This window comes from Stegostoma tigrinum, chromosome 19, assembly GCF_030684315.1.
Source record: "Stegostoma tigrinum isolate sSteTig4 chromosome 19, sSteTig4.hap1, whole genome shotgun sequence".
NCBI lineage: Eukaryota > Metazoa > Chordata > Chondrichthyes > Orectolobiformes > Stegostomatidae > Stegostoma > Stegostoma tigrinum.
In genome coordinates this window covers 42,627,588-42,699,676 of record NC_081372.1, presented here as the reverse complement: position 1 = coordinate 42,699,676, position 72,089 = coordinate 42,627,588, and the positions used below count along the sequence as shown (strand labels likewise).

The 72,089-nt window shown below is 40.9% G+C and overlaps 1 long non-coding RNA gene across 1 annotated transcript; it reads right to left on the bottom strand.

Annotated features, from left to right (window-relative positions):
- Positions 1 to 17,885: 17,885 nt before the first annotated feature.
- On the bottom strand, positions 17,886 to 69,928 carry LOC132210726 (uncharacterized). The gene is made up of 3 exons (XR_009446906.1): positions 69,776 to 69,928; positions 39,356 to 39,444; positions 17,886 to 18,601 (listed from the first exon to the last, which is right to left on the bottom strand). It is a non-coding gene; the product is annotated as an uncharacterized LOC132210726 (long non-coding RNA).
- Between the last annotated feature and the right edge of the window lie 2,161 nt (positions 69,929 to 72,089).

The window sequence follows — 72,089 nt, the reverse complement described above, 5'->3', positions numbered from 1 at the left end:
CGGAAATTTGTGAGTGTATTTTTAGAAAAAAGATTCTTGACCTTCCTGCTTCTCTAATCTCCTCAATCTCAATCCAAATTAATATTTTTCAACTATGAACCTGGAATTCATTGTTAACAGCTTGCCCAATCACGGTTGAATAAAAATACAAAAGAAAACGTCAGTATTACAGATAGACCTGACTTTGATCTTATCTGATGTATAAGTACATATTTTGCTCACAAGAGTTGTGTAGTACTTATCAGGATGAGAATACTAGACAATTTACCTCACCCTGAGTGGGGACTTCAAAGCACTTCCACGGTCATAATAGCTGATATCAGTTAATTCAGCTCTCCAGGGATTTAACCTAAGAAGACTGCCCTGGATGACTTAGAAACCCAGTGAGTAAATTACTGAACCCACCAGGAGATTCACAGTTTCTGTACATTAGATTTGCATAACCTCCTTGCCCCTGAATGAAACAATAGAAAATGCTAGGGGCGTTCTCATTTGAAGTAGAGCAAATAGCAAAATTTGCATTGTTATTTTAGCAATAGTGCATAATTCTTCCCATACATTCCACCACAGCTCATTTTAATGTGCTCTAAATTCATTTGTTCAATTAGTACAATTCATGTGCTAATGATAGGCAAGCTACTTCTCAATAAAACAAAATGCTCAAGAAACTCCAACAGGAATAAAGCGATTGGAATGAAACATAACCCATCAAAAAGTATTAAGCTTGGCTAATTTTCTGATAAATTATGTTTGTGGTTTTGAAGATTCTGTAAAAATCACACCAGAGAGAGGAGAAGGACCTGAAAGAAAATTGCTTCTGAAAGATACCATTACCTTCCAGGTCAAAAAGATTAAGTTTGACTTGACAGCTGTTTACAGACATGAAAATGAAGGCTTTGCAGTCAGAAGAAGAGCCTTGAGGGAAATTGAGGTGGATAGGACCCAAACCAATCTAAACTCATCACTGTACAGGAGATGAACATCTGTATGTTCTCTAAAGAGTGGTCTATGGGACAGCTGGATGTGAAGTTTAAGCAGTAATAATTCTATTAATGTGCTGATTAAATATTGATATGTTCATCTGGTCAGTTAATGAACTTTTATATCAATGGTACTGGCCAAGATATTGTTCAATCAAAAACTGTAAAGGAAAAGATAAAATGAATGTAATCAAATCTATGAAGATGACAGAGATAATAATGTGTGGAGCTGGATGAACACAGCAGGCCAAGCAGCATCAGAGGAGCAGGAAAGCTGATGTTTCAGGCCTAGACCCTTCTTTAGAAGGGACGGTCTAGGCCCAAAACGTCGTCTTTCCTGCTCCTCTGATGCTGCTTGGCCTGCTGTGTTCATCCAGCTCTACACCTTGTTATCTCAGATTCTCCAGCATCGGCAGTTCCTACTATGTATAAAGATGACAATCAACATTAAAAGTAAATGTCAAACAGACATAAAATCCACACACAACAGATTATATTTTGAAAACTCAAGTTAGTCAAACACTGGAGATATCTATTCAGAAGAGAATTATGTCATTTGACATAGTCGCACTTGCCAGCTGAACGTTATATTTTTCTCTATATTTATTCACAGATGAGAAATTGTGAACATATGACGGAAGGGATAAAGGGGAAAATCCAGAAGAATTAAAACTTTTTGCCCAAGGTGACAAGACATTTTCAACTGCATTAACATTACAAGAAACAAAGAAATGGGGTATATATGCTCCGGTTTGTGAAAAAAAATAAGAATAGGGACACAGCAGTTCCGTGATGCAGGACTCTCTGCCGCATGTATGGTAAATATGAGAATGCAGGTGCATAAGGAATAGGAGCAAGTGTAGGACATGAGCTTGCTTACTATTCAATAAGTTGTGGCATATCTTCTGTCTCAACTCTATTTTCCTGGCAACTCTCTATGTTTCTTCATTTCCTGAGTGAGCAATCATCTAACTCTCTCATCCTTAAATTATTTTGCATCTATTTGATGGAGGTACTCCTACTGCAAGATAAGGTGTTCCAGAGTTTTGACTCAACAACAAAGAAGAAATGGTGATATATTTCTCAGTCAGGATAATACAGTGAATGAAGAGAGGCTTGGACTTTATGTTCTAGAAGATATAATGTGTAATGTTGCTTTCTTCAGTGCAAATTAAAAAGCTGTTTAGAAATTGGATTGACCCAGTACAATCATTTGTGATAAAGAGAAGATGCTGAAATGGTGGGAGCCACTGAAGCGTATGCTCCTATTCCATTCAGATCAAGTTTTCTGCATAACTGACCTTTTCCTTTCTAAATTGTTAACATCCTCCACACTACCCAAGCAGTGACATTAACGTATCACACCTATTCCCTTTTCAAACTTCACAATTATCTTTCAGAATGGGATGTGCGTCTACACTTATACCTAGCCTTGAGAGGAACAGAATTGACAATGTTTAGTGCTCTGCTGAGTGATCTTTCATTGTGTCTAACAGCAGTAGTGGTTCCCCTTGTTTTCTAAAGAGAGCTAACAGGATATAATAAGCACACACAGCCATTTGGATTAATGCATGTTACATGCACTATTGTGCATTATTCAGTGAAAATCCAATCCACATTACTACTTTCTGCTGGTCTGAGATACATCCTGGCAAGGTGAAAAGACTTATATAAACTATTCCCTAGGAAAGATGCTAATTATATTAATTTTTACATGAATTAATATCTGTGAAGTGCTGATTGATTTTTTTTAATGATGCTGAAGAAGGCCTTCCTAGAAACAAGTAAAACATTATGCCAATTTTAAAAATGATCATGATGCCGGCTCTTGCATCACAATGAGCTAAATGATCAATTATCAGGAATAAACTTCTCCACAAAGTGCAGAATTTTCCAATTTTCAGTTAAAATACTTTGCCAATAGAAATTCATGACAACGGGTCTAGTTTGACTTGAACACTTCTCTCATGCAATCTTCTGTTCTACCTCACATTCATTCTGCATTCAGACTCCTTCTTGAGGAATCTAATGGAGGAGAGCTGGAGGTGCTTGGACATTGTGACATTCATGCCTTTGTGCTTTGTTTAAAACCCGGGAAACACCCTTTCAGACACTGTACATCAGGAAGAATGCCTCAAACTGTTGTCCTCGAATATAATCACTGAGGACATAGTGCAAAGGGAAGGAAAGCTCACTTCCTGCCTCAGGGACAAAGATTCAGAGATTCTGTTGGATAGGATGACAGAGAAGAGAGCAGCACTTTTTTCTGTGACCTACTACAGGAGACCACACCACCAGACCAAAACAGCCTGGTCCCAAATTGCAGCCTGATTTAATGCTTTGTCCCAGGTGAAAGAGGTACCCAGCAGTGCTGGAAGGTCAATAATCTTCAGTGCTCTGCAAGTGTAAGTGCTGCCACCTTTTTTTGTTGCTATCTCACACTTGCAGGACCACAACTCACTTTAACTTTGCCACCGCACATGCCTCCCATCACGGTTCATGAACTACAACACTCATTATTGTCTGCAATGTGTCCATTCAATAGTCTTCAACCCATTATTCCAAACTACTAACCCTTCATGCCTTCCACACTTCCTACTCATTCACTGGGGACATGTCACCACCTCTCCTCTTCCTGCATCACTACTAACTATTCTTACATCTACTTCCATCTTACTCAATGCATCCCTTCATCTCATTCCAGGACACATTGGCCCATAACTGGGACTTACATCTTTACAAGTGACCTACCTGTAACCTGTGAACTGGTTGCACTTGGCCGGCTGGTATAATTGTGGTTCAACCCTAAGGCTTCAAGAATATAGATCCACCAACACTGGAAGGACAAAGCACCTGATTGATTGTGGCAGCCCCTTGGGCTCAAATCAGTTGAGCCCCTTGACTGGCTACATCCATATAACACCTGACTGACCATCGTCCCTCTTCACCCTACCAAGGTCAACTTTGCTTTAACTTTTAGACACAACCATTTGCTTGTCGCACATGCAGTACTCTTGCTGTCTAACCTGCTGGTACATGTTGTAGGTGTGACATTGATGCAGTTACGGAGCTGCGCAGCTGCATGTTCTTCACTGCTCAGACTTCTAAACCTTCATAATTTGTCTGCCCCCTCTCTGTCTGCTCTAAGAAGCATTGCAAGTCACAGGAGCTGGCGACTTTTAACTGAGCACTGAAAACCCAGAGCACTAAATAAACAATGTGACCCATACAGAGATTGGCAACTTGTAAGTCAGTGAGTGTGTGTTAAGAAAACAATGTGAATTGGACAGAGGTTGACAGTCTGCATGTAAGCACAAAGACAGTGAGTGCTAAGAAAGCAAGTTGAGAACCATAGGATGCACCTGGCATGGATGCATGAGATGTGTGCGAATCCCTGTGCACGGAATGACTTGGCAGAAACAAAAACTCATCTTAGGTGTCCCTGAACTTCAAAGTAATGTGTTGAAGGGCTGGACTGATATGTGAGACAGTTCAAGAAGAGTTAAAATATGATGCTGACTTATGTGGATGAAGTATTAAGGAACATGGTGGCCATGAAGCATGCAGGGACTTTGTTATGAGGAAGCAGTTGGATGATTACTGTCACAAGCATTTGGTGAGCTGCAGCCACCAGGAACCTGCTCTGACTTGCATGTTGGGAATTTGCACCATCCAGTTTCTCAGGGAAAGAAAGGAGAATTGGAAATATGACTAAAGTGAGTTGTGACTTTAACTGGATGCAAATTATGAAAATAAGATTCTGAAGTCTTTTTGAAGTTGCTATTTAAAGCTTGAGGGGAAAATCATAAAAACCTTTCTCAACCGTTGAGGTTCTGATTTTTAAAAATTCTCTTGATGTTTTCCCAGGTTTCTCACCATTGCTAATGCCCCACCAGGGAGGGGAAAATTCTGCCCAAAGTTCTTGATAAACTAGTAAATGCTGTCCTCCTCCAGTTTTTCTCTTAAACACAAAAGTACAGATTAGATAGGATGATCTGCTCATGGAAACTCTATTCTGCTGTGTGTTCACTGTAACACAATCGATATAGATCTGCTACTTTCACTTCTACTACATTACATCTGCTTTATATCGACATAATATATTTTTATATATTTACATCTGTAGTTCCTCAGTTCTGAATGCTTCTGAGATGAAAGATTGAACTATGGACCTTTGTAATTTGCATGTTTAACTATTTGCCGCATAAACTTGCTGGACTATTAAGAGAATGGTTGGTGAGCTCTTAAGCTAATTTCCTTCATAGCTGTACATAATGTTTATTGCTACTTCATAGTGCTATTCATACCCTATTGTTTTAGCTTTGTCTGATAACAATCCTGTGAAGTGCCATGACACATTGTAAAGATGGCTACATAAATACAAGTTGTTGTTGCTTCATGACATTAAGTACCCTTGTCAGGTCACCCTCAGTATTCTTTGAAACAATTTTCATCTAATGTTGTATTTACTCCACCATTGCGTATCAAGGTATTTGCAAAATCCCTTGCTATTTTCCTCACTTGAAAAATCTTAAAGGGTCATCATTTCAGGTGAATGAAGAATGGTTGTTACTTTATTGTAATTACATGTAATATCGCAGTTGTGGTAGTGTCTCTGTCAAAACCACGCACCGCCATGCTTGCAACTGTTAGTGAATGCTAATATGATAGAGAAATAAGTTACTTATATTTTTCCAAATAAACAGCTGTATGAAACAAATCATCTCAAAACATTATTAACAGTTAGCTACATTATTTGCCTGGGAAATGATAGCATTAGACTTTCCCTTTGTTGCTGACACAAAGAGAACTATTCTTCAACCCATTTACTGCTGTGTGACCCAGAAAGGTTAAGGTTCAGAACTCTTTTTCAAATTATGCTTTTAAGAGCGACATTTGGGAGTACAAAGAAAAAGAATATGTCCTGAGGTTTAAGAAAAATCACTAGCTATTAGTGTCACCGAAGAATATTGCAAATAAACAGATTTTTGTATGATTTATCTTGTCCTGTGTTTCTACAAAGGAACCCTAGTATCTCATTCATACGTTAATGCCCAATGTTGCATTTACTGGCTACCGCTTCAGTCATTTGCTAGCAAAATAGTCAACGTAGACTTCTTATGGTGATATTAATTATTCAGGTCATTACCCATTACGTATACAAAGCACTTATTCGTGCCAAACCTTCTTTCCTTTCTAGCCTGTTACAAGCCATCTGATTACATATTATAGTGTAACATAATCTGTTTCAAGACAAATGAATCCTGCAAACTCCAAGAACCTCAGGAAAATCAGCCTACCATTGTCTATTACTGCACAAAGGTAACAGCCTGGGCAATTGCAAGTACATAATGATGTACCAAGTTCCAACAATAAACTAGAAAGCAAAGTTTGTTAGTTGGGTAGTAATTACTATACAAACACTTTCTTCCTGACAAAATATTTTATATGCAATACTTTGATTGAGGGAAAAAGAAATAGAAGGAATGAGTATCATTATCACAACCTTGTCACGTGTAAATAATACAATAGTGTTCTTTGCCATAATTTTTATGTCTTGTGACTTTCTGGCAAATATCTTTCTTGAAGATATAAAAACATGTTTCTGAAGCAATGAGTCAAATTTGGTTGAAATTTCGTGAAAATCCTTTTCTCCTCCTATGAGCAATTTTCAAATTTTCAGCTTATCTTAAAACATAAAACTATCTCACCATTTCTTCAAAATGGGCACATAATTCTTGTTGACTTTATGAAATTGTGCTCAACTTATTTTGCTTACGCACAAGCCAAAGGAGAGCATATATTTCCAGTGGCAACAGGAAGAACTGCTTGGCCATTTTATTTTTCATTTACCCAGCAATTGATTATGCCCCTGAAGGGTTGCAACTGTCGCCAAATGTAGACTTTCTCTCAAATTTCACTTCTACTTTTCTTCCAAATACATGTTTCTGCACTCTGTTTAACTGTCCCCTGTTAAGCATATCTTTTGACTGTCATATTGCCTAACCACACTTCTCGCTTATATTGAGAAGATTAGTAATAATCTGCTGTCCCTTGATTTGATGATGACATCTACTCAGAGTCATAGGTTTCTGACATGAATTTTCATGTGACTAAACAGGTGGTTGATCCTTGGCCAATAGATTTGCTTCTTTTTCTTTCCCTCTCTGCCACCGCTCTGTCTCATCGCTGAGACATTGTGGCTCAAGGTGTTATGCAGCTTCATAGATAAGTTGTCACTATTTTGAACAATTTGTACCAAGCTCTCCCATTCATTAATGTTAATGTTGCTGTACTTTCAGAAGAACTTCAGGCTGCCTTTAAAGAATTTTGGTTGTACTCGCCGGGAAGACTGGCCATTTGAGTGTTGAGAAAAAGTACCTGGTGGTGAAGATATATATCAGTTGTCAGGACACAGTACAGTTAATTGGTAATTTTGCAGGGATTTTACTTGACCACTCATGCACTTTATTTCTATAAGGACATTAGATAATGGTTCTTCCATTGAATCAGAGAATGAAGAGGAAGCATAACTGGTAGAAATTCTTTAACAAATTTACATGCTGCTAATCCATGCTCTAGGCTTCACTGTAGTAAAAGAAAGTGAAGATGATTACTTTGTGTAAACTTTTATAGATTGTTGGGAGCCTTTGTTAAGTGCTCACTGCAATAGTCTGTACAAAGCTGAGCCATGACTGTTGATTTAGTGCTGGATCTCCTCATCAAAGTGGCCCTTTTGAGAGACATGACTGCCAAATAAGAATTGCTCAGCATTTTCCAGAAGTATGCAGGGAGGCCATGGAATTATTGACTGACCAGATTTAGATTAATATATGAGATTGCTATGGCAGCATTCAGGGGTTAGGTTGTGTTTCTTGATTTTTGAAAATTCAAGGGATCGGTAGTGGCCTATAAATCTGGCACTGAATGGGCAACAACAATGCAGTTATTCATATACAGTAGGTCATGTACATCTATGGTGATGAGGTAACTTTTAATAAAGAGGTGATGGAGGTTAAAGATCTTTCCATCAAGGTGGCATTTAATACCGACACTACAGGACTGTTGATTTTGGAAGAAGTGAAAAGCCATTTGCAGGTAAATTATAATCAGCATGGGGGCTATCACACACCATTGTTCAATGGCAGTGGATCATGAAAGCAACTGTTTCATATCTACCAATCAGGATAGTTGCATTTATATCAAAATGAAGCAATTGCTGTATAGTGATGAACTTTCTTTCTTTTCACTTCCATCATTTATACTGTGGAACAACCACAAGACTGCAACACATGTACATGACTTTTGTACCTGTAATGTGAGCAGTCATAAATACTAATAGTCATCCTGACTACGAAATTTCTTCACTTCCTGGGGTCAGGACAGCAATGGTGATTCAAATATACCTGATGGCACCCCCTGCTGGTTAATCATTATGGCCAGTTGTTTCTGCTGGGTTTTGTTGGCTGTTATGATGCAATACCCTGTCATCAGTGTATCTAGTGCAAAGATTCATGGAATTTTACGTTAAAATTACAATTAAGAAAGCTCATTTTTCATAATCTTTACGTGCTAGTTTTACGACAATCATACTGGAAACAGGCTTCATTCAGAAAACTAAGCCACACCCAGGGTGAATTATTCACTCTTGAGAGTTTCCACTAATTATGCTCTTTTTCAGGACTTCAAGGAGGTTTCAGATATTAAGCTGGATCATTTCTGCTTCAGAATAGAAAGAGGCAAGAAAAATCAAAGAGCTCATCAGTATACATTAACCTAACCAGAAAATTGTTTTGTATACTTTTTAAGAATCATTTTTAGTAACTTTAAATCATGATAGTTACAAGTGGTTGATTGATATGTGATTTAAATGTTTATTTTTGTCATGATAAACTTATTTTAGCTATATTAATTAAACTTTAATAACTTTACTAAATTACTTCTCCATATATCAAGGAATATTTATAACTATTTAAAACCGAACATTAAAACATTGCCTGATCACACTTTCATGGCAGATGCTGTATTTGGCAATATGCAAATCAGTTTGAATGGAAACTTGGAGAAAATTTAAATACTTTAAATTTGCCACAAGTTATGCTCAAAGAGGAAACTTTTTTTATCTTCCAGTGAACTGTATTTTAAAAGATGAAATAAACGATTTACGTTTGGATTTCTTACCCTTAACACAGTGCTTACTTCTTTTGTATTCACCAAAGTTCCACTCGCTTAATTTGTCAGTATGTTTGGCTAAGTACATCGTGAAGCTCTTTTGCAAATTTTTTTTATTAGCCACAATTCTAGTTTCCACTTCACCATTTTCTGTTCCTTCAAAGGATGATGTGTCCTCAATACAGCGTTCACAAGGTCACTGTTCACCTCAGAGCTTTCAGGGGAATGTCACATCATGATTGAGTTGAGGGATTTGGGAAATTGAACATTCCTGTTCTCTCCAATGTGAATGGAAGAGCACTCCCATCAGAAATCAGTATGACGTTGAAATTTGTCATTTCCAAAGCAGTGCTTTACTGACCACCCGTCAATGCCGCATTACATATTTAATTTCATTGGTTGCGACAGAATTAGATATGTAGACACTGCAAATATCAAATGTCTGATCTGACACTGCTCGAGAAGGATTTTCATCCCAGTGAATTTTGGAGGGGTGGTAAGTTTTTCCCTTTTATCTCAGGACAATGAAGTTGATTGCAGTGACTGACTACTGGCCTGCCTGAAATCTGCTATCTCAGTACAAATTGTAAGGATTGAGCTACAGGACTTTGCAGTCCCTTTGGCTATGCTACTCATTAGTTTTAGAAATTGGGATATTGGAGAAATCTTTAGCCAAATGTTAAAGCTGGAGGAGGGTGTGGTGTTTTTGTTAGTTTTCAAGTCTTGTTCCACGTTTTCATGCCTCATTTTGCAATAAAACTGTATATAAAACACCTGGCAACTGTAGTTAAGTACAAGTCATGGCCTGCAAAGATGATGGTTTTGAATATACTGAGAAGGGCACAACACAATTAATTTGATCATGTTCATTCTGGTGAGCTAAGCTTGATTTTTTTCCTTCAATTTCCTCCCCCTCCTCCTCTCCTTAAGAGATTAAGTCTTGGTAAGACATAGTCAGTCAGGCACTTCATGCAGCTTCCTTTTCAGAAGGCCATTCCTCATGTGTGACTGCTAATTGCATTGGAACAGCATTCCAAGCCTATTCCTGTCTACGTGTACTCACTTCCAGCAGGAATTTCTGTATAGTAAACATGAGGGAGATAATTTTCTTTGTCCACAAGGCTGTTGCTTCTACATTTCAATGCAAAATGGTAAGCAAAGGAAGTAACTTCCTACTACACCTTCTCCCAACCAGCAGGTGAGGAGAGCCTAGAAGCATCACCCTTTCTTATCCAAAGGACATGAAGTCAGCTTCAAAGCTTTTTTTTGCAGCTGTCAGGCATCAGAACTTGGCACAGACTGAGGATCAAACATAGGATCTTATATGACTCAAAGGTTCCTTCTTTAATTGAATTATAGTGCTGTATACACAATATTAGTGAAATTGTTATTACCAGTTCTAATTGTAATGTTCTACATCATGTATGTAGTGCCATTTTAACAACACATTGCTTTTTGTAGAAACCCATTGCCATGCAAATATTCAATTATCAAGCAGAAAATAGGCAAAGGAAATATCATAAATGTATTGTTCATATGCAAGATACGAATTGGACTTCCTAAATTGAACTTGTTTTGCATTGAAGTGACTACAGTTGATGAAAATAAACCCACATATTGCAAGATTCTCATGACAGCAACTTATTTGCATATGTGTTTTTTTGAATTCAGCATACTTGTAGTTTGCAGTGCTTTTCATTGTCGAGCTCAGATATGTTATTGTGGTGGATGTGGCTGGTGAAATTAAATGATATGTAAGATCTGTTGTTGATAAGTTGCTGTGTTCTCAATGTCAGAAATATGTTGCAGCTGCAAGTTACTTTGAGAACTAAGTGCTCATGGAAAGGACAGCAAACAATTTCCTGAAAGGCAATTCAGATAAACTCTGTATTAATCTTGGTGCGCCGCTAACAATTCTGGCTCTGGTTCAGAGGGTTTATAGGTCCAAATTCTTATTTTACAAATTGTATTTATTAACAGCATTCTAGCTTGGTGGATATGCTGTGCAGTAACCTGTTTTAGAAACACAGATGAAGGAGCAGGCCGAGGCCATTTATATGGTCATGGCTGATCTTCTATCATGACATCACATTCCTGCTTTCTACCCATACCTCTGGATGCCTTTAATACCTGAATATAATCTGAATATATTTTCTGAGTATAATCAGTGACGCAGCCTCCACAGCCTTCTGTGTTTTTTTTCATTCATGGGACAAGGGTGTTGCTGCCTAAACCAGCATTTATTGCCATCCTTAATTGCCCAGAGGCCAGATAAGAGTCAACCACATTGTTCTGGGCCAGGAACCACATGAGGCCCAGGCCATGTAAGGTTGGTAACTTCCTTCCCTGAAAGGTATTAGTGAACGAGATGGGTTTTTCAACAATGGTTTCATGGCCATTGTCAGGCTGTTAATTCCAGATTTTTTATTGAATTTAAATTCTATCATCTTCTGGTGGGTTTGAACCCAGGCGCCCAGAACATTACTATGCTCTCCGGATTAACGCGGTTGCAATGCAGCTGGGAACACCTGTGGCTTTGAGGGAACATGTTGGAAACATTTCCATTCCATTAACATTTGAAAGAATTTGATGATATTTTGAGATGAGCCGACCACTGAGTACCCAAAGTGTCCACATTGTGCTGTGATAGGCCCTTTAATGCACAAATTGGGACCCCAGCCAAAGCTATATTCTGTAATTTCATCCATCAACCTTCTGCCTCTTATCCCTTAAAATTGTGATACTTTGAAGAACACCATGGGATTGCAAATATTAACTTTAGTAACTATAAATAACCTTGGTATAACTTGTCATGAAGATAGGCAGTACTGTTGTGCAACATCATCAGTTATCTCCTCAAGTCATTTGAGCCTTGAAGGTGTCACTCATAAAACAGTAACAAAACTGTATCCTAAATAAAAACCGAAAGAACTGCTGATGCTGTAAATCAGGAACAAAAACAGAAGTTGCTGGAAAAGCTCAGCAGGTCTGGCAGCATCTCTGAAGAAAAAGTCAGAGTTAACGTTTCAGGTCCGCTGACCCTTCCTCAGAACAGGCTCGAAACATTTAGAGGAAGATCCAAAATGTTAGCTCTGACTTTTTCTTCACAATTGCTGCCAGGCCTGCCGAGCTTTTCCAGCAACTTCTGTTTTTGTAAAAAGTGTATCCAACTGGCTGGCCGCACTGGGTTTAGATGCTCTCCTTTCACCTCATGCTTAGTTTAATATGATGTGAATGGAATCTTCTCCCTTACTTCCAAAAGTCCTCTTCTATTCAATAATGGGAGAATTAAGAGGAGCGAAGTATTGAGTGAAGTATTACACTTTCCCATGTTTAAAATTGATTTGGTGTTGGATTTTGGGTGACTCAAGCAAGGTTTCATAAATTGTCCTATGATGTTGGGACTTTTCCTTCAGCAATTCTTGTGATAATGGTGCTCCATGTTGGTATAGGACAGGGAAATAAATTCAGCACTGATTATTTGTCTGAGATATAATTGTTTATGACATGGAGGGGAAGTACCTGATCCCTGGCCACTACACCCATCTTTGAACTAAGTCTGAAAGCAGGAAAATTTCTTGGGGAGAAACCTACAGCACACTTTGGTGAGAAACCCCACAGATCTTTCATCAATCAATCTGCTGGTTGCCTACCAACAGGTATCTGTTAGAATTGCAAACCTGGAATGGGAAGTCCAACATACCTGGAGTAGCTAGTCAATCAGAGATGAGCATCTCCAGAACTTTCCAGTGTTGTGAGGAATATTGTGGCTGCTGCAGAGAGTCTAAGCGAACTTGAGGAAATAAATAGCAACATCTTGAAAAATGTCCAGAAGAGGAGATGCTGGACATGTTAAAACGCATAAAAATGGATAAACCCACAGAACCTAATCAAGTACACCCTAGAAATTTTGGGGAAGCTAGGGAAGTGATCACTGGGCCCCTTGCTGCGATATTTGTATTATTGATAATCACAGGTGAGGTGCAGGAAGACTGGAGGTTGGCTAGCACTGTGCCACTTTTTAAGAAAGGTGGTAAGGAAAAGCCAGGAAACTGTAGACCAGTGAGCCTGACATCAGTGGTGGGCAAGTTGTTGGAGGGAATCCTGAGGGACAGGATTTACATATATTTGGAAAGGCAGGGACTGATCAAGGATAGTCAATATGAATTTGTGCATGGGAAATCATGTCTGTTGAACTTGATTGAAGAAGTAACAAAGAGGGTTGAAGAGGCAGCGCGGTCGATGTGATCTGTATGGATTTCAGTAAGGTATTTGACAAGGTTCCTCATGGTAGACTGGTTAACAAGGTTAGATCACATGGAATACAGGGCAAACTAGCCATTTGGTTACAGATCTTACTCAAAAGTAGGTGACAGAAGGAGGTGGTGGAGACCTGTGACCAGTGAAATGCCACAAGAATTGGTGCTGGGTCCACAGCTTCTTGACATTGATACAAATGATTTGGATGTGAACATCGAAGGTGTGGTTAGTATGTTTGCAGATGACACCAAAATTGGTGGTATTGTGCACAGCCAAGCAAGTAACCTCAGAGTACAAAGGGATCTTGATTAGATAGATCTGTGGGCCGAGGAGTGGCAGATGGAGTTTAATTTAGATAAATGTGATGTGCTGCATTTTGGAAAGCCAACTCAGGTCAGGACTTACACACTTAATGGTAAGGACCTAGGGAGTGTTGTTGAACAAAGAGACCTTGGAGTACAGGTTCACAGTTCCTTGCAAGTGGAATCACAGGTAGATAGAATAGTGAGGAAGGTGTTTGGTATGTTTGCCTTTACGCATCAATGCATTGAGTACAGGAGTTGGGAGGTCATGTTACAGCTGTACAGGGCATTAGTAAGGCCTCTTTTCGAATATTGCATTTAATTCTGCTCTCCATGCTATTAGAAGGATGTTACGAAACTTAAAAGGGTTCAGAAATGATTTGGAAGGATGTTGCCAGGGTTTGAGGGTTTGAGCTGTAAGTCGAGGCTAAATAGGCCGGGACTGTTTTCCCTGGAGCATTGGAGGCTGAGGGGTGATCTTATAGATGTTTATAAAATCATGGGAGGCATAGACAGAGTGAATAGCCAAGGTCTTTACCCCAGGTTATCAGAGTCCAAAACTAGAGGCCACAGGTTTAAGAAATGATTTAAAAGGGAACTAAAGAGCACCTTTTTCACACAGAGGGTAGTGCATGTGTAGAATGAGCTGCCAGAAGAAGTGGTGGTGGCTGGTACAATTGCAACATTTAAAAGGCATCTGGATGGGGATATAAATAGGAAGGGTTTAGAGAAATATGGGCCAAATGCTGGCAAATAGGAGTGGATTAATTTAGAATATCTGGTGGGCAGGGACAAGTTAACCGAAGGGTCTGTTTCTGTGCTGTACGTCTCCATAACTCTATGACCTGGACCTAGCTGAACTCATACAGAAAAGATCCATGCTAAGAAAGGTAGGCTTTGTTCAGAGGGGCCTTTCAGGGATTGGGAGTCCTAGGGACAGGTGAGTCAGAAGTGAGTGTAAACATTTGGCTTAGAGACCTTCCCCCTTACCTAGCTCTAGTCCATGCATCTTGCACAAATTAGTTCAGATTGAGAGATCCCTGCCCCCTCCTCTAAAAAAAAACTCAGCGTATGCCTGATTTGTTTTGCCATTTGGGTAGATCAACTTGTTTTCAACCTGTCTGAACATGAAGAAACTGCAGCCCAGATGGTATGACGACCTTAAGTATTTGTTAATTAACCACCTAAGAGCCTTAACTGATGACAGGTTGAAAAAGTTGTTCATGGGCCTTCCCGCCCATGCTCAATTTCTGAGGTACCAGATATCTCCCCTGTGCCAACCTGACTGATTATCTGAAATTCTTGCCACCTTCATGCTGCTTTGTGGGAAGTGAAACCTCCAAACTTTGTGCCAGAGTCACATAAAGTGTTTGAAACAAGCAATTCGCCATGTAGGTAACAGTGAAGGATTATCTTGCCTTTATTTCCTTTTCTTCCCATATTGTTGCGTTCAACTCATTGTCACTTTTGCTTTTAAAGCTCTGAACCTATTCTGCAGATTATCATTATGTTAGTTTTACATGTTCTGATTGTCATTGTCAGTTCTTATTTACTGTTTGTTTCCTTGTAGGTGAACTCACTAAAAAAATCTCATTTCCTTGTCACATCTATAAGATAGAAGTTTTTGTATCATCAGGTCATTGAAATCTCATCAGACTTGAGAGGTAGATTTTTTTTTCTAAACGAGCCATTATTTTGCTGAACTTCATTGGAACATAATCCCTCTTGCCTATGTCTCCATGAATCGATAGCACACTGAATGAAGCCATGCTATTGTCACTAACTGACAGGAAATACCTGTGAATACAATAAGCATTCAGTTAAATTTATTTTAGCTCCTTAAACGTGTTTTGCTTTGGAAAAGTTTTGGCTATATAAGCCTGAAAATGCCAATGCCTTAATAGTCTCCACATTGACAATGCAGAAGTTATATATCATCATGATTTTGTAAGGTATCTCAGTAGGTCCATCACTAGTCACTGTTGCCTGCAGTACCCACAGACTAAGGGTGCGGTGATCTGGCCTGAAATTCTGAACACGCCTCCTGCATACTAAAATGGTCACAATGAAGCTGTGCAGTTATTTGCTGACAGCTTGAAAACTTCTCTTTTGTGAAACAAAGGAATTATTTGTTTTAAAAAGAATCAGAAACAGGTCACAGCACAGACATTCCCTGTGATTGACCAGGTCCATGAGTTACAATAAAGGTGTTAGTGCCAAATCTGATTCAAGGTCTCCCTCATATGGCTGCCAATATGTTATTAGTTTGCAAGCTTCTCATCTAATGTGTAGCTTTATTTTAAATAGAGCCAGGAACAGACATCAGTAAAAGAAGCAAAAGCAACAGCAGAGTGATCTTATTCAGAAGATATCTGCTTTGTGTAAAGGAATAGGAAATAGTTTCATAATTTACAGTACACAAGAAGCATGATGTCACCAACAAGTTGGAGCTGCGTTCCATATAATTAAAAAAACTAGCTGCCAAACTGTAGGTTCTTTATTTTACTCTCACTCCTTCATTCATTCTTTTATTCTGTTCCTTTTTTCCCCCTTTGTCTCTCTTTGTCGCCCCTTTTCGTTTCTTGCTAATGCAGGAATGCAGTCAAAACGTTAAACATTAAGCCTTTGTCGGTGTAGTCTAGAGGTTAGCCTGAGTAGTGTCTGTAAAGTATAGCTGCTGATATATGATCTCTGAGATTCAATCCAACACTGACATTAAAAACAGGTGCTCCTTGCCTAAAGGCAATATGCCAGCCCTCTCGTAATTCTTGTCAACATTTTAATTTACAAAAGATGTAACATGCCAGGTTTCTTGCACTCATTTGGAGTTGAAACATGAAGGAAAACTATTTGAGCTTTAAAATATGTTTAATGTGGAAGGTCTGTGTTAACAATAATCCAAAGTTCCCTGCCTAAGGATTGCAGCAAGTCAACATGAAGATACCTCATGACTGACTACGTAAGATCTGATCGGATAATTTCTCCAGAAAAGGGGCTTTAGTGCCAAAACACTGAGACCGTTGTTGAAGTTTCAGGAATATTTTGGACCATGTGCATGTACTTAACTATGTAATACATGCTAAGAATCTAAAAATAGCCAACTGCTGTTTCAGACTGGGATCCTTTGTCGAGAAGACAGTACACTTTCTCCTGGCCTGCATAAGCAGTGCAGTCAAGATTATTAAGTATAGATTCCACAGTGTTCTTATTAAAACACTAAAGCATTATGTGAATATTTTATATTGGCTTAAATTTAAGTTAACCAAACAGATGACAAAAAACTTTAAACGCAGTGATGATCACAAGCTGTAAAATTCTTATGTTGAATATATATAGCAGTTAGAGTCACTGTGTTAGTCATAACACAGACATTTCACCAATGTATTTGTAGAATACATGCATTTCTGAAGCCTTAGAGGTCTGTTCACTCAATGATAAATTGGTTATCAAGCAACTGTCTTACAAAGCTATATTTACGTTTGTAAGATGGCTACCTGATAACTATTTTAATACCAAAAGAGATAGCTGATGTTTTCAGAACACTGTATAAACTTTACAAAAATGCCAGCTCCAAGATAAGAATCTACATTCTGTGTAAGAATTGTTTATTTGAATAGACTCGAAGGACAGCTCTGAGTTAAATATATTCAGCTTAATTATAAATGTGGACATTGTTGAATTACAGAGGCACTCTCTCTTTTTCTATATGTTAATCTTAATGTTCAGTCTGTAATTTTCCCCTTGATACCTTTTCACAATAAAGGCTTGTTTGGTAACTAATTGGCAACAATGTTGCATTGTACAACAATAAGACCAGTCTTTTTGTTTTGCAGAGGTAGTTTCAAAGCACATTTCACCAAATAACACTGAACGTCTTATGTTGCTTAAAGATCTGAAATAAAAGAAATTATATTTGCAAAATCACACCCGTGACACAGTGAATTCTGTATTAAAAATTCGGATTCAGGATGTACAGCTTTGTAAATATGTTACAATGAAGTGCACATAAGAATATCTGTGTAAGCGTATGGCCCTATTTTGGTTTAATCAAGATAACAAGCAAGAAGTTTCAGCCATGTGGATAAGTATAAGTACTTTAAAAAATTATTAAATGATTTTACTTTTGTTTTCATTTATCTTTTCCTAAAGGAAATGATAAGATTTGGTTTCATCGGTGCCACACCCAAGTTATTACTGCTCATGTATAGATCTTGGGCAGGCCATTAGAGTGTAAGGACATCAGAACTCAAATGGGGTCGGTCCTTGCTCAATATTTACACATGCGCCCTTTGATTAAGGTTTACGGGCTAGAGATTAATACAAGGAATGCTAGTCACAGGTCCACTTAGGCCCGTCTGGCTGAAATCAGCTAACCCAGCATGGCATGGGGATCAAACCGCTAACATTTTCTGGGACTGAGCGACTTAATGGCTAAGCTTACTGCGCTTTGTAAAGAGGTAACTAACAGAGTTATGACTTACAAAAAATAACTTATCCACTTGCCAATGCTGTTGAGATCTAGGAGAATGTGGATGTTCTGATACTCTAAATACCATCATTTTACAAAAGGTTTATTTTTCATTAGTGTAGTTAAGGCCCCCAAATGCCAGAAGATTAAATATGTTTATGATCCAGTGTCACTGGCAGGAGAAAAGCACACGGTAAAGGGAGGCAACTGGAAAGAAAAGGAGGCCTCTATTTATCGGAAATAGATACATGTGGGTGTGTGGAGTTTCTACTTGTCAATTTGTTTCATCAGATTGAATGTATAATAAGAGACAGAGATGATTAAATCATTAAACTATGTCTGGATTAACTCATTATCTTGCTTTGTTGCATCACTGTAGCTGAAGGCATCAGGCATCTTTTCCATGGCCTAGACACGTTCTGGAAAAGAAACCAAAGACTTTTATTAATAATAAATGCTATAATAGCTAATGCACAGTTCAATCCTGGTAGTTTTAACTTTCCTGTTAAGTGCTTATAGCAATTCGAAATTTTCCTTAGATCTGCAGTAACAATGAAGCATTTATTCAAGGTTTCCTTAAAATTTTACTTTCTTTCTGAGGAAAATCATTTCCTTCTCAGTACTAGTTCCTTCAAAGCTGATATCATCGCTCCTAAAATTAAAATGATCTTTGATTCCTAAGTCCTTTCGACAACTGCCCTGTATCCAAATTCCACTTCCTTTTGAAAGGCCTTGAATGTGGTTTAACCTCCCAAATTTGCGCTCATTATTTTTTAAATGGAATTCCATGACTGAATTTTGCGAATCAGTTTTCAGCTCTTGTACAGCACTGAGTCACAAATTATACCTTTCGTAATGGAGGCTATGATGCATTTTCCTTCCTCATCTTCTGTGATCTCACTGTAATAATGAATAAAGACCGGCACGTCATACTTCTTGAATGAGCATTGTATTCGCTCTTAGCCACACATCAGAACTGAAGATCTCTATTTGTATTCCAAATGACTTCCTTTACTGTCTCTGCTGTTCTCCCCTACCTATCCATGCTCCCCATCGATCCTGAACCACACTGGTAGCAGTGTCATAATTCACCCAAACCCCACACATTTCACATAACTCATTAAACTCTGTGCTTCAGAGATAATGGGGACTGCGGATGCTGGAGAATCCGAGATAACAAAGCGTGGAGCTGGATGAACACAGCAGGCCCAGCAGCATCTCAGGAGCACAAAAGCTGATGTTTCAGGCCTAGATCCTTCATCAGGAAAGGGGGAGGGGGAGAGGGTTCTGAAATAAATAGGGAGATAAGAGGAGGTGGATTGAAGCTGGATAGAGGAGAAGATAGGTGAAGAGGACACAGACAAGTTAAAGGGGTGGGGATGGAGCCAGTAGACTCACTCACCTCTACTGGCTCCATTCCTGCTCCTTTAACTTGCCTGTCTCCTCTCCACCTATTTTCTCCTCTACCCGTCTTCGATCCATCTCCTCCTCTCTCCCTATTTATTTCAGAACCCTCTCCCCCTCCTCCTTTTCTGATGAAAGCTCTAGGCCTGAAACATCAGCTTTTGTGCTCCTAAGATGCTGCTTGGCCTTCTGTGTTCATCCAGCTCTACACTTTGTTAAACTCTGTGCTTCTTCACCTTTCCAGTTGTCCCTCCTCCTTCAAGATCTTCTTTTATGCCAAAGTCTCATCTTGTTCATTTCTCTCCTTTCTTGGCTCAACATTCATTTGGATCAGAATACAGCTCTGTGTAATACTGGGGACATTTTTATTTCTCCACATTAAAAACACTCTGTATGCAAACTGACATTAAACTGTAGTTTGTAGTGGATCTAGTTTCTGGAAACAGCTGTACCAGAATAATTCATGCGCTGAGCTGAATCAGAGAGACATGCCATTGCACCAGGTATGTTGAAATGTACATAAAACAGCTCTTTGTAATTTTATGACTTCCTCCTAGTGGAAGCATGCACATAGTTCAAAACTGATATGCAATAAATCATTCACAACACATTTTGGAACTAAATGGTGGAATAATTTCAACTTTTTTCAGCATAATCTTTCACTTAAGACAAGTTTCAGAATTTGAAAAGTTACATTAGTTTAAAGTTGTGTTGTCAATTTTTTGGCCTCCTCTCGATGGCAGAAAGTCTTGCTGATCTATTCATCTCCGACCCCAGGGCTCAATCTTATGTGAAATCAGCTAATAATAACTTTTGACCAGGTTCATGTGGGTTTCTCTCTGAAAGACACCTAGGAGGTTTTCTCACACTATCTCCCCACGATCACCTTATTGCCCATGCACTATGCCCCTATGGTGTCACACTCATTTTCTCCCAATCTCCTCAACTGGAAGTGTTAGCCATGGCTGGAAACTCCTGCCATATCCTGGTGCCCAGAGCTCTCTTTAAAGCCCAGCTGGGTACCTGCTCAAGGGTTGGTGGCCCATTGCTGCCCTGTATGTCTTGTGTCAATAGCCTTAGACATTTTGGACAGAGAAAGATTGGTGACTCGCTTTATTAATGAGGACACAGGCCTCCTGGTGGATCTGCTCTCGCTCCCCCCGGAGTGTTCCCTGAGATCTTGGTGACTGGTGGAGCAATCAGTTGAGCTGGATTTGCCAGATGTTGGGAATTGTCAGCATTTAGTATCTTTCTGGTGGGAGGTAGCATGGAAAACTGCGTAACACTGAGTTGAGAAAATGTAATAATGTGGATGCTAATATACGAAAATACATGCAAGCAGGCCTCTTGCTACTCAAAAGAAACTTGTCTCACCATTCAACATTTGGTTGTAAAATGGGACTTTTTAGCACTCGTATTTTGAAATCTCCTTACTGCCGATCTGACACAGTTTGCCAACTTTCTCAAAGAATCATAGAATCCCTACAGGCTGGAAACTGGCCCTTTGGCCCAACAAGCCCACACCGACCCTCAGAGCATCCCACTCAGACCCATCCCCCTATAACCCACTTAATCTACACATCCCTGACTACTACAGGCTATTTAGCATGGCCAATCCACCTAGCCTGCACATCTTTGAAATATTGCCCACTTTGTTGAGGGACTGAGAAGACTCTGCCCTTTTTTAACAATCTGATCCATTTATCAGCTTTTATCTTAGCCTGTTGTCAGCTGAAAGAGTAAGTGTCACCAAGCTGATGAGCCTTAGGAAGCATCAGAGGAAAACACTGATTCCTGCCTCTATCTAATATTCCCATGTTCTTACCCTCAGACACCGCTGGATAATAATCAGGACTAGTGACACAGGTTTATGATATTCCCTTTCTCAACCTTGGAGATTGGCCTTGGTGATGAATGATAGTATTGCCACTAGACAAGATGTGTGCAGCCACAGCCAGAGATCAAATATAAGCTTTCATGGCCAATATAAATCAGCATCACAGTTAAGTATTAGAGCCTTCAGGACAAATAGCAGACACAGAGAAAGAAGCATTGGAGGGGAGGGAACAACAGGATTAGCCGAAATCAGAAAAGAAAACCATTGAAACAGCAGACAGAAAAGAAAAAAAAGAGAGAGCAAAGTTACAAAGGAAAATTGCAGCTGGATCAAAAAGACTGCAAATGTGGAGATATAAATAGCAAGTTATAAACCTTCAGCATGAAACATTTCCTGCACATGCGAGAATATGTAGATTGAAATAGTTCTGTTGTGCCCTTATCTCCTTTGGGTTTGAATGAACAAAATATCTGAAAATAAAAACAAAACCTAAACGGATTCAATATATAGATTTCTGTGAAATGCGATACCTTGCTATAAAATTGAAGTCAAAGTAGATTTAATGTTCAACATGTGTTTAACATATTTTAAAATGTTTATTTTAGTACCAGTTTTTCAGCGGATGTTAGTGATTTTTATTAACAGCTTCACATAGTGTGAGGAATATAATGTTGTTGAAACTTTTACTAAATCATTTTGCAATAAATAAATGCTCTAACAAAAACATTGGAGCATTTTTGTTATTCTTGGAATTATTGATGTCACATAAGCCTGAAGATTGCAATAAATACTTTCCTGTCATGGTTTATGTTTCTCTGCTTTCTTTCCCCTTTGTCTGGTGTTACCACTACCATCTGACTTTATCATTGTAACTCTGTAATTAGGTATGAGAAGGCTACTCATAAAATCTTGGATGATCCTAGATGCAACTTGAACTGCTTGATGTGCCACAGATCTATAAGTAGATTCATAGAACTTTGGACCAAAGCATGCATTTGGCTGCTTGAGGTAGGTGAAATAACTCTAGAGAGGCCAGTATCTGGTCACCAAGTCACCCTTTATTTACACATGAACAGTCCTTGAACATAGTACTGCCTCACACAGAGTCAGGTCTCTGAGAGTCAACCTTTTTATGTCAGCCGGGGCTCCGTGATTGGACCAGATTGGCAGCCCCAATCAGGGAACTTATATTCAATGAGGTTTAGCTGGCAGACCGTGTTACCATCACTGCAGTAGGCCTTATTGATGCTCAAAAATAAAATAAGGAAGCATGCGCTGTGCACACTCTAACCATTGATGTACAACATAACAAGTAATGTGACCAAAACTCCTCATAAACTACTGGAAGTTACCAGAAAAACTATCTGAAATAAATTTTTCAAGGATAACGACATTGGGTGTGCCTTTGGTGGAAAATTATTTTAGCACATTTCTGGGTGGTGGATAAGCTCTCTCTGCTTGATACACCACTTCTTCCTTATTCTCAATATTTACCTCAACTTATAGATAGATGTCTGTATTGGTGTGCTGCTGCTCAGTTGGGGAATTGGACAGTTTGCCAGTTGTATTCTTAAGTGAGTCAAATATGAAGTGTTGCAGTGGTAGCAGTACCCACATCACACCTGATTAGTGGGCATTAAGATGTCATAAAGTATGACAGGGTGGGATAAGATGTCACAGGGGCTTGGAAGGACCTGTACTCTAATAGCATGTCATAGTGTGGTGTTGGGAGTATGCGAGGCCATCGGGGAATGGATGAAAAGCATGAGTTGGTGTGAACGGGACATGGGGTGTATGTGAGGGAGAATGGGTTGTGAGGCTGAGGGCTGGAGGAATATTTTTTATCCTAATACTTGGCCATAGTGCAAGAGAAGAGGCAGATTTTCTGCCCAGGCGGTCTCACAACCTGACAACAGCGTCATGAGCAGTTTCTGTGTCACTGATTTTCAACCTAGTCCACCCTGTCCCTTACTGAAAATAGGAAGTACAGAAAATGGCTATTTTTAAAGTCTGGTTTGTGGGGCAAGAATTTTCCCATGCTGTTTGTCCAACCTGAGACAGAAAGCAGAACGATATCTCATATTTAAATTCCCCAAACTCTCCCATCTTTAATGAGATCTTGATTCCATACTAGACCAGACTGAATATTCCAGTGTCCATACTTCTATCAAAGTCCCTTTCTCTTAATCTCCTAAGCTCACTCAATGGGCTTCCAGTAGCAAGACACCTACTGGCAACTTAATAAAATGTGAGGCTGGATGAACACAGCAGGCCAAGCAGCATCTCAGGAGCACAAAAGCTGACGTTTCGGGCCTAGACACTTCATCAGAGAGGGGGATGGGGTGAGGGTTCTGGAATAAATAGGGAGAGAGGGGGAGGCGGACCGAAGATGGAGAGAAAAGAAGATAGGTGGAGAGAGTATAGGTGGGGAGGTAGGGAGGGGATAGGTCAGTCCAGGGAAGACGGACAGGTCAAGGAGGTGGGATGAGGTTAGTAGGTAGATGGGGGTGCGGCTTGGGGTGGGAGGAAGGGATGGGTGAGAGGAAGAACTGGTTAGAGAGGCAGAGACAGGGTGGACTGGTTTTGGGATGCAGTGGGTGGGGGGGAAGAGCTGGGCTGGTTGTGTGGTGCGGTGGGGGGAGGGTACGAACTGGGCTGGTTTAGGGATGCAGTAGGGGAAGGAGAGATTTTGAAGCTGGTGAAGTCCACATTGATACCATATGGCTGCAGGGTTCCCAGGCGGAATATGAGTTGCTGTTCCTGCAACCTTCGGGTGGCATCATTGTGGCAGTGCAGGAGACCCATGATGGACATGTCATCTAGAGAATGGGAGGGGGAGTGGAAATGGTTTGCGACTGGGAGGTGCAGTTGTTTGTTGCAAACTGAGCGGAGGTGTTCTGCAAAGCGGTCTCCAAGCCCCCGCTTGGTTTTCCCAATGTAGAGGAAGCCACACCGGGTACAATGGATGCAGTATACCACATTGGCAGATGTTCAGGTGAACGTCTGCTTAATATGGAATGTCATCTTGGGGCCTGGGATAGGGGTGAGGGAGGAGGTGTGGGAGCAAGTGTAGCATTTCCTGCGGTTGCAGGGGAAGGTGCCGGGTGTGGTGGGGTTGGAGGGCAGTGTGGAGCGAACAAGGGAGTCACGGAGAGAGTGGTCTCTCCGGAAAGCAGACAGGGGTGGGGATGGAAAAATGTCTTGGGTGGTGGGGTCGGATTGTAAATGGCGAAAGTGTCGGAGGATGATGCGTTGTATCCGGAGGTTGGTGGGGTGGTGTGTGAGAACGAAGGGGATCCTCTTTGGGCGGTTGTGGCGGGGGCGGGGTGTGAGGGATGTGTTGCGGGAAATACGGGAGACGCGGTCAAGGGCGTTCTCGATCACTGTGGGGGGAAAGTTGCGGTCCTTAAAGAACCTGGACATCTGGGATGTGCGGGAGTGGAATGTCTTATCGTTGGAGTAGATGCGGCGGAGGCGGAGGAATTGGGAATAGGGGATGGAATTTTTGCAGGAGGGTGGGTGGGAGGAGGTGTATTATAGGTAGCTGTGGGAGTCAGTGGGCTTGAAATGGACATCAGTTACAAGCAGGTTGCCTGAAATGGAGACTGAGAGGTCCAGGAAGGTGAGGGATGTGCTGGAGATGGCCCAGGTGAACTGAAGGTTGGGGTGGAAGGTGTTGGTGAAGTGGATGAACTGTTCGAGCTCCTCTGGGGAGCAAGGGGCGTCGCCGATACAGTCATCAATGTACCGGAGGAACTGAGGTGGGGTTTGGGGCCTGTGTAGGTGCGGAAGAGGGACTGTTCCATGTAACCTACAAAGAGGCAGGCATAGCTGGGGCCAATGTGGGTGCCCATGGCCACCCCCTTAGTCTGTAGGAAGTGGGAGGAGTCAAAAGAGAAATTGTTGAGGGTGAGGACGAGTTCAGCTAGGCGGATGAGAGTGTCGGTGGAGGGGGTCTGGTCGGGCCTGCGGGACAGGAAGAAGCGGAGGGCCTTGAGGCCATCTGCATGCGGAATGCAGGTGTATAGGGACTGGACGTCCATGGTGAATATGAGGTGTTGGGGGCCAGGGAATTGGAAGTCCTGGAGGAGGTGGAGGACGTGGGTGGTGTCACGGACGTAGGTGGGGAGTTCCTGGACCAAAGGGGAGAAAATGGAGTCCAGATAGGTGGAGATGAGTTCGGTGGGGCAGGAGCAGGCTGAGACGATGGGTCGACCAGGGCAGGCAGGTTTGTGGATTTTGGGAAGGAGATAGAAACGGGCCGTGCGGGGTTGGGGAACAATGAGGTTGGAGGCTGTGGGTGGGAGGTCCCCTGAGGTGATGAGGTCATGAATGGTGTTGGAGATGATGGTTTGGTGCTCGGGTGTGGGGTCATGATCGAGGGGGCGGTAGGAGGTGGTGTCGGAGAGTTGGCGTCTGGCCTCGGCGATGTAGAGGTCAGTGCGCCATACGACCACTGCGCCACCCTTGTCTGCGGGTTTGATGGTGAGGTTGGGGTTGGAGCGGAGGGAGCGGAGGGCTGCCCGTTCTGCGGGGGAGAGGTTGGAGTGGGTGAGAGGGGTGAAGAGGTTGAGGCGGTTAATGTCTCGACGGCAGTTGGAGATGAAGAGGTCGAGGGAGGGTAGGAGGCCTGGGAGTGGTGTCCAGGAGGAGGACTTGTGTTGGAAGCGGGTGAAGGGGTCAGTGGAAGGAGGGTTAGGTTCCCGGTTGAAGAAGTAGGCATGGAGGCGAAGACGGCGGAAAAACTGTTCTACGTCCAACCGTGACTGGTATTCGTTGATGTGTGGTTGTAGGGGCACAAAGGTGAGCCCCTTACTAAGGACTGACCGTTCGTCCTCAGTCGGTGGGAGGTCTGGGGGGATGGTGAAGAAGCGGCAGGGCTCAGTGTGGCTGTCTTCTCTGGGGTTGCTGGCTGTGGAGGTGGTGGGCGACCTGCAACCACAGGAAATGCTACACTTGCTCCCACACCTCCTCCCTCACCCTTATCCCAGGCCCCAAGATGACATTCCACATTAAGCAGAGGTTCACCTGCACATCTGCCAATGTGGTATACTGCATCCATTGTACCCGGTGCGGCCTCCTCTACATTGGGGAAACCAAGCGGAGGCTTGGAGACCGCTTTGCTGAACACCTCCGCTCAGTTCGCAACAAACAACTGCACCTCCCAGTCGCAAACCATTTCCACTCCCCCTCCCATTCTTTAGATGACATGTCCATCATGGGCCTCCTGCGCTGCCACAATGATGCCACCCGAAGGTTGCAGGAACAGCAACTCATATTCCGCCTGGGAACGCTGCAGCCTAATGGTATCAATGTGGACTTCACCAGTTTCAAAATCTCTCCTTCCCCTACTGCATCCCTAAACCAGCCCAGTTCGTACCCTCCCCCCACCGCACCACACAACCAGCCCAGCTCTTCCCCCGGACCCACTGCATCCCAAAACCAGTCCAACCTGTCTCTGCCTCCCTAACCGGTTCTTCCTCTCACCCATCCCTTCCTCCCACCCCAAGCCGCACCCCCATCTACCTACTAACCTCATCCCACCTCCTTGACCTGTCCGTCTTCCCTGGACTGACCTATCCCCTCCCTACCTCCCCACCTATACTCTCTCCACCTATCTTCTTTACTCTCCATCTTCGGTCCGCCTCCCCCTCTCTCCCTATTTATTCCAGTTCCCTCTCCCCATCCCCCTCTCTGATGAAGGGTCTAGGCCCGAAACGTCAGCTTTTGTGCTCCTGAGATGCTGCTTGGCCTGCTGTGTTCATCCAGCCTCACATTTTATTATCTTGGAATTCTCCAGCATCTGTAGTTCCCATTATCTCTCACCTACTGGCAACTCATTGATTTTTAACTGTAACCGCAAGTTTCTTAAAACCAGGGATCTGTTCTCTCTGATCCTCAGCTAACAGATCTTTGGGTATATGGAGCAGAATGCCCCATGTGTTTTTTGGATTTGGAAAATAGTCCCATTTTTTCTTCTCTATCCTCACTCTGCCTCATTAATAAGACATTATCATACAAAGTTTGACGTAACTTGATGGACATTTTGAATGATTTGTAGCAATCATCCTCCCCGTCATTAATGCTCATGCTGCAATAGTTCATAAGAGCTTCAGAGTGTCTTTGAAGTGCTTTCTTTGTCCTCTCCTGGTACATCTGTGAGTTGGGAGATTGGGACCAGGTAAGGGAGATGCTATTTGGCACTCCAGGGACAAAGATAAGTTTTCCCAATTTCTGGCAAAGTTTTGTCTTGAGTTAGATTTGTAAGATGCACCTTGCCTGCAATAGCTCATAGTTGATTTTTCTGATGCAGTTTTCCACTCTTCACCTCATTAATGAAGGACTTAGCCCTTTGGTGCTTGTGAAAACATGTGGCAGCAGAAGCTAAAGGGTAACCACTGCTGGGACAGTGCAAGGTTTGTGTTGCTGGTACCATATTTAAACCCCATCTCCATTGGTCTGGAAGCCAGCATTATGTTTCAGCATTATCCTGAGGAAAAGCTTTAGAAATGCTAGCTAACTCCATAGTTTACACACTGGGACCTAATGGTGCTGGTGGCCTTACTGATAGAAAAGAGTGCAGGGTTTTTTTGTTTACTGCTGCCTGACAAAGGAGGCTAAGGCTCCAGACTCAGGCAGCCTGGACTGAGATAGTGGACCAGGTCAATGCAGTGTTTTGGGTGAAACTTGATGCACAACAGCACAAGAAAGGCAGAAAAAAAAACAGAAATTCGTGGTAAAGCTCAGCTGGTCTGGCAGCATCTGTGGGGAGAAATCAGAGTTAACTTTTCAGGCTGAGTGACCCTTCCTCTGAAGGGTTTTTTTAATAGCATAAGAAGGTCAATGATCTCCTGTGCTCTGCAGGGGTAAGAGGCACCACCTTCTCTCTGCCTACTCATGCTTAAATTCTCACCATTTACTCGAGTTCTGCCAGTGCACACGTACTCACCAAGGCTCCAACACAGCAACTCTCATCATTCCATTGCACCATGCCAATTTATCAGCCCTCTGCCAATTCATTTTCCCCAACTACTAATCCTTCTATGCTACTTACCAACTCACTGGGGTCAGCTCATCAACACTCCCGCTCCTGGATCACCACTCCTTCCTCTTCCATCCACTCCCATCATAAGATGATAAGACCATTCGGCCCATCAAGTCCACTCCACCATTTAAATCATGGCTGATGGGCATTTCAACTCCAATTCCCTGCACTCTCCCTGTAGCACCTGATTCCTTGTGAGATCAAGGATTTATTGATCTCTGCCTTGAAGGCATTCAATGCCCCGGCCTCCACTGCACTCCGTGGCAATGAATTCCACAGGCCCACCACTCTCTGGCTAAAGAAATGTCTCCTCATTTCCGTTTTAAATTTACTCCCTCTAATTCTAAGGCTGTGTCCATGGGTCCTAGTCTCCCTGGCTAATGGAAACAACATCCCAGCGTCCACCCTTTCTAAGCCATACATTATCTTGTAAGTTTCTATTAGATCTCCCCCAACCTTCTAAACCCTAATGAGTACAATCCCAGGATCCTTAGCCGTTCATCATACGTTAAACCTGCCATTCCAGGGATCATCCGTGTGAATCTCCGCTGGACACGCTCCAGCGCCAGTATGTCCTTCCTGAAGTGTGGGGCCCAAAATTGGACACAGTATTCGAAATGGGGCCTAACTAGAGCTTTATAAAGCCTCAGAAGAACATCGCTGCTTTTATATTCTAACCCTCTTGAGATAAACGACAATATTACATTCACTTTCTTAATCATGGACTCTACCTGCAAGTTAACTTTTAGAGAATCCTGGACCAACACTCCCAGATCCCTTTGTACTTCTGCTTTCTGAATTTTCTCACTGTTTAGAAAATAGTCCATGCCTGTACTCTTATTTTTCCAAAGTGCAAAACCTTGCATTTACTCACGTTGAATTTCATCAGCCATTTCCTGGACCAATCTCCTAAACTGTCTAAATCTTTCTGCAGCCTCCCCACCTCGCCAGTACTACCTGCCTGTCCATCTATCTTCTCATCATCAGCAAACTTCGCCAGAATGCCCCCAGTCCCTTCCTCCAGATCATTAATATATAAAGTGCACAGCTGTGGCCCCAAAACTGAATCCTGCGGGACACCACTTGTCACTGGTTGCCATTCCGAAAAAGAACCTTTTATCCCAACTCTCTGCCTTCTGCCAGACAGCCAATCCTCAATCCAAGCCAGTAGCTCACCTCGAACACCATGGGCCCTCACCTTTCTCAGCAGCCTCCCGTGAGGCACCTTATCAAAGGCCTTTTGGAAATCTAGATAGAAAACATCCACTGGGTTTCCCTGGTCTAACCTACTTGTTACCTCTTCAAAGAATTATAACAGGTTTGTCAGGCACGATGTCCCCTTACTAAAACCATGCTGACTTGTTCTATTCTGACCCTGCACTTCCAGGAATTTAGAAATCTCATCCTTTACAATGGATTCTAGAATTTTACCAACAACCGAGGTTAGGCTAATCAGCCTATAATTTTCCATCTTTTGCCTTGATCCTTTCTTAAACAAGGGGGTTACAACAGCAATTTTCCAATCATCTGGGACTTTCCTAGACTCCAGTGACTTTTGAAAGATCATAACCAAAGCCTCCGCTATTTCCTCAGCCAACTCCCTCACAACTCTAGGATATAGCCCATCGGGGCCAGGAGATTTATCAATTTTTAGACCTTTTTACCTTTTCTAGCACTTTCTCTTTTGTAATGCCTACCATACTCAACTCTGCCCCCTGACTCTCCCTAATTGTTGGCATACTACTCATGTCTTCCACTGTAAAGACTGACACAAAGTACTTATTAAGTTCTTCAGCTATTTCCTTATCTCCCATCGCTAGCCTTCCAGCATCAATTTGGAGCGGCCCAATGTCTACTTTTGCCTCTCATTTGTTTCTTATGTATTGCAAGAAATTTTTACTGTCAGTTTTACTATTACTAGCTAGCCTACCTTCATATTTGGTCTTCTCCTTCCTTATTTCTCTCTTTGTTATCCTCTGTTTGTTTTTGTAGCCTTCCCAATCTTCTGATTTCCCAGTGCTCTTGGCCACTTTATAAGCTGTCTCTTTTTCTTTGATACATTTCCTGACTTCCTTTGTCAGCCATGGCTGTCTAATCCTAACCTAACCATTTACAGTTTCTCCTTTTGTCTCAGTGCAAGAACCATTGGCCCAGCTCCCAGCTCCCATAGTTCCCTGACGGACGTAGATTCTGTCCTTGACCTGGCAGCTCATACCCTGCAAAACTGATTGACTATGGTCAACTTCTGGACTGGAATCAAATATGCTATTTCTCTGACTATGGTTAAATGCCCCCATGGGCTGTAGTCCTCCTTAGACCCTTTGATCCCCTTTGACTTCTAGATCTGGCCATTTGATTGAAGCACATGGACTGTGTTCACTGTGTACTTGTCAGCATATGCTGTAGGAGTGATATTAATGTAACTCTATGCTCTGCAGAAAGATGTCCACACCAATCACTGACGACCCTGAACATGTACCTGCCTCTCCTTCTGTGCTAGAAATGAGTGCAAACCAGAGAACCTTGCATCTCCACATAATTGCAAAGTGAATTAGTGCGAGGATGAAGCCTAGCATGATGGTAACCTAGTTAACTTTCTCTGGACTGCCTCCAATGCCAGTAGTGGATATATGCTTTGGATAAGGGGGCAAACCTGTTCGCCCTATTCCAGCTGTGGACTGACCAGTGCTATGTGTAGTTTTATTTTTATGTATATTTTTATGTGGGTGGAATTTAGCTAATAATGAATTGCAAATACATGGAAATAAGCTAGTTGTTGCTTATTAGAGGGATTCAGACTGTGCCATTGAACCCAGAAGAGGAAAATCAGAAATGTGTTTTCCTGATGTGAGATTCCTATTTTTTCATAATCGCCATAATTTCCCATATTACTTGCTGTTGCCAACATCACTCAATGGATCACGTAATTCCAGCAATGTGACCAATCAACATAGTTAATTTTACAAGGAATTGCCTGAATTCTTGTAGAGCTGGCTTCAAGGACACTCACCTTTGTTTATTGGTACTCCCATTGAACAGGGAGTATGCATACATATTTGTATGAATCTATAAGTGTCCACTTCTGTGTATGGGAAGAGTAAAACCATTGGACAAAATCATACTGGTTGCACTGAGCCAGCTTTGGAGATGGAACCAGGAGAAAATAGGATTTGATTATCTTGGGTTGGTGACTAATCCAGCAGTGGATGACCATTTACTTGCCCTGACATGGCAGGTGCCTGTAGTTGGATTGTCAACATCAGGCCTTGGAGCCAGTGAGATCCTATAGTTAATACCCTATTTGAGCCTCAGGAATCACTGCTATTGCTAAAGACAATCTTTTGCAAAGTCTTCCTGTCCATCGTGTTGGACTGGCACTATGGCCACAGTTTACTTTTGTTAAAACCTTCTCAGAAGATGTCTCAAGATGTAGACATCCTTGCAGTGCCATTCCCATAGCATCTAGTGGTGGGGTTGCCATTTTCTCAGAAGCCACCGCTCATAAGATTGCTGTTGCTGTGGTGTGAGTGTGGTAGCAGGACCCAGATACAGTCCTAATCCATGACTGATCTGAAACAGGCTAAGGTCCTATTCATTTGTCTTTGAGCTCCACCATAATATCTGGTCCCAATCCTAACTCTATCCCTTTCCCTTGCAGCTGCCTCAGACTGAACCAGCTGTTTGCATCCCTCATGTTTCATTTGAACCAAAGTCAGGGACAGAGTAAGAATGTGACCAGGATCTTTCCAGTGGTGGGTAGAGACCTGCCGACTATTTCCCCATCATCATCCCCTCCAATACCATCGCCCCTGCCCACTCTGCCGGCATATCATTTCAACTGTGTATCATCACTATCCCTGCTTTCACTTACGTAACATCACCTAACCATTCTGCCTCAGTTTATTTGTAACTGAAATACCCTTTGTGTGTTTGTTACCTCCAGACTTGATTATTTCAATACACTTCTGGCTGGAGTCCAATCTTATAACTTGGAAAAACTCAAGGCTTTCCAAAACTTCAATGGCCATGCTTCAACTCACAAAAAGGTTCTTTCAACCATTAGTCCCATGTTTGTTGACCTTTAATGACTCCCCATGTACAAAGGCCTAGTTTTAAAATTCACATCCATGTTTTCAAATCCCTTCATGATTCTGCCTCTCCCTGTCCCTGTAATCTCCTCCAGTATTGCAAGTCCTTTGGATATCTGTACTCCTCTACTTCAGAAATATCCTTGATTTTAATTACTTCACCATTGATGAGTGTGCCTTTAGTTGCCTAGGCTATAATCTTTGGAATTTGCTCCTTAAACCTTTCTGGCTCTTGACCTCTCTCTCTCTTCTTTAAAACGCTCTTCAATACCTATGGTTCTGAATCAGGTTTATGGTAATCTGCAATAATATGGCTTTATATGGCTCAGTGTAAAACCTTATCAGATGATGCCCCTATAAAGTGTTTTGAAATGCTTTTCTATGGCACTGAATAGATTGTTATTGTTGAGTAATTTCCCAATATAAATAAGTCCTGGAATTCCAACCTGCTACACTTTAATCACCGATTAACATATTATGAATACAATATTTAACATCTGTGTACCTCCTCCATGAGATGCTAAGGATAAACATACAACATCCTGTGGTTATTTTAATCCAGTATAAATATTTATTTGGAATTATGAAATTTTGTGTCCAATGAATCTTAGGCCTTTAAGTGATCACAATTACCTTCCTCACCCTATGGCCTTTCCAAAAAAAAATGCAGATATATTAAATGAATTATAATAAGTTAAAAGTTAACCAATAATTTAAATGACATCCAGTTACATTTTTAATGCATGTATTTTCAGTGAAAGCCGTCTGGTTTATTTATAATATTTAAGAGATTTTCACGACATTGTCTGATCCTAATTGGTTAAATGCCTATGATAGTTTTCCTTGCAGCCCACTGATACTTTCAAACTGTTCAACTTAATTTAGTTAACAAAGGCCCATCTCATAATGTAATATATTCTAAATTATAGGTTTATAAAGGTTTTTTGTAGCTGGAAGCGCCTGTTCAGATCCTTTATTTATTATGAATGCTTACATCTGAAACAGCATGAATTAACCTTTTGCAAACACGTACACAATGCCTTGAAATTATTCAGAGGTCATATGAAGTGGGTAATCATTAACCGAATCACATAAAATGTCTACAAAAGTGGGAAATAGACAGCAAAGCAATCAATACTTCAAAGACCAAATAAGTATGTTGATTCCTTGCATTAAAAAATATTTCATCATAGCTCTTCTGTGTATTTTCAATATTTGCTGCAATATTTTACTTCAAGATGAGTCCTACTGTTTCATTTTAACAACAGGGTTCTGTATTTCTCATGCATTACAGTAAGGTTGGGACTAACAGGGAGTTCTCAAACCTAACGAGAGTCTGAACAGAAGTGGGAATGTTGAAACCATTATCAGGTGCTATTTACTTGGAAATAACTTTGAAGCATCTGGTTACATTCCAGTGATAAATGTTTGTTTTGGCTCCTCATTATGGAAAACCAGCTAACCCAAACACAGAGCAGATCTGCTGAATGCACAGCTTCAAGTACAGATAATTTGAGAGAAAAGAATATTTGCATTTTGATCTGTTTCCTGATTTGTAAAGTAGCTTTTGTTTACAGGGTATTCGAAGTGAAAAATATGAGTATAATAATTTGGATCTACAAATCGGCAGAGACTTAAATTTCATGCATCAATGGCATTCCTCGCTTATAATCTTGAGTTTCTCCATCTTTAACACATTCCTGTTTCTTTTCTGAATAGTTCAAGGGCTCTCCATGGATTTCCGCACTGTAGGAGTCTCTCATTCATTAAATATTGTCAAGTAATAGCATTGTTTCTGAAATTGCCAGCTTCTAGAATTAATTAGAGCTCATTACGCAAGATAAACCACCTTTCTTTTCAGCCTAACCACATGTTGGGGAAAAAAACAAATCTAAATGCTAAAATCTTGTGAAATGCTTACTGCAGGAAACATATTAGATCATCCCACTGGGACTGAATGTTTTTTCAAATATTGTTTGACTGACAAAATCTTGGTTAATCTAGCTCAAGAAATACAAGCTAGTCACTTATCATTCATCAAAAGCTAAATGGCAAATGGTCGTTTTTACAACTGCAGTGATAAGAAAGTAGATTTTACTTTTGACTTGGTAGATTTTTCCTTTACTATTGGGTTCAGGTTAGTTTGAGTAATCTTTGGCTTCATTTTCCTTCAGTTAATCACCTGTGTGAAACTCCTCTGCTCATATTTTTTCCAGCACAGAGGGAGAGGTTGAATCTGCTGTGATGTGTCATAATGAGACATAGAGCATAATTTAATGAAGAGAATTGTTTAACTGAAACTACAAGTGACGTGTAGAAGAAAACAGAAATCAAGATCTGTGTGTACAGACAAGAGAAAGTTATAGAATTAGACAACAGAACCATCATACTCGACAATAGCAAAAATAGCTTTACATTTTTAGTAACATTCTGATCATCTTGTCTCAGAGGCAGAGATTTTCTTGACTGTGTCATGCCTCATTCCCAGAGGCAGCTGGCCGTTTAAATGATCAGCTGCTTTAATTGAAATCGAGCTTTAGAGGCCTCTGCTGTCGAAATTCAGAATGTAGAAGTTAGACCAGGTAAAAACAAGTCATTTTTCATGGCATTTCATTCAGGCTGCTTCCTTTCTCCCCTAGAAATGCTTTATAGAGTCATAGTGCTGTACAGCATGGAAACAGACCCTTAGGTCCAAATCGTCTATTCTGAACACATATCCTAAATTAATCCAGTCCCATTTGTCGGGATTTGGGCCATATCCCTCTAAACCATTCCTATTCATACACCCATCCAGATGCCTTTTAAATGTTGTAATTGTACCTGCCTCCACCACTTCCTCTGGCAGCTCATTTCATAAACTCATAGACTCTGTGTGAAAATGTTGCCCCTTAAGTCCCTGTTAAATCTTTTCCGTCTCATCTTAAACCTATGCCCTCTAGTTTTGACTCACCCATCCTGGGGAAATGACCTTGGCTGTTCACCCTACCCATGCCCCTCATGATTTTATAAACCTCTATAAGGTCACCCCTCAGCCTTCGATGTTCCAGAGAAAACAGCCCCAACATTTTCAATATTTCCTTATAGCTCAAACTCTTCAACCCTGGCAACATCCTTGTAAATCTTTTCTGAACCTTTTCAAGTGTAGATAGATAGATAGAATGTTGATGCATAGAGTGGAGAGCCAGAGACCTTCTTCCTAGGCTGGAAGTAGCTGTTACGAGGGGCCATAGTTATAAAGTGAGTGGAGGTAGATAGAGGGGAGACGTCAGCGATAGGTTCTTTACTCAGAGAGTGGTAGGGGCGTGGAATGCATTGCCGGCGAGGGTAGTGGTGTCAGCCTCATTAGGGGCATTTAAGCAGGTATTAGATAGGCATATGGATGATAGTATAAGGTAGGGTAAAATTTCAGCACAACATCGCGGGCCAAAGGGCCTATACTGTGCTGTACTGTTCAATGTTCTATGTTCTAAGTTTCACAACATAAATTCCAAAAAATACATGATAAAATATTTCAACCTGTGTATTACAATATTTGCAAGAAAATTCAGCTTGTCTCATACAAGTTTCACCTGATACAAATGTAATTGATTGTCCGTGGGATTATGATGTTGTGACAATAACGGAGACCTGGCTCAAGGAAAGACAGGTCTGGGAGTTAAATATTCCTTGGTTCAAAGCATCCAAAAAAAAGGACAGGGAAAAATAGGAGGGGTGCCATTTTTGGTTATGGAGAGCATTGCAGTACTGGAGAAAGAGGATTGATTCGGAAGATTCAGGGACAGAATTGATTTGGCTAGAGCTGAGGAGTAAGAAGGATGGAATTACATTACTTGATGTAATCTATAGACCACCAACTAGTGGGAAGGATATACGGAAATAAATCTGCCAGGAAATTACCGAGTGGTGTAAACATCACAGAGCAGTTATGGTGGGGGACTTTAACTACTTGTATATGAATGGCACTCGTGGTAATGTAAGGGGCAGCAAGGGATAAGAATTTTCTGTAGCAGAATATGTGCAGTCCAACAAGACAGGAGGCACTGCTAGACCTGGTTCTTGGGAATGAGGTGGGCCAAGTGACAGTGGAGAATATTTGAGGCACAGTGATCATTGTAATGTAAGGTTCAAGATGACATTAGGAAATGGCATTGGTCAATCCAGAGTGCTAATAATCTGCTGGGGTAGAGCTGATTTCAATGGTGAAAGAACAGTTCTGAATCAGAATGACTGGAACCGAAGATTGTGGCAGAAACAGCAACTGAACAATTGACTGCATTCAAGGAGAAAATGGTTTGGACACAGTCAATGTATAGTTTCTAAAAAGGGAATAGGAAGATAAACAAATCAAGAGCTTTCTGAATTACAATGGAGATGGGAATTAAGTTTAAAATGTTTATGACAGGAGTCAAGTAATAAATATCATTGAGAACTAGCTGAATACAAGCACTGTTGGCCTGCAGCTGCTCTGTACCATTCCTGACATGTCCTCCGGATGTGGCAGAGAGGTGGGAGACTTGTGAACAGGGACTTGGACGCACTGCTGGATTGGTCCCTAGATACAGGAGTCATCCCACTGGATTGGAAAATTGTGTAAGTCACTCTATGTTTTAAAAAGGGCGAAAGAGGGAAAGCAGGTATTACAGACTAGTTTGCCGAACATCTCTGCTGGGACCATTGTTGGAATCTATTTTCAAGGATGGGGTAACTGAACAACTTGAAAATTGTCAGTTAATCAGGGACAGCCAGCATGGATTCATGACAGATAAATCCTGCCTAATAAAACTCATTGGATTTTTTTCAAGACATAATTAAGGTAGTGGACAGAGGAATGTCTATGGACTTCCAGAAGACATTTGATAAAGTCCCATGCAAGAGACTGTTAACTAAGGTAGAAGCCCCCAGAACAGAGGACAAATTACTGAAATGGCTGGGAAATTGGCTCAGGTAGGTGACAAACTGTAGGGATAGTGGATAGGTACTCAAATTGGCTGGATGTGATCAGTGGCGTCCCACAAGGATCTGTGTTAGAGCCTTAATTATTCACATTATTTATAATGACTTGGATAATGGCTCAGAAAGTCAGCTTCCAAATTTTCTATAAAGTTAGGGGGCATTGTTGGACAATGTGGATGGTAGTATAAAATTACAGAGGGATATTGATAGTCGAGGTGAATGGGCAAAACTGTGCCACAAAGAGTTCAATGTAAGTGTGAGGTTATCCATTTTAGCCCTAAAAAAGGATAGATCAGGGCACTTTCTAGGTGATATGAAATTCAATACAGTAGATATTCAAAGAGACTTGGAGGTTTAGGTGTATGGATCTTTAAGATGTCACAAACAGGTGCAGAAAATAATCAAGATAGTTAATGGGAAGCTGATTTTTTTATCTAGAGGACTGGAGTACAAGGATGCAGAAGATGTTACAGATTTTCAAAACCCTGTTTATAGCTCATTTGTAGTACTGTGAGCAGATCTGGGCACCACAAGTTGTGAAAGATACATTGAACTTAGAGGAGTACAATGTCGATTTACAATAATGATACCTGGAACTTCAGAAGTTATAAGGAGAGATTTTGCAATTTAGGCCTATTTTCTCTGGAATTTAGAAGGTTAAAGGGTGATTTGATCAAAGTCTTCGTGATATTAGCAGGAAGGACAAGGTAAAAAAAATTAACAAGTTCCACTGGTTGGAGATTTTTAAACAAGGGGGCACAGTCTAAAAAGTAGGGCCAGACCATTCAGGAGAGGTGCCAGGAAGCATTTCTACACACAAAAAGGGTCGTTGTGGTTTGGAACTCCCTTCCACAAGTGGCAGTGAATGCTAGATTAGTTTTTAGTTTTATTTTCTGAGATATGTTTCTTTTTATTAAGGAAAGGTATTTAGGGATAAAGGCCGAAGCCAGATTTATGGAGCTAGATCGCCGACCAACCAAAACTTCATTAAATGGTAGAACAGGCTCCAGGAGCTGAATGATCCCACCCCTGTTGCGATGTTCCTAAAACCAGGTTAATACAATACAGAGAAAATAATAATTATTAAAATGAAATATGCATTAATTAAACTCTACATAAGTAAGTGCTTTCCTGAGACAGTCAAAGCAATACTGTATATCTTCCATCACTTGTGCCTTAGAATCTCAAAAGTGCTGTGAAAAGAGATAACAATTGTTATTACACATTTGCTCGCAAGTCCACATTGAATTAATTAAAATTGGATAAGACAGGATGAAATTGTTTGCCACTAATCTTCCTATGTTCCTATTATACACCTCACTTTATATTCCAGTCTTCTAGGCTACAAATTGTTTGCTGTGGTTAACAGTTGATAATAACTGGAAGCCCTTTGGTCACAATTTGATACTGCTGGGTCCTGCAAGTTTCTTGTCCAAAAAGAAAACAAATCCACCACATATGCTTCCTGGGTTGCTTTATGAGTTTATCATATGAACAACAAAATTACATCACCAGAAAGATTCCATAGTTGGTCAAAGTAGCAAAGGCAACTGGCAACCATAATATGTCGCAGAACATTAGCTTCAGGAAAGGAAGAACTTGGAGAATATTTTCAGAACACAACAACAATTTGATTAGGAAAAATGATTATTATTAACAGAATTTATTGCAGAAATAGTTAGATTAACAACTCTTAGGAAGTCATGGATATCTGCAGCTCTCTGCAATTTCTGGAAGTTTCCAATGTGACTGCAACGGCAGAATTTTTATTCACTTTGTACACAGTAAATGTTGGGATAGTAGTAGAGCGAGGATTAGGAACACTTTAAACATACAGCTCTTGTACCTGATTCCAGTCTGAACCCATTGTTAATGTGGCTGGTACAGGGTGTGTGGGTTCCACCATTAAACTCCAATCCAGGTAGTGCAGTCTCACTGTTTGATAAACATGGGTAAAAACATGATTAGTATGCGATCAGAATGGCCGGCGTTCTCAGATACTGGTTGAACTCTGAATTAGGTGGGGAAGACCCAAGACTCTTCCCTGGGTTGCTAGAAATGGAAGGTTGTCAAGGTATGGAGGCTGTGTGTACCAGTGATGTGCATCAAGTTATATACTTGACTCACGCCAAATATGTTTAAATGACCACATTGCTAAAAGGGCCCTTTAGGTACAGTCCCAATATCTTTGGGCAGATCATAAAAAGAGCCATTTTAAAGCTGCTCCATGTTTTTTGAAGAATGAATTTAAAAAAATCCTCGTCCTCCACGTGCATATCTCAGTAATCTCTTATAGCAGTGCATCTCTGCTTATCTTGTGAAAGAGTACAGGAGATGTATTGGTTCTTGTTAAAAACTGAGTGATAGGATTTTAATAAAATGGATCACCACCTTCCAATTTTATGACCACTTCCATCTAGAGGACAGGAGTAGCAGGACAGCATCACCTGCAGGCACTTAGCCAAATCACTCACCATCCTGACTTGGAAATATATCGCTGTTCCTTCAGAGTCACTGGGTCAAAATTCTGGAGCTTCCCACCTAACTGCACTAAGATTCAATCTGTACCAAATGGACTGCAACAATTCAAGAAGGCAGCTCATCACCACCTCCTTAATGGCATCTAATAAATGCTGGCCCAGACAATGATGCCCACATGCCATGAATGAATAATTTTAAAAATTGAAGCTAGGTAAGCACTCTGAAATAGTTTCTTTAAGGTTGGGCTTTAATGTACAATTGACACATTCTTTCCAAAATATTTATGAGAACATTTCCCTCATACTTTCTTAGCATTTCTTATTGGCAGGTGCGGGTCTCTTGTGGAAGAAGCAGCTTTGTTTAATCAGTAGAAACTCTAGATGACAATGTCAGAGGTCAGACTGGTAATATCACCAGTCAAATGGCATGGGGTGGTATATTGCTACTTATAGCTATCAGTACCAAACAACTGATGTTAATTTTCATACATATGCCGGTACACTTTAATGTTTTCAACTAGAAGTGTTGACAATAGTTTAATATCAAATATGATGCCTACATTACTAAATTTGCATAGAAAGCTGAGTTTTAATCCTTCATCCCATTTTACCCTACTTCCATGACAGCTCTGACAGTCAGTAACAAACATGCTGGAGGGTAGAGACTGTCAGATCTCACCCTTCTTCTCAATCACCATTGTGATTTCTTTGTGAACTGCCAGGACACACACTTCCTGTCACTGTCTCCAAGTTCTAATTTGGATTGATAAAGCTCAGTCCAGCAGACTTGTGTGAGTAAAAAGCTTTAAGATTTGAACTAACATAACTTGGTTCAGTCTTTGCCACTTAAATTAAGGGCCCTGTCTTATTTTGAGTTATTCTGGATGTTGGTGTGATTCTTTTACTGAAAGTGTGTGGTATAAATCACACAACTGCTGCATATGCAGTTAACAAGTGATTTGAAGCTTAAATTTAACACTCTTCTACACATTTGAAAAAGCTGCTGTGCAATTGGATAGCCTAGAACACAGTTAAAATGATTAGCTGGCAAGTTGGAACAGTGTTCAAAGGAAGGCCACTGCTCAAATTGTGTTTAGGGAAGTGATAGAAACCAAAAGAAGTCGATGTTATCGTTTCTGTCAGCAAACTCCAGAGGTGAATTAGAGAACAATTGAAGTTTTTAGTGTTTTTGTTTATCTTTCATGTTTCTTGTTGTACTATCTGATGGAAGATCAACAGGAAATGGGATGGACGTAAGAATAAAATTAGAAATGGCAATAAGTTTAAATTTGGGACATTCATTTGTATTTTCTCTTGCACAGTTTGTAGGTGTGCTTTACTCTTTTCTGCTTTTATTCCAAATTTCCATTTTGTATACTCTTTTCATTATCTTTAAATCTCTGTTGAATAGACTGGTTGCTTAAACGATCAATCAGCTTGAAAACTATCGGTTTAAATGGACAGTTTTAGGGGAACTGTTTTGCAGGCATGGCGCTGAACTGGTGCTGCAGCTAATCTATTATTGGATTAGCTGACATGCAAATGCAGCTCAAAAAATTGGTGAGTAGACTTTGCAGAATTTCCTGCCTGTGCAACAGAATTTATACAGTGTGTTACTTCATTTTTACACTTTTTTATCATCCAATTTGATGACTTCATTTTGGATATCACTGACAGGAAATTTTTACATGCTTGTACTTTAAAATCTTCACCGCATGAGGAATTTTTTGTTTTGATAGTATTTTGCTTACCATAATTCTCTGTTTCCTCTGCAAGTCTTCCCCTTCACCACTTTGACATATTCAAATATCACAGTTACCGTTACAAATAATCTCAAGAGCATAAACAATAAAAAGGAAGCCATGTACTTCCTGCTGTTGACAATTTATTGTCTTTTTACTGTCCTCAGATGTGCCTAGAAGAATTTTGTTTCTGAGTGATCTCACAAAGAGTCTACTCACAGCACATTGGATCACATAGTTTGAAAGGGATGGTTCACATTGCTTGTTCACAAAGCGACACTGTATTAAATATCACGCCTGCCCTTTTAAAAGAGTGTGTGCTTACTTACTAAGTATTGTCACATGAGATGTGATTGTAATCAGAATAAAGATCTGGTATTTAATATAACATTTTTAACGACCTCAGAGCATCCCAAAATGATTAAGAGCCAATGAAGTAGACACTGTTGTGTTGTAACATGGCAAAAAAATTGCTCACAGGAAGATGCCACAAGCAGCAAACCATAGATGACCTGAATTTTAATGGCTTTAGTTAAATGATGAATATTAGTCAGCGCACCAGGAAAATGCCACAGCTTTTCTTCAAGTAGTACCATGAGGCCTTTAGAACCACCTGAGAGAGCAGACTAGCCTTATTTCAGCAAGTCAAAACATTTGGCAATGTTCTGTCAGTAGTGCATGGTCATTTGGCCCCTTGGAGTGATCAGGCTCAGAGACCCAGTATCACTACAGGTTGGGAAGTTGACCATTGTTAGATCGGCAGATCCAGTGCAGCCTGCCTGAGGATTGGCACATAAGTCATTCAGGGAGTTGGACGGAGATCGGCTGGGGCCTCAGTCACCTACTGGTTGAGGTAGCCTAAGTCAGTCAGAGGGTAGCACAATCTCTCCTGCAGGGACAGCTCAATGAAAGCCAACGGGCATTATCAGGGGCCATTCTATGGTAGAAAGGTTGGAAGGCAGTTCTGGGGATTGGAGTCAGGCAGAAAATCTGCGAGGCAGAAGAAAAACTGGGCGGTAGAAGGGATAATAATCATGAAGGGGGACAATTCAACATATAAGGAGGATGAGACGATAGTGAATTGGAGGACACAGGTGACAGAGGGAGGGAATTTATTAATGGTCAACATCACCCCAGCTTCGTCAGGGAGACAGCGCAATGACTAAGCTGTTTGGCTCGGGCTCAGGGGTAATGTTGGAAGATGTCATAATTCAAAGAGGCATGTGCACTTGTTAGGAGTGTAAGGAAGAAAGGAACATAGAGGTTCAGGTGTGGCACTTGATTACTTGGCTGAGCCTGTGATTTACAGTGTTAAGCACAACCTGTGTTGCCTTCCATTCTCGTGTGAATCATAAATATGTACTGGAAATAGAAAATGGCTGCAAAGACACCCAGACTGGGTGGAATAAGTGCCTTCTTTCTATATGAACATTGAGGATTTATATGTAATGATGTTAGGCCGTTCAGGAGATAATTGCGTTTAACAGGCACTTTCACAGTACAGTTTGAAGACATTTGTAATTATCAGGGCCTACCTATGAAATACATGTAATGTCCAACTGTGTGGGATACAAATTCTGATCCCAAACAGTCTTGACCATGTGGAGAGATAAAGAGAGTTAATGTTACAACTCTGGTATGATTCTTCTTCAGTTAAAACTGCAAGAAATAGGAACAGCTGTAAGCCATTTGACCTCTCAAACCTGTTCTGCTATCCCATAGGATCATGGCTCATGTGACATTTCTCATATCCACTTTCATGCCCTTTCCTCATCGCCCTTGATGCTCCTACTGATTAAGAATTTATCCTGTCAAACCCCTTAAGAGTTTAATATGTTTCAATGAGATTACCTCTCAATCTTTAAAACTCAATTGAGAAGAGATCCAAACTAGGTAGCTTTTGCTTATAAGTCGATCCCTCCAAATCTGGGATCATCTCAGTGAATATTCTCTGAACTATCTCCAATGAAATAATATCCTTCCTGGAATAAGAGTACCGTACAGCTGGCACTACTCCATACGTGGTTTCACCAACATATACAGTTGCAATTTATAATCTAACTGATTGAAATAAGGGTTAACATTCCATTAGCCTTCCTGATTAGCTACTGCACCTGTGTTTCATGCACAAGTACTGCCAAGTCTCTTTCTGTTGCAACTTTCTCAATTTTTTTACATTTAATTAATATTCTCTTCTTTTGTTCTTCCCTTCCAAAATGAACAAAACCACATTTCCCCACATTATACTCCATTTGCCAATTTCTGCGATTCTGAAGAAGTCATACCAGACTTGAAATATAACTCTGTTTTTCTGTTCACAGATGCTGCCAGACCTGCTGAGTTTCTCCAGCATTACCTGTGTTTGTTTAGGGTTTCCAGCGTCATGTCTGTGAAGCTGAAGAAATCCTAATTGACCTTAGAAGTGCCACCTGTGGGCCACAATTCATAAAGATAATCCAAAATCTCATAGCCTGCCCCATAGCAACGAGCTGATTTCCTCTAACCTTGAACTGTAAGTATTGGCCAAATGAAATGTTGCCTTTCTTGGGTGATCTCGGGGAGGGGAAACAAGGCATCAGTAATCATACAAGGCCTATGAACTTCTACTGCATTTGTGTGACATGGCTTCAGCCACATTCATGGAGCAAGGTTCCTCTGTCAATGAAGAGTTATTCCATGGCGTTTTCTTGTTGGAATCCTCCCTGTCCCACTGTTTCCAGGACTATGGTCAACCACTGTTTGTGTGTGATGTGAATGCTGACAGCTCACATTGCTAAGGATCTGATCTGTTTCCGATGTTTCCAACAAAGGTTCTCAGAATCGTAAGCAACGTTTCCAGTCATAGCAGGGGCCATTGCCTGTGACTGCTGTTACAAAGGTGCAGATAGAATGTGGACAATCAAATACTCTGGCAAGCCCAAAGCCTCCAGTGACTACTGAATAGTTTCCACGTGAAGGTGTTGCAGCTGAAGTACCTCTCAACTTGCAGAAATTCTATAGGAGGCTCAGAGCCTGTCATCCTCAATGCCATTTCTTCCAGCTAAGCGCGGAGTATGTGTTATTTTGGGCTGAGGATGTCTCTGGACTCTATCACTGAACTATACCAACTGCTGGAGCAGGACCTGAGACCTGAAGGAGTGGGTGGCTACCCCACGCCGGTCAAGCTGACAGCTGCTCTAAACCTTTGTGGAGCTGGATCCTTCCAAGAATCCACTGGGGATCTCTGTGTGATCTCTCAGCCCTCAATTCATAAATGTTACCGACACAAATTGTGCCACTTCATCATACATCCCCATGAGAAGGCCAGTGCTGCAATTAGGGTAATAAGCTTAAACCAGTTATAGGATGCAATGAATTCTACATACATCACATTGAATGTACCATATCACACAATTCCATCAACAGAAAAGATTCCAGTTCATCAATGTATGACTCATTGATACCATACCTTGGTCTGTGACAGATACTTTGGGAGTTTTGTTCCAAAGTTTTGATGCCTTACAAGGATGGTTAGTGGGAGTAAAGGGCTTTCTTATTTTAGCTAATAACCCCCCAGCAGTCTCCAGTTGAAGCCTAGTGTCAGCGAGTTTTGAGAAGATTTGTAGCTCAGGTTGAGGTTCTGGATGTCAGTTTGCTCGCTGAGCTGGAAGGTTCATTTTCAGACATTTTGTCACCATTTTAGGTAACATCATCAGTGAGCCTCCGATGAAGCGCTGGTGTTATGTCCCACTTTCTATTTATCTGTTTAGGTTTCCTTGGGTTGGTGATGTCATTTCCTGTGTTGCTGATGTCATTTCATGTTCTTTTTCTCAGAGGGTGGTAGATGGGCTCCAAATCAATGTGTTTGTTGATGGTTGAGGCCTAGTGTGGATAAAATGCTGCCCATTCATCAATGAAGGCTGTGATAGAGCAGATGATAGTCTTGCTGAAGGTGAGGTTCCAATGTTTGGATCCATTGCAGGTGGGGGTTATATTTAATGCACTCCAGTCAGAGTGTTCTTCATATTCCTACCATGCTGTGCCCTGTAGAAGTGGCACAAGCAAAGAGAAATATGATGGATGCTGAGGAGCTGGGAGAATGACAACAGTATTTCAAGGATGAAGATGAGGGCATACAGCTGGAGGAATTTTACCTTCATCATGATCGACTGCTGAAGAATTAGGCACAACAGGTTCAGATAGGATTTAGTTGACACTCAGTTCCAAAAGATGGGAGTGGGGTACAGTCATAACTCATTGGCTGTAAATTTGTTGATCAAAAGGCAGGCTGTCATCTTCTGTTCCCAGAAGAAAATGCAGCTCTTGTTTGCTTTTTATCTTTGCTTTTTCCATTTTGAATACAAGTGAATGTTTTCAACCATTTGAAGGTTTTCCTATGTGCAAGGCTCCCATGATAAACAATGAAAAAATGTCATAATACACTGAGTGTAAAGGTTTTTAGACAGGGTCCTAAAATGGGACAGTGCTAAGGATTGGTAATTTTGTAGCTGGAGTTACAATGACTGTCTATCATACCTGCTGCAAAGGAAGATGGTCATGGTTGTTGAATGTCTGTCATCTCAGCTCCAGGACATCGCTACAGGGGTTCCTCAGCGCAATATCTGAGGCCCAACCATCTTCAGCTGCTTCATCAGTGACCATTCCTTCACCATGAGGTCAGAACTGGAGATATTTACCGATGATTGCACAATGTTAAGCACCATTTGCAACCGCTCAGATACTGAAGGAGTCCATGTTCAAATGTACTCAAGACGTGCACAATATCCAAGCTTGGGCTGACAAGTTGCAAGTAACATTTGTGCCACACAAATGCCAGGCAATGGCCTTCTCTAATAAGACACAATCTAACCAGTGCCCCTTGGCATTCAATGGTATTACTATCACTGATCCCCCACTATCAACATTCTTGGGGTTATTATTGACCAGAAATTAAACTGAACTCGCCACATAAATACTGTGGCTACAAGATCAGGTCTGAGGCTAGGAATACTCCTGGCTTCCCAAAACCTGCCCACCATCTCAAGGCACAAGTCCGAAGTGTGATGGGATGTTCCCCAATTGTCTGGATGTGTGCAGCTCCAACTACACTCAAGAAGCTTGACACAGTCCAGGACAAAACACTTGATTGGCTGTACATCCACAAGCATCCACTCCTTCCACTATTGATTCTCAGTAGCAGCAATGTGTACTATCTACAAGATGCACTGCAGAAGTTCAACCAAGGACCTCAGACAGCACTTTCCAAACTTGAGACCACATCCATCTAGAAAGACAAGGGCAGCAGATACATGGGAACACTACCACCTGCACGTTTCCCTCCAAGCCACCTATTATTCTAACATGGAAATATATCACCATTCCTTCACTGTTAAGTCAAAATTCTGAAATTCCCTCCCTAAGGGCATTGTGTGTCTACTTGCAGTGCATGGACTGCAGAGATGTTGGAAGCTAGGTCAAAATCATCTTCACAACTGCAAGTAGGTGCAGGCAATGAGTGCTAGAGAGCCAGCGCTGCGATGTCCCACAAATGAATAAGATAAAAGGCAGGTGGTGAATATAAAATTGGTACAAATAGTTAGTGACAAATGTGGGCTTTTATTTGAAATAAATGGTCATCTGTGCCAAATTTGTACACTCAGGAGCATTTATTTTTCCTTCCCCTCTCACTAACTCCACTATGAAGGGTAGCTTCTAGTTGGCAGTGTTTGCCCTACTGCATGATTGTTTTGGCTTAAATACGTGTTGGGGGCGCTGTATCCTGGAAGGTCCCAGAAATGACAAATACTTCTGACCTTGCTGAACAGAAGATAGAAAAATAGGACGTGCAGGGGAGATGAAGATAGAACCATGGTGCAAAGTTAAAGAGGTGAATATGCAAAAAAACTCCCAAGTGCTCATGGTGATGCTCTTGATGACATTCCTCTACATTCACACTTAGCCAATTTCTGGTGAAATTCCATCAACAGTCTGCTGATTCAGGGGTGATGATGCGACTACAGAACCCATTTTAATACTGTGCAGTGTGAAGTCCATTGGATACACAAGGATAATGAATAAAGGTGTGAAAAAAAGCTATTTTCAAAAGAGATTAAGATAAAATCTTTCTTCATTGTTGTAGCAATGTGCCTTGAAGTGGTTGCATAATTCTGGAACCCAACGCCTGTGGCAGAATCTTCCCAGGCCCTGACTTACATGGGTTGTGTTGAGAAATGTCGGAGAAATTGGACTGAGATCTTGTTGATGGCAAGAGCATCCAAGTGCACTTTCCAACCAACTTCCAGACATCGAGGCACAATTTTTGTAAATTGACTAGGGGCCCATTAATGAGTATTATCACTCATTATCATTCATTATTAATTAATCTTGTGTCATTACTATACAATCACCAATCCTAACATCCATGGATAGAAAGTCAGAGCTGAGAATTCCTAATGTGAAAGTTAAAGCGGGTACCTGGTGACGCCAGCTTGTTGTCTGCTCCTTTGGCCCTCCATCGTGGACACAGTATCGCTGGGCACACTCCATGGGCAGCAACCACATACTCACCACATCTATGGATATTGACAGTCAACACATACCAGCCTCACTGAGGCCTCAAGTGACATCTCAAATTCATGTACAACACGCTTCTACGCTTTAATGCTGCACATTGAAGCGCACCATTAGCTTTGTTTGGTATAGTTGCCCAGCCTGCAGATTAGTCCAGTTGAATTACCCGTTTGCTTTCTTTGTGCTCATTCACTTAGCCCTGATTTTGACATGCACTACATGGCTGCCTTGCCTTACTATCTAATACTTTAGCCACTCAACCGGAGCTAATAGATCACAATGTTTCTATCTTGACTTGCCTTTTTGTGCAGACAGAAAGTCAAGAATCTTGTCACAATTTGTAGCAATCATCAGTCAAGGGAGCGGTCATCTTGCTGTACAGCACTGTACTGTTTCAATCTCATACTTGCATCGTGTATCAGTAGTTTATACAGCAAACACACTGCTGGTGAAATTCCATCCACAGTCTGCTGATTCAGAGGTGATGATGCGACTACAGAACCCATTTTAATACTGTGCAGCGTGAAGTCCATTGGATAGACGAGGATAAAGATGAGTAGTCCTCAGTCAGGTTAAGGAAAACTGCCTTCAGCTGGGGGTCCTGGAAGAGTAAATAAAAGCTGATTTCCAATAACAATCCAGGGATGTTGACACTCTCAGAGTGGTCAGGGTCAAAATCCTCCCCTTGGAGTGAACAGTCAATTGCCAGACAGACCACTGCCCATCTTAGCCTTTCTACCCTATTGTGGGCTGTTTCTTCCTGGAAGGTGAGGAAGGGTGGGATTGAGTGAGATTAAAATAGCTGGCACTATTGTTAGTGTTGGTGTAGGAAAGGAGAAGGTAGTGCAGTGTCCCAAATGAGAGAATAGGCACACAGAGGGCATGCAGTGTTATCAGCATGAGAGTTTTGGGGGAATGAGAACAAGTGAGGGAAAATGTTGTAGGCGATAGTGAGAGGAGCAGAGCACGCCCTTGGTGGGAGAAGTAAACAGTAACAGAGATAGTGAGAGTGTGAGATAGCAGAGAGAAGATGGTGGCATGCACCCCAGCAGAGTGGAGAAGGTATTCTCCTACAATGCTGGACATTCCTCCAGACAGCTGAAGCCACACGGAGCCAGGTACCAAGCTCAGACCAGGCTGGCATTTTCTTTGGCGTGGCCTGCTTTGCCAGTCAGTGGGAAGAGGAGGTCCCTCCTCTGCATCACTCCATACACCAGGACCTCCAGGTCTCTGTCTGAAAAGCAGGGCATCAATTTCCCCTTCTCCACCATGCGTGTGATGAATGTTATGAACTGTGCTGGGCAGCTCTGGGCTGGTTATTTAACTGGGGATGCGTTTTTGAAAATGGTGCCTATGCCAGGGATCCTGGCCTATCCTGGCATCGGCAAGTACATCCAGCTACAGCGAGTGGGAGAATTGGGCTAGCAGAAAGCGGGAGGAGCACTTTAGAAGTCTAGTATGTAGTTAGCAGGACAAGTTTGGAATGATAGAGCAAGAAAAGTGAATAAGCCACAGAGAGAAACCTTCCATGAAACCAGACAAAAAAGACATTTTGCCAAAATATGGCAAGTTTCATCTCTTATATTCCATTTGGTTTGAAGCTATTATGTTTGACTATATGCTTTAAACAGTAGTTGCATCTCAATGTTGTTTGTAATCTTTTGCCTTTAAGCATGTTTTCTTGCATAAAATCAATACTATTTAATTTAAAAGTAGAATTAGAATTAGATTCTATTGTCACATGCACACAAGCATAGTGATACATGAGTAGAGTGAAAAGTGTATAAAGTTGCCATTATTGATGCCACCTCAGGTAGAAGGCACCTGGGAACAAATCTTAGATATACATTGGAAAAAATAGTTAAAGGTTCAGCATTACAGTTCTTCTAAAGCAGAGAAAGAGAGAAAAGAAATAAAAGTAAACAGAGCAGATGGGTGTGCGCTGGGCCTCATCCCATGGCTGGGAGTCAATGCTGCACTTGATCCTAAGGCTGGGAGTCCACGCTGGGCTTTACTTCTAGCGTTGGGCTTCACCGAATTTCTTCAGATTTACATTCTGAGTACTTCTGCAATACTGTATGAAATTCTTCCAAAGACGCTTTAAATTTAATTAATTAGAATGGGTCTACTGTAATATTCCTTTCAGGCTTTAAATTGAGTTAAATGACAATATTGTATCGCTGCACTGCACATTGGGGATTAGTTTGCCACTTGTAATGACCAAAACTGTGGTTTCATACCTTTTGAAGCCTTGCTGGAGGTCTCCAGTTTATTTACAGGCAAAATAAACACCTTTCGTCCTTTCACAGCCAAAACACAATACACACCCCCAAGTACAATTTTTAAAATAAATTTTGGTGGCTGCAGCCTTAGTAAATTTTCTTGCTAAAATTGCAGTAAATTGAATGGCCTGACCTTCTAAGTGTTGAAGATTCCTGTACTTCCTTCTACTATTACTTTCCCCAAATCTTGTTCTTTGATATTGTATATGGATTGTGTGGCTCTTCTGATACTGTAGTCTCATTATAAATTAAGTTACTGACTCTTGTTCTGTAGCCTGCAGCCATATCTGATGGTGCCTGCTTGTGAAGTCTGGAATCCTCCTTTTGAAGGTTAAATACTTCCTTTTCCTTCTGACATTTCATGCCTCGTCTTAGTGCTGCTATTGTAAAGGTTTTCCCTGTTACCCTGAGGGATCTCCAACTTTACTCCAGGAAGGTACAATTGCTCCACAGTCTTCTGCTCTAAGGACTCTGTCTCTCCCAAGTATGGCTAATATTTTCCTTTTTACTACGAATGTTTTTAAAGTGATAAATGCACTTGTCTTCAAAATGTTTTCTTCATGGGTCAGATGGTTTCTCTCCACCTTTGTTACTTTGAGATATTTCAGAAATGCTACCTCCTATTGCTCATTATCTCACAATAGGCTCTGGGTAATGGAGGTATAGTCCTGACAGCAATCCTCCTTTCTTTGCTGCATCTAAGACCCTGTATAATTATAAATGGTAGAGGGTAAATCACTAAGGAGTTTTAAAAGAAGAGGTACCTGTATTATGTAACAGGATGCAGCTTATTATATGGTCCAAGTTATTGTTACTAGTTAGCCATAATTAAGATTATTCTGTGCCAGAGATGACACTTCTGACTTCACTAAATTCAATCATTCAATCCTGCATCATTATATATTCAACTACAATGTGACATCATCAAATTGTGCGGTCCTTAATGCAGTTTCAACATTAAATCGCTCAGAACCAAATATTCTACAATGTTAATCTAGCTACAACAGAATAGTAACAGATTATTTGCAAAGCCAGGAATCACACTTCCCAAAAACCCAGGCTTGAAGAAGGAGCATGATATGAAGTCACGTGACAAAGTGTAAGTGATTAGGTGGAGCAAGGGACCCAGTGAAGCTCATTATCATGTTAATACCTTTCAATATTTAGATCTTAGTTATAAAACACATGAAGAGATGCTTGTAATGTCTGAAAGGTATCTGAATCTGAAGAACTAAACCACATTGTACTCTCCTCGAGTAACTTCTCTTCATTTTGATCTTAATAAATTGGAACAAGGAAACTTTGGTATCCAAGACTCATACTTGACATAACTTTGTAATTAATGAGTAATTCACTATTGGTGATTTAGCTACATCATATTTTTCAAAAAGTTCCACTGTTGACATCAGACTGAACCGTGCCCTAAAAAGACTTGGTTGAGTAAAAACTTGTGACAGGATTACTTCTGCATTCTGTTACCCGCAGTACTTGCTGTTCCTTCACTGCTGCTGAGTCAAAATCTGGAATTTCCTTCCTAACAGCATTGTGGGTGTTGCTATACCCAAGCACTAACTGTCCAAGAAGGTAACATTGCTGTTGGATAAAGCAATGATTCTGTAGAGGTTAATGTTCATATTACATTGGCCTCAAACTAGTCTACTGTTATCACACAGAGTCTGTGGGTGGAAATAAAAAATTCTACTGTAGGTTTTAGGGAGAAGATGTAACTGTACTAGCTCTTCAATGTACTAATAATTTTGCTAGATAAAATGTAGTTGTATTTATTGTTATCATGTCAAAAAGCCCTCTTGTCACCTAAGTGCAATGCATCTTCTGTAGATACTCTGCTGTGATATATCCTCCACCACTAATCATTAAATAGGCCAAGACAAAGCAAAGAAAGTTTATGGCATGCTACTCTTTATTGATTGGGGGATTGAGTACAAGAGTCAGGATGTCATATTACAGCTTCATAAGGCTTTGGTTAGGCCACACTTAGATATTGCATTCAGTTCTGCTTGCCACAATAAAGGAAGGATGTGGAGGCTTTGGACAGGGTACTGAAGGGCTTTATCATATTGCCACCTGAGGGTATGAGCTATAAGGAGAGGATGGAAAAAACTCAGATTGCTTTCTCTGGAGCAGCAGAGGCTAAGGCGAGACTTGATAGAAATCTATAAACTTAGAAGATGCATAGATAGGGTTGACAGTCAGAATCTTTCTCCAAGAGTTGAACTGTCTAATACGAGGGGATATGCATTTAAAGTGGCAGGGGAAAAATTCAAAGGATAAGTGAAGGGTAGGTTTTTTATACAGAGAATGTTAGGAATCTGGAACGCACTGCCATGAGTAGGGGTGGAGACTGATACAATAGGGGCATTTAAGAGACATTTAGATAAACACATGGATATGCAAGGAATGGAGGGATATTGACCAAGAGAGTAGTTTAATTTGGTGTCATGTTCAGCACAACACTGTGAGGTGAAGAACCTGTTCCTGTGCTGCACAGTTCTATATTTTGTAATGGGAAATTCGTGGCAGTCACATCCTCAAACAACCATCACTCTGAACCACATAGAGACAAAAGTGGCAAATACAAAAATGAGTGGTAATTCAGGAAAATACCACAGTATTAACTCTTCCAGGACAATTAGTGATGCAACAAATGCTGGTCTAGCCATTGGTGCCACATCACCTGAACAAATAAAATAAAACATCATGCAACAAGACATTACTGAGGGAACACATAGGAATGTGAATTGTAATTACATTGGATGGAGACAGTAAAATAAATACAAGGTTGTTTGGTACAGGAGGTTGTTTATGTGACTGAGAGAGAGCTTGTGCAATTGACAGGATACCTGTGACCAAGGAGGTCTGTATGATTGAGTGGATCTGTGTGATTGTGATGGTCTGTGTGATTGAGGACGTCTGTATGATCTAGAAGGTCTGAGTGACTGAGGGGTCTGTATGGTGGAAAGCATCTGTGTGATCAAGAAGGACGTACAGACAAAAGCCTATTTCTATTGAATTTTCTGTAATTTTCAGTTTGAAATATTTTCCTTTCAGACTGTATGCTTGACATGGAATGCATGTTATAAACATTGAGTCTATTACAATGATATTGAGGTAGTGAAGTGTAAACTTGCTGAATGAAGACAGCTTGAATTTTATTGCACCTTTTAAATTTTCAAATCAAGTTGTTTTGCAATGCACTTTTACAATCTTACAATTAAAGTATATTTTTGGAAAAAATTTACAATGAATTAAGGCATACTATGGTGGAGAGTGGCTTCTAGGAATTTCTATGTTGTACTGAAGGCTTTGGATGATGACATTCAAAAGAGAAGATGTTATCTATCTTCAAGGAGATGCTTCAGGTAAACTCTCAGAAGCAGTGGAAACAGATAGTAGGAGCAGTGAAGGTCACGTGTCTACATCTGAAGATTTGGATGTAGTGCTGTGCGAAGTTCAACACCTTCACATGAGTGGTCAAGGCCAGTAAGTTAATCTTTAGGTGCAATAGCCTTAGCAGCGAACCATTAATCTCAATGTGCCAAACTCCATCACTCACTTCTCATCAATTGTTTTCAATCACACTAATAACTAACATTCAATCATTCATCTAATCTTCTCCATTAAAATCATGCCATATTTCACAAAACTTCTGCATAGTGTCATATATAGAAACATTTAAGCTAAGCTACATCAGCAAAATATATTGCACTAAACTCACTGACACATTTCCCTTTCTCTCACAGGACCAAATAGCTTATAACCAGAGGCACAATAAGTGTTTACCTAGATGGGAAATTAAACCAACTAAGTCTAAGAGCAAATAGCCCAGGCAGAATTGTTAAGTTGCAACCTAAGACCTTCATTACATGCCGCCACTCCTTATAGACATCAACAGTTTTCGGTAACAGTGGAAACCATCAAAGACTTCCATCAATGCAGCAAAAACCAATTTAAACCGATTAGCAACAATGTGAAAGGAGTCAAAGATTTCTTCAACGTATGCTAAAGGAATTCCTCTTTAATTCTGAGTACTTATTCAGTTGAGCAGAGTCAAAGTATTGTCTTAGTTTGAATGTTCATTGCAAATGGCAGCATTGACATGAAATCAACGTTACACTTTGACAGGTACCATTATCTTATTCTGATATTTCCAGAACCTGTGCTACAGTACTTGACAAAATAGCTCCTGGCATGACAAACACCAGATGTGAGCACCTGTGATGTGGACACCTTTTTGAACCAAAACAGTTCTCTTGTGCCAAAATTATGGTTACTACATAACTTGACTTTTGCCACTTTGATATATAACAAAAGCATTAGAAGTAAGACAATGAGGTTAACGCCCTATAGCATAAGTTAAAATTATTGCAAACAATTATCTTTTCAGAATATTTGCATTTTCATTTCAAAAAAAGGAGGCTGCTGGATTCTTTGTTCAGTCTCAGAACATCTGTGTGAATGTGTTTGTTTGCTGTTGGCTTAATGACTGTGAAAGTTAACTGTGATATAATCAGCTAAAAACTGGTTCAGCAGAAACTACTGCTGCTTTCTGTTTCTGGTTTTGGATCAATTTGAGTAATTTACTGGAATGCTTGATTAAATTAAGAAACTTCTATAGATTTGCATTGTAGAAAGTAGTCATATGAATTATGTGAATACCCCTTAGGTGAACAATTTGGGAACCTCAGGAAAATTCTGGCATTTTTAGAATTCACAACTGATGAAAGTATGAATGATTGTTGAATGTTCTTGTCAATTTAAGAATAAATTGGAATGGGGTCTTAATAGGAGACGTTTTAAATTAAACACTTGTGGCACAGATTCATTTTGAATGAAATCCAAACTGTTAAGTTCTCAAAAGAATTTTTAAAAGTTATGAAAAGTTTCAGCGAACTGTTATTGTGTGATTCCCTTCACATCTACCCTCAACAGTTTCACAAGTAGTGTGAATTATTTACAATGCTTTTTTAAAAAAAAGTTAATCTTACACGTATAACACTTTAGTCTGTTTGTGGGTTGGGGTGTTTTAAATCAAATTGTCTGCTGCAACATTCAGCTGATTTGCTGCTAACTTCCAAACTAAAGGAAGTACATCTATTGTTCAATGAGCTGCTTAAATTGTTAACATTGGGTGCGGAAGGCAGTGAGAGGTTCCTAGGAGACTAACCAGAAAAATTTGCATGAAAGTACAGAGAAGCCAATCTTAAATTTGCCTTTCAAAAATGTGAACAAACATCCAATTAATATGATGTTACAGGGATCAGTGTAAAGCCCATAAAATAAAAGTTTAGATTTGGGTGTATTCATTCACAGGATATGTTAGTCTGTGATCATGCATTAAACTTGTCATGTTACACATTACCAGATCAAAAATAGCCTGATCCCTGGTTGTATCCACATCATACTGTGGGAGGCATGGTGGCACAGTGGTTAGCATTGCTGCCTCACAGCGCCAGGGGCCTGCGTTTGATTCCACATTCAGGCGAGCATCTGTGTGGAATTTGCAAAGTCAGCGTGGGATTTCTCCGGGTGTCCAGTTTCCACCCACAGCTGAAAGGTTAGTTGTATTGGCTGTACTAAATTGCCCATAGTATCCAGGGATGTGCACACTGAGTGGGGTAGCCATGGGAATGCAGGGTTACAGGGATAGCGTAGGTGCGTTGATCTGTGTGGGATACTCATCAGGTGGTCTGTATGGACTTGATGGCTGAATAGCCTGCTTCCACACCGCAGGGATTCTATGATACTATTCAAGAAAACTGTCCCAAAAATCATTTATGAATTCTTCCTCATGGCTGCCTTTGTGAATTTGATTTTCCCAATCTACATGAACGTTAAAGTCACTCATTATTAATGCATTGCCTTTTTTAAAATGCCCTCATTATTTCTTGAATTATTCTCCATCCTCAGAACATCTACAGTGAACGTGGCTAGAGATTGCTCTCACCAGAGTCTTCTTTTCTTTGTATTTTCTTAGCTTCACCCATATGGATTCTATGCTTTCCGATTTGTGATCACTTTTTGCGAACATACTTATTTCAACTCATACCATCAAAGCAAACCAATCACCTTTTCCTTCTCTCCCGCCCTTTGGAGAAGTGTACTAACAAAATAGCACTGAGTATTGAATTCCATGTATTGACTATATGACCATACCCATTAACCTCTATTTATGCCATTAATTCATTTATTTTGTTTGGAAAACTGCATTTAAAAGCCATTGATTTTGTCTTTTTTAAACAAGAAAAACTCAAAGAACAGCAGATGCTAGAAATCAGAAACAAAAACAGGAATTTCTGGAAAGTTCTGAGGCGGGACCTGTTGAGAGAAATCAGAGATAGTAGGAACTGCAGATGCTGGAGAATTTGAGATAACGAGGTGTAGAGCTGGATGAACACAGCAGGCCAAGCGACATTAGAGGAGCAGGAAAGCTGCTGCTTTGGGCCTAGACCCCTCTACAGAAGGAGCTTCTAGGCCCGAAACATCAGCCTTGCTGCTCCTCTGATGCTGCTTGGCCAGCTGTCTTCATCCAGCTCTACACCTTGTTCTATTGTGAGAAATCAGAGTTAATGTTTTGCGTCCTGTGACTCTTCTTTAGAACCCTCTGATCCAGAAAGGTCACTGGACCCAAAACTTTAACTCCGCTTTCTCTCCACAGATGCTGCCAGAGCTGGTGAGTTTTCCCACTAATTCCCCCTCTTGGCTTTGCCTTTTTACCAGTCTTCCCCTTTCACCACATTTGCATCATTTTAAAAGCCTGTACATTTGTTCCTTCCTGTTCCACTCGGGATATCATTATTAAAATAGTTATCTGCGATGATGCAATATCCTGCACTTTGTAAGCCTAAAAATTCCTCCCTACCTCTCTCCCATCCCAATCAGTTTACACCCTCTCTACTACCCCAGCTACTTAGATTACCTGGAAATTGATTCCATTCTGGTTCAAGTGAAGCCTGTACATTTGGAACGGCTCCTTTCTACACCATTAGTGCTGCCACACCAAACATTAAGCCATGCTTTAACTTTTTAATTATGCTGTGCAAACTTGCCTATAGCTTGGGTAATAGTTCTGATGGCATTACCTTGGAGGTTCTACTGTTTAATTTAGCTGCCAATTATTCAAAATCTTTCAGCAGAGCCTCACTTCCAGTCCTATCAATGTCATTAGTACTAATGTGCACAACAACAACTGGATCCTCCCCTTTCTGTCAAGTTCCTCTCCAGCCCTGTTGAGATATCCTTGACCTTGGCACCAGACAGACAACACAACCATTGGGATTCACATTCATGTCTGCTGAGAGCAATATTTCTCCCCTAATTAAACAGTGCCATGCCATTGCTATGTTCACATTTCCCAACCCCATCAGAATTGGCTCCTTGTGCTATGGCAGCATTTTCAGTATGTTTATGATCCCTGGGTCCTCACGCTCACCCTCAGAACCTGCATGAACCTCGTTGTTACTGGTCAGTTGTAAAGACTGAGGGTCCTTGAAAGCTGCTCTTAGAGCTCTCTACTTCATCCTAGAAAGAAGGCCTGAACCATCTCCATCCACCAGCACCCTCCTTCACCTGGCCAAGTACTTCCTCACTCTAAACGACTTCTCCTTTTCCTGCTCTTACTTTCTTCAGGTCAAAGGGGTGGCCTTGGATACCCTGACAGACCATAACTATGCCTGTCTCGTTGTGGGGTATGTAGAACATTCTTTGTTCTGGCCCTGCTTGAGTCCTTCACCACAAGCCTTTTTCTGATATGTTAACAACTTCATTGGTGCTGCTTTCCTCTCTTATCTGGAAGGGAGAAAGTTTATCCATTTCACTTACAGCGTCTACACTGCTGTCACCTTCACCAGGTCCATCTCGGACTCCTCCATTCTCTTTATCAGCATCTCTATTTCCATTTCTGGGTATAGGCTGGCCAAGGCTACTCACTACAAGCCCACCAATTCCCACAGTTTTTAGGACAATATATTCTCACACCCTGTTTCCTATAAAGACTCAATTTCATTCTCCCATCTCCACCATCCTTATTGCATCTGGTTTGTTGATGCTAACTTTCACAGGGGAGCATCAGAAATGTCCACCTTTTTCCTCAACTGAGGATTCTTCCGCATCATGGTTGACAGAACCCTCAATCCCTTGTGCCTGACCCATCCCCTGCATTTTGCACACATATTCCCCTCCCTCCCCTTGTCAGCATTCGGCAGGGACTGTCCCTCCAGCACAGCCTGGCCTATACCTCTTCCACTTCCAGTACCTCCCCACACCCCCGTAGCATCTTCCCATACAACCCCTGTAACACTTCCCATTTACTTCCTGCCTCCTCACTATCCATGGCCTCGGACATACTTTCCAGGTGAAGCAGTTATTTACCTGCCTTTCACTCAATCCAGTTGACTGTATTCGCTGCTCACAATATGGTCATTTCGGACAAAACACAGAGTGGATGATTGCTTTGTGAAAAACCTATGGTCTCTCAGCAGAGATAACCCTGAGCATCCATGCCCCTGACATTTCAACACACCACTGTGTTCATGGCCAACTTCTATATCTTGGACCTGATACATTGCTCCCATGAGGCTCACTGCAAGTTTGAAGAACAACACCTCATTTTCCACCTGGGAACGTTGCAGGTTTCAGGACTCAGTCTCGAGCTCAGTAACTTAATGCACTGAACAACTTCTTCCATGTTCTTTATCCATCCCCACACCTGAAACCCTGTCACCACATGCACTGCTTTCAGCAGAGCCAACCCATTTTTACATACTAATGGTCCTCATTAACAGCGCTTCTTTCTCCCTGGCTATTGTCTATCCTTATGTCTGTCTAAGTATCTTTTCCACCAATTTGTTGGCTTTGTCTCCATCTGTTGCTTATTCCTTTACGCCACCTCCCCCTAAAATGTTATCTGTTTTCTCTCCACAATTTCTGCCAGACCAGCTGAGTTTCTCCAGCAATCTCTGTTGTTGTCCTTGTGGTTCTCATACCTGCTTCACCAAAAATCACACCTTCCTGTCCTTGATCACAGCCAAGTTAGAATGGCCTAGCCTGAAGGGCAAGGCCATCTCCTACAGCAGAGTGCCCAGGCCACTTTTTCCCTTCCTAATGTGACAAAACCCACCTGCTCTTCCACAAAGAAACCTCAGCATCAATAGACTAAATGGTGTGAAATATTGCAATGGTACTAAATAATGTATGCTTTGAGGTTTCATGAAGCACAGAGAATGCTGGAGAAACTCAATAATGCCAGCAACACCTGTGGAGAGAGAAACAGAGTTAGCATTTTGAATCTTCTTCAGAGTTCTTGCTCATCCTGGGATTTTTAATGACAGAGTTGTACTGAAATCAAATACTATCATCTCCCAGATCTCCAGCACAGTACTTGGATCTCTGGATTACCATTCCTACAACACTTTCCATGTTCAATATTTGATGGTCTTCAAGTTGTGATAAATTTGGCAACTGCGTCAAATTCAGATGTGATGTCTGGTTTCAGTTTATTGATGCAAAATCATCTGTTCCAAACATCCTAATATACTCTAATGCCTGCAACAATACCACTACTCAATCATCTCCCTGACATACCTAAATTTAGCCCTGATGAATATTTCTAAGGATTCAGCACAAGTCAAGATATTCCTCAGGTGGAAGAAAGTTGTTATATTAGGCTGATCTTTTTTTTGTTTAAGCCTGAGCAATATTGACATTTTTCGAAGATTGTTCACTGTAAGGCCTAAAGTGTTTTCTTATTATATCACCAAATTTGCCTTTAACTACCTATCATGCTCATGGCATCTCTAATATCCAATATGTGCCCATTTTACGACATCATTTTGAAACAACTCACCATACAATTGATGTCAGCTGAAAGACCAGCATCCTTTGCTCCCGTGCCATTTTGTAAGGTCATTGTGTGCCTGGGTAAACATTGACAATCTGGCATTGCCCCTATTTACAATGTCATAGCATAGTTGCCACAAACTCATGTTTCCCATGAGATATAGCCAACATGGCTGATACTCCCATTGCGGACAATCCTATTCTGTCACCCTAATTGCTGTTTAACCACTTTCCATGTCTCTAGTTACATCATGCTGCTGTGTTCCCACTGTCCAGTGAGCATTCAAAACATGTCATTGTCCATTTGTGGGCCATCACTTACAGGCAAGCAATTGTACAAATACAAGATTGACTTGATCTTTTATTTACAAGCAAAAATGAATATAAACAAAGCCAACAGAGGCTGCATGTCATTCCAAATTTTGGCTTTGTGACCGAAGAACATGTTACATTTAGTTATTTTCCATTGTACCCGGCTCTAATCTGTTGGAAGTGGGTGTCAATGAGGCTTTGTTTGGCTGAGCTTCATCATGGACAATGCCACCTTTCTCCCTCCCAATGTCCTTGTCCTCCTGTTTGGAAGATTGCTACCATTCCCCCCAGTTTCTCAGCACTTTCACTTTGTCTTATTGCCTTCAATTGTTCAGAAGACATGATGTTGAGATGACGTGGCACACTCTGTCTAGACTATACCAGAGAAAAACACCATCCCCAAAACAGATCAAAGCAGCTGAGCCACATCTTCAACTGCTCTATATTTTGTTTCACCTTGGCTCTATTCGGTGTATTGTATTTGTGCTTCACATCAGTCAGAGGGTTGTGCAAAGGTGCCAAAAACCATGTCACTGTCAGTATCCTTTGTCCCCCAGTATCCAGCCTTAGAAGACACCCAGACCCTCAAAATCACCAGGAACACAAGAGTGTTCCAGAATACACAAGTTTCGGCAGCTGCTGGGATAGCAGGTGCACAGCTTCCAGGTGGTTGCAGATGAATTTGCCCCAGATCAACTTTAATGAACATCTCCAAAATGTGACAGAGAAGAACCCTACTGGCTGTCTTGACCGCTTCTTGCCAAACGGTATGCAATTCTCCTGATTACTTGTTCTGTCCCTACAGAACTGACTGTTCAAACTTGCCCCTTGCCCCGGACTTCACTGAGACAGATGTCCTGATCTTGAGCTTTTCAAGGAAATGACTGATCCTGTCTAAGCCCCTGGATCACATGTGGACTGTGCTCAAGGCTGGGACCCCACCATCCCCGACCAAAAGATTTCCCTCCTACCCCAATTGCACTGATCTCCAGCCCCCAACCAGTTTTCAACATGGCCATTTGGTTGATTCTAAGTGCAGTGTTTTGCTGTATGAGCAGTTGGCACATGCTGTAGGTATTAGATTGATGTTTCAGCTTGCTTCAATTTGAGATGTCCCCAGCCTTATTCCCAGACAGATCCCTATTGACAAGTAGCTTATCAGTGCAAGCGTGCTAAAGAAAACCATAAAACAGTGGAGTGAAAGCCTTTGACTCTGGGTGAAGTGCCAATGCACTAACAGGCATGGAATGGTAAGTTAATGGTAAGCATGGCTGGTATGAGCAGCAGGTGAAAATTGTGCAAGCACTGAGAGAGCAAGAGAACAACCCTGAGATCTAGCCGGGTCCAGTGAATTAGTTGTGTTCTTGTCCATGAACGTGCAGTATCTTGGTTGTGGTCTTCTCAAAATTAGTTGGCAATGTTCCCTGCAAGGGAAATATGTGCTTCCACACCCCCCCCGCCAGTGTATCAGAGAAGTGCCATGATGGTTGTGATGGGTTGGCAGATGCCAATGTCATTGAGAGGTGACTTAATTGAAACATATAAAATAATCAGAGGGTTAGGTAGGGTGGATAGGGAGGGCCTTTTTCCTAGGATGGTGACAGCGAGCACGAGGGGGCATAGCTTTAAATTGAGGGGTGAAAGATATAGGACAGATGTCAGAGGTGGTTTCTTTACTCAGAGTAGTAAGGGAATGGAACGCTTTGCCTGCAACGGTAGAAGATTTGCCAACTTTAGGTACATTTAAGTCGTCATTGGATAAGCAAATGGATGTACATGGAATAGTGTAGGTTAGATGGGCTTGAGATGGGTATGACAGGTTGGCACAACATCGAGGGCCGAAGGGCCTGTACTGTGCTGTAATGTTCTATGTTTTATGTTCTATGTTGTAGGTGTCTGGTGTCCATGAATTGCACTCTGAGATATTGTTGTCTGGTGTCCAACATAGAGGTCGCCCAGAGCAAGTAATGAGTTGAATCTGCAAGGTATACTGTGCTTTCCTGGTTGAGTTTTCCATATGTCAAGTTTGTTTGTGAAATGTGGCAAAGTGGGAGGCTGATATTAATTAGATGAGTGGGTCTGTTCACAAGGTGGTTAACAAGCAATAACACTATTAATTGGCAACCCATTATGACTTCACAAGAAACTTGCCATGATGCTTCTAGGAAACGTAAAAGATGGAGAAATTTGCTCCTGCCATTGAGACAGGTTTTGCTGCTAGACTTGTTTCCCACTTCTGCCAAACATCTTACCATTGCCCACATCACTCAAATTCCTATAAGGTTGCACCCATTTTGTTTACTCTTACAACTGAGAGCATTTCAGACAAGTACGGAGTCAGTCATTTTTGTCCCAGCCGACCATAGGGTTGTTTTCTCATTAGAGAGAGACACCTGGTGGTCACTACGCCTCAGGCAAGGGGCAAGGGGCAAGGTTGAGAAGATAGTACCTTCATGGTGATTTCATTTGGTACAGGAATTGAACCCAAACTGTTGGCATCACACTGAATGCAAATCAGCCAAATGAACCAATTGACCCCCCACTGAGTGAGCACTGCCCAGGTGGCAGCGTTATTTTTTTATTTAAGGCATTATTCCCGTCTCTCTTCTCAAGACAGAAGTATTTGAAAAACAGACAAGTTCTCCCTACATTTTGATCAGCATTTATTCCTCAACACAACACAAAGGGAAACACATATATTTGGAGGGAACATTCACATATAAATTTGCTGTGTTTCTCGATGTTGCAATTCCCTCCCTCCTTCAGTGCCAGGAGCCCAGGTTCGATTCCAGCCTGTTCCTGTGGAGGCAACCACAGCAGTATGGTGGCACGGTGGCACAGTGGCTAGCACTGCTGCCTCACAGTGCCAGGTACCTGGGTTTGATTCCACCCTCGGGCAACTATCTATGTGGAGTTTGCACATTCTCCCTGTGTCTGTGTGGGTTTCCTCCGAGTGCTCTGGTTTCCTCCTGCAGTCCAAAGATGTGCAGGTTAGGTGGATTAGCTATGCTAAATTGCCTGTTCTGTTCAGCGGGGTGTAGATTAGATAGGTTATAGGGGGATGTGTCTGGGTGGGATGCTCTGAGGTTCGGTGTGGGCTTGTTGGGCTGAAAGACCTGCTTCCACACTGTAGGGATTCTATATCAATCAGATGAAATCATTGAACCTTTCAATGGTTACAGTTGGGCTGGTGTATCAGATTTATCCTTGGTGGATATCTATTTCCCATCCACAGTCTCTCTTTCTGCTTCATCTTCTGAAAATGCAACATGAGGTTCCACACATATGCTGATGACACCTAGTCTGCCACATTGCCATCCCTCTTGATCCATCCACTGTATCTGATCTGTACTCTGCCCTTCCAACATCCAGTTGGGAATGAACATTAAGAAAATGTTTTAAACAATTCATTCATATGATGAAGGGATCACTTGCTAGCCCATTGCTAATTGCCCAGAGGGCAGTTAAGAGTAAGTGTTTGGTCCCTAACTTTTTCTCTTTCATTACTGATGCCATTCCTCCTTTTTTCTTTCTCTCTAGCTGGCAGCAGACTGAGGCTGAACAAGGTCATTTGCCATCTTTGACACTGAGATAAGTTTTTGACTACATATCTTCTCCATCACTGATTGCCTGTTTCCTGAAACCCTACTACTATGGTTCTCCAATATCATACACTTACCTTGGCTGAGGGAGAAACTGAAATCTCTCAACCCTCTGCTGATGACATTCATTTCTGTGCAGGGAGCAGGATGCCTCATTCTGCCTTGCCTTCTTTTGAAGACCTCTTGCATGTTTGTGATATAGTTATGTCAATAGAGGTGATAACTGAGGCAAATGAATTTTCAAATAGATGTATGAAATTATGAGCAGCGTAAATGTGATAGGCAGAAAGAGACCTTTCCCTTTAATGGACAACACAATGACCAGGGACATAGATTTAACGTAAGGGGTCAGAGGTTTAGTGGGGATAGAGGAAAAGTCTTTTTCACCCAGAAGCTGATGGGAATCTGGAACTCACTGCTGTAATGGTGTGGGAATCTGGAACTCACTGCTGTAATGGTAGTTGAAGCAGAAACCCTTATACAGTTGAAGAAATATTTTGATGTTCACTTACGATGCCAAGGCATGCTAGGCTATGGGCTAAATGATGGAAAATGGGAATAGAATAGTTAGGTGGTTGTTTTTAACTGCGCAGATGTGAGGGTCCGAAATGTGTTTTTCTGTGCAGTAAACCTCTATGGCTCTATGACTATTTATTCACACTTGTAATGTGTTTGTGGGCAAACAATTTCTTTTTCCGTGGTCTAAACTTATCAAGTCCCAAGAACACTAGCTGATTTATACTTGAAGCTGAGGGAGGATTTCCTCTGTATGTTGTTTTTAGTGAAATCCTGCATCAAAAATATATTTCTGATTCCACATTAAGTGACAGAGGATATCTTACTCAATGTCCTTAAATTAGATGACTGATAGTTAAATCAAACATATAACATTAATTTATGGTATAATTCTGTATGAAATTAAAGAAAAAATTATTTCACTAGATTACCTTTGACATATTGAAAGCTTCAATAAAGAAGAAAGCATATCCTGCAATGTGTTCAGGAGGAAATGACATAATTACCTTTCCAGTCAATGACCTGATTTATTCTAAGAGTCTCACTGGCACTACACCTTAATGCAAAGGGTACACATTGTCCATATGACTCTTTTGAGAGCTCTTTATTCTGGTTGAAAACCTCCCGCTCTATAACTTGTAATTTCTTGTTCTCCTTTTGGGAACATTGCTAAATCTGTATTTTTGGCTGAGATTCGTATGGCTATTTCTAAGGCCTTTTCTGGTCTTTCTTTATTATTATACACTGTGAAGCACCATTTTTTTTGTACGTGACTGTTAAAGATGTTGCATAACTGCAAGCTGTTCTTATACAAACATGTGTAAATGATGAATCAAAAACATATGTGAAATCTGCCCCAGAGCATCAGGACGAGACACTTCCTATTTTCTTGCTTCATTGCTTTTCTGACGAGAAATAGAGAATCACAGTAGAAAAGGAAAAATAAATGGCACAAAGCTAACATTTTGTTCAACATCACCTACATCAACACCATGTTCATGTCTATTTACATCAATCAGATGAGATTGGACTTCTGTTCTTCCTGATGGCCAAGAAGGGCTATTTGATGAGTAACTAAGTGATAGATCAGAAAGATTCCACTAGTCCATAGTCTGCACTGCTTTGGTTAATTTCATCTGAGGCAGGGAAGGGAGAATACAATTGACATCTGGGTTAGAAAAGAAAAATGTTTCTGCTCTGATTGCTACTCAGAGACTGGCTGATAATGTTCCCTCCTCCTGTGGTCAAAGGCTCAAGGCTTACGGTGGTGTGGTTTGGCCTTCATTCAGGCACCATGTAAGCTTATCATGGCATTCAGGAGGCCGGAATCATTTTCAGGTTCAGATCTCATGAATAGTTTCCAGTGAGTTGTGACACAAATGGGGTGGCATTGGCCTAGAGTTGTTATCACTAGACTATTAATTCAGAAACACAACTAATGTTCTGGGGATCAGGATTTGAAACCTGCCATGGCAGATGTGAAGTTTGAATTCATTTTTTAAAAAATCTGGAACTAAGAGTCTAACCATGGCCATGGAACAGCTGCCGATTTGGGGCAGACAATCTGGATCACTAATGTCTTTGAGGGAAGGAAACTGCCATCCTTACCTGGTCTGTCCTACATGTGACTCCATACACTATAAGCAAGACACATGTCACAGGATGATGTTCTACTGTAACTATAAGCTGTTCGCGTATTCTACTTCTTGTAACATTCATCTTCCTAATAAATGATTTGGGTTACTAAGTTGGCAAATTTATGTTATTGTAGCAGATAACAAAATGTTTATTTTTAATCTATGTAACTATGCTCTGTTGAGTTAATTTCCAAGCCTACATAAACAATAACAGTAAATGTTATCAGTAACAGTATGTGTATCATACTGTTTTGCTTTCAATCTCCAGAATTCCACCCAAATATGGCAGTTTTGTGCAAGCATGAGTAAATTATCAAATTAAATAGAATGAAGCCTCACACTCTTCAATTTTTGCTCTCTTATTGCCTAAACAGCAAAATGGAAGTGCCTCTATGTTACTCTGAGCTGAGAATAAATAATTTTGAATACTATCAATTGAAACTATTAGATCACTTAGACATTTAAGAGCTCTTTAGATGAATACTTGTATTCAAGGCTATAGGCCAAGTGCTGGAAGCTGGGAATAGAATAGGTGGATGTTTAATGACTGGTGCAGATGCTTTCATCCAAAGGGCCTCTTTCCATGCTGTAAAGACTCCATTACGCTCTGACCTTGATTAGACATAGACATAGAACATTACAGCACAGTACAGGCCCTTCGGCCCTCGATGTTGTGCTGACCTGTCATACCGATCTCAAGCCCATCTAACCTACACTATTCCATGTACGTCCATATGCTTGTCCAATGACGACTTAAATGTACCTAAAGTTGGTGAAGCTACTACCGTTGCAGGCAAAGCGTTCCATTCCCTTACTACTCTCTGAGTAAAGAGACTACCTCTGACATCTGTCCTATATCTTTCACACCTCAATTTAAAGCTATGCCCCTTCGTGCTCGCCGTCACCATCCTAGGAAAAAGTCTCTCCCTATCCAACCCTCTGATTATTTTATATGCTTCAATTAAGTCACCTCTTAACCTTGTTCTCTCTAATGAAAACAGCCTCAAGTCCCTCAGCCTTTCCTTGTAAGAGCTTCCCTCCATACCAGGCAACATCCTAGTAAATCTCCTCATTATAGAATCATGTTTACTACGTCCTGGGTTAAGCATGAGATCTGCTAGGAATGGATTGAGGAAGGCTTAAATCTCAAAATTACATTTGCTAAAAATAACATTTTTAATAATTGAACTTGAGAAAGAGAGTTTAATGAAGTAAACAGCATGTCAATCATTATTTGAAAAAAAAGCAGAGCTGTCCTTCAAATGGTTTTCTCTGAAAGAATCCTAATGGAGAGTCCCAGGTACATTAACTTATTTTTATTGTTCAGAAGTTAAGTGGCCCCTCTGTATTCTTATAGTTTCTATTGATAATTAATTTTTTTATTTATCTTATTTCACATTCATACACTTTGGTTCTACCCTTGCACAAAGGGAGTTCAACATTTTTGCACGAACTCTGTAATAGATATAAATCCTCCTGCTTGTTCTATTCGATGCATGCGATATTGGTAGATTTCTAATTCTCAACTCTTTCTCAGCACCACAAGATCGGGATGTAGTTTGATAGTACCTTCCTGTCATCGGATTTTCTGCTTTCGCTGATAGTAGCAAAGATAAGATGAAAATCAAGAAAGTATTTCCTGTTCCAGGGCGGCTTTGAAATGTGCTCATTGTGGTGCAAAATGTTTTATAAACATGGCTTTTAAAAGTGGCTTACTGGATAATAAACACATTGTCCACTCCATTTTATTGCAGTGGATGTGAAATGCCCACTAAAGGAAGTCAGGTTGGTTTGGCAGATCTCAATGCACTACATTTTTTCACATCTCTTTGCCGGCAACATTCCTTTGGATGACAGGGGTATACCCACTGGGAAAAGAAACAATTTCTGTCATTTCCTGTGGTATCTACATTTTGAGAAATCTCATCTATCAGTTCAGAACATAACTTTAACAAACTGGGAAAACACAGACTCAAGTATGTTCAGAAAGTCCTCCTACAGAGAATAATTTCTATCTAAAAGAAAATGCCATCTAGTGTCCAGAGCTCAGAATGTGCAAACTCTTTCAAAACAGATGAAGGAAAGTAATATCCATTTACCATTTTTACTTCCCTTCCAAAACGTGAGAGGTTATGCTGTTATAGTTCTACAAATAAAGGGAGCACTCAAGAATTTTGGTCGATCTATCATTGCCTTAAAATAAATGCCTCCTCTGATGTTTGAATGGGTTTATTCAGTGAATAACAGAGCCATTTTATCATTGGAGAGTTAGGTGTTCAGACAGCACTGAGTTTGTTAATCGCACCTAATCAAAAGTTTTCAATGTTTCCACATCTGATAGCGACTGCTTGTTTGAAGTGTGTGGTGGGTGAGAACATGATTAAGTTCCATCCTGCCCACTGAAGTCAATAGCCCTTCAATCAATGCTGATGTGACAACTGATGCTCACATTCCAAAAATAAATTTAGAAAAGCTGTTTACTGTCAAGACTCATGCATGAGTAATGGTTAAACAGCATAAAAATTCTCGATGTCTTTCCTTTGTCTGAAAACTCCACATAAGTTCCAGTTTTCAGGGCACTTAACAATACAAACCACAACTAGTTGCTATACATTGATCACTTCCCTACACAGAAAAGCCTGCTTGTTGCCAGCAAGGTCGCTTACACAATTCTTCTGGTTTAGTTTGTATTTTAAATCATGTCAAGGACAGTGCCTTCTTTATCAATCTATTTTTAAAGGATCAAACAGCGTTTTTTTTCTGTACATAAACATCAAATACAGAATTACTGCACAGTGCTTGTTTGAATACTGTGCAACTTACAATGCTACAGCTTCAATTTAGTTTATGTTTTGGGGAGAATAGCAAAGTAGGACACATAGTATTAAAAAAAACGCAATTTGCTTGACGTTGGCTCACAAATTGTCCTGAATTCAAATATTGGAACACCCCTACAGGGTTTAAGATGTGAAGAATTGCTCAAATATATCAGGGTAAATGAATCATGTATGCTAAACTTTCAGGTTAATAGTTTTATTTTCTGTAGGACTTAATGACTCTTAATCAAAATGGCACGTGGACATTTTCCTGAGGGAAATCTCATTAAACATGAACTGTGTCAGAAAACTAATGATCGCAATTCACTTGCCATAACTCAGCCTTTCAAACTTACAAACTTGTTAAGTAGCCACTTAGCTTGGATAGTTTACAAACATTTAGCAATTAACGGAAGGGTGTAACTTATAATGCATTATGTCTCCACGAAACTGAAGAAAATACTGATTTACTCACAAGGGCCTTGACGCTACTGGTATCCAAAATTATTACTCCCAACTCATTATCTCTGGCCTGACCTTCTGTTTCATTTGTTCAACCACTGTATGTTTGTAACTGCTGCACTGAAGTGCAAGGACATTTTGTAAGCAGTTGATGGCAGCTCGGATACTGACTGTGGTGTGCTGCTTAGAAACTGTAAACTGTAAATAAGCTCCTTGAGTGCAAAGCCTGGTGTCCTTGAAAATTGGAACTGTTACAGAAATCATCACATTCAGCATTCAGCAGAGAATTTATACAAAAAAGTTATGCAGAGAAGGAATTTATTTCAGCCACATAATTAAATGGCCTAGACAACTGAAGAAAATCAGAACCTGTGATAACAAAGTGTGGAGCTGGATGAACACACCAGGCCAAGCAGCATCTTAGGAGCACAAAAGCTGATGTTTCGGGCCTAGACCCTTCATCAGAAAAGAAAACTTTTCCGATGAAGGGTCTAGGCTCGAAACATCAGCTTTTGTGCTCCTAAGATGCTGCTTGGCCTGTTGTGTTCATCCAGCTCCACAATTTGTTATCTTGGATTCTCCAGCATCTGCAGTTCCCATTATCTCTGATCCCAAAATCAGAACCTGTGTTATCTAACAATGGATGCAATATGCATGAATGAGGATGATAATTAGCTTGTTGTTGATACGGAAACTGAAACATTTTAATCAATATCTTTTATTCTTTTAAGAGATATGGACACTGCCTAGAGTCACCTGTCGGCCAGAACATGTAAGGATGGTAGATTTCCTTTCCTAAAGGGCATGAGTGAACCAAATGTTTTTTTACAACATTGACAATGGTTACCTGGTAACCAGCAGACTAATTCTTTTAATTCTAGATTTTTACTGAATTCAAATTTCACCCTCCGTGATGGTGGGATTCAAGTCCATGTCCCCAGGACATTAGCGGAGGGTTCAAGCATTACAGAACCAGTGATATTGCCAGCACATTACCACTTCCCCAGCTTGTATTTGTACAGGACCTTTAACATTATAAATGTTCCAAATAACATTACGAAGGAGAAAGATGGATCAAGGAGTATTGTGTAGCTTTTGAAAGTGGGATGGAGAGGCCTAATTAGAATGCTCCAAGAATCTGGGAAAAAACTGCACAATGGAGGGGTGTGAGAAAGTGCACAATAGCTTTGTCCTGGAGCACTATGTTGCGGAAGGCAATGGTCCTGTAAAGATTAATGCTGGAGACGTGATATTACACAGTTTTTGAGTAGAGAATCAAGTATTCCACCCCCGGAACTGTTGTAGACCAGGCCACACTCCCTTAAAATATATTAAGATGTTCTCTTCTTTTAAAGGTTAGTGTAACGTGTTGCATTCCAGATGCAATTCAATTCGTAAAATTGTTCAAGTTTAAGGAAGAGACAGCAAGGTGTAGAGCTGGATGAACACAGCAGGCCAACAAGCATCAGAGTAGCAGGAAGGCTGACGTTTCGAGCCGAGACCCTTCTTCAGAAAATTCCCACTCCTCTGATGCTGCTTGGCCTGCTGTGTTCATCCAGCTCTACTCCTCACTATCTCAGATTCTCCAACATCTGAAGTTCCTACTATCACTGAAATAACTTTAAGGAAGACACACTTTAGTTTTACACTACTGTTAAAATACAGACAAAATAAAAATAACAGAAAATAATTGGCACAACTGTAACTCTATCGAAATGCTTAACAAAATAGTACATATATTAACTACTTTTAAGTAACTGTTCCAATAAAGTAACATGCCATAAATACAGTGTGCAAATTCAGTAAAATAGATTGTTTCGCAGGCGATTCTAGCGGTAAGAAGAGAGCCCCAGCTTTTACCTGCAACAGAGAGAGGAATGAAAGCATCCACATTCAGCTTCAAGGCCCTAGCAACTGCTGAAAGCCTTAAACTAAAAATCATGGTTCTGTGGAAGCTTGACCCCACCCATTTAAGCTGTTTCTGTTGTTCTAAGTTAAAAATAGCCCAAGGCTTCACAAGCTGTTTATTTTATTAGCTTTAAGCTGGATACTCTGTACCTTTGTCTCAACATTTCTTCATAACAAAAAGTTCTAGTGATGATGTCTATCCAGCCAATGTCACTTGTATATGTTACAATCACACAATAAATTACAGCTTGTTGTTAAAAAAATTGTCTGCTCTTGTGAAGATCCACCAATGGGTCATCATCTACCTCTGCAAATCAAACAAACTCTTAATTACTGTACAGAAAGGAGGACTGGTGGTAGCACTCTCCCCCGTCACAAGATTTTCATTACTTTGTTCAAGAAGCATATGGTAGACAATA